The 72089-nt window shown below is 35.4% G+C and overlaps 1 protein-coding gene across 1 annotated transcript; it reads right to left on the reverse strand.

Moving 5' to 3' along the window:
- Positions 1–18690: 18690 nt before the first annotated feature.
- LOC149537085 (Regulator of Vps4 activity in the MVB pathway protein) lies at positions 18691–44802 on the reverse strand. Its single transcript, XM_089807059.1, has 6 exons — positions 44569–44802; positions 41067–41199; positions 40757–40860; positions 37455–37626; positions 20183–20323; positions 18691–20062 (listed from the first exon to the last, which is right to left on the reverse strand). The coding sequence occupies exons 1-6, from the start codon at positions 44619–44621 to the stop codon at positions 18914–18916; spliced, it is 1752 nt and encodes a 583-aa protein (XP_089663185.1). The 5' UTR covers positions 44622–44802; the 3' UTR covers positions 18691–18913.
- Positions 44803–72089: the final 27287 nt, after the last annotated feature.

Consider the following 72089-nt stretch of genomic DNA (forward strand, 5'->3'; position numbering starts at 1 on the left):
CTTCTATAGGTAATACCACTTCGGCACCATAGAATAGGGAGTATGGAGTTGTGCCCGTGGATGTACAGAAGGAATTTCGATAGGCCCATAGAGCTGGATTTATTTGAAGGTGCCAATCATGGCCGGAATCATTGACAACTTTCTTTAGGATTTTGAGGAGGGTTTTATTAGTTGCCTCTGCCTGGCCGTTACCTTGTGGGAAATATGGGCTAGAAAAGTGGTGATGGATGTGGAGGGAAGTGCATAATTCTTCCATGTTGAGATTTTCAAAGTTACCTCCATGGTCAGTGAAGATGGTGGATGGGATGTCGAAGCGGCAAACAATGTGGTACAAGATGAACTTGGAGACTTGAACTCCTGTAGCTGAGACTAGGGGGACTGCTTCCACCCACTTAGTGAAATAGTCTATAGCTGTTATTATCCATTTATGTCCATCAAATGAGAGAGGGGTGATAGTTCCAACTAGATCAAGGCCCCAACAAGCGAAAGGCCAAGGTGGTGCAATAGGTTGTAGATCTTGTGCTGGAGCATGCACAAGATTTGCATGCTGCTGACATGGGAGACACTTTCTGACAAAGTCACAAGAGTTTTCTTCAATGGTAGGCCAATAGTAGCCTGCTCTAAGGATTTGTCGTGCTAGGACAATACCACTCGTGTGGGCACCGCAAAGTCTTGAATGTACTTCTTTTAATGCCATCGCGGCCTCATTTTCATCTAAACATCGAGAGAGGGTATCATGATAACCCCGACGATATAGGGTATTGGCTATGATAACATAGCGGGATGATTTTCGAATAAGTTTCTGGCGTTGGGTGCATGTGAGGTGAGGGGATATGATACCATCATTAAGGTAAGCGTGAATTTCATGGTACCAAGGGGATTGGGGACCAACCAAGATACAAACACTGTTTGAATCCTCATTCGCATAAGCGGGTGTGAGGAGCTGCTCAACTAAAAATTCATACTAGGTAGCTTCTTGGGGAATTTCCAAGAGCGAGCCGATAATGGCTGTGGCATCTGCTGCCTTATTCTGCATTCGTGGCACTTGTGTAAACTGAAGCTTTGTAAAATGCTAGGTCAGCTAATCAACTAGCTCTTTGTAGGGTAATAGCTTTTCATCTTTGGTTTGATATTCATTTAAGACTTGTTTGATGATGAGTTGGGAATCACTAAAGACTTGTAACTCAGTGATATTCCATTCTGCAGCTATCTTTAATCCTGCTACAAGAGCTTCATATTCTGCTATATTGTTGGTGCTAGGGAATTGTAGCTTGAAGGCTTTTGGAATGTAATCTCCTTGAGGTGTAACTAATAATATTCCTGCCCCTGATCCATGAGAGGTGTATGAGCCATCAAAATAAAGCTTCCATGGGGGTTGTTCTTCAATTAGGCAGATATGCTCATCTGGAAATTCTGTGAGCAAAGGATATGCATCTACTAGAGGTGCATCAGCTAGGTGATCTGCTATAGCTTGCCCTTTGATTGCCTTTCTGTCCACATACTGGATGTCAAACTCACTTAGTAACATAACCCACTTTGCTAGCCGACCTGTGAGTGTTGTTCTAGAGAGCATATACTTGAGAGGATCAATCTTAGAGACTATTTGGATGGTATGACTTAGCATGTAGTGGCGAAGCTTTTGAGTTGAGAAAACAACTGCCAAACAAGCTTTTTCCATAGGAGTGTAATTGAGTTCATAACCAACTAGGGTTCTACTAATATAGTAGATGGCTCTCTCTCTGCTATAATCATCATTTTGTGCTAGAAGTGCCCCTAAAGCAGTAGGTGTTGCTAATATATACAAGATCAAGGGACGACCAAGAATTGGTGGAACCAAGATAGGGGGATTGGTGAGATACTGTTTGAGCTGATCGAAGCTGCGCTGACATAAAAGATCCCACTTGAAGTTCTCATTCTTCTTTAGCAAGTGTGAAAATGGTGTACACTTATCTGCAAGTTGGGAGATGAAGCGCCGGACAGATTGAAGTTTTCCCTGAAGAGAGCGAAGCTGTCGCAGTGTCTGGGGAGGAGGCATGTCTAAGATAGCCTTGACCTTTTTGGGGTCGATCTCTATACCTCATTTAGAAACTATGAAGCCTAGAAGCTTGCCAGATGTGACCCCAAAGATACACTTCTTGGGATTTAGCATGAGATGATATTGGGCCAACCTATCAAAGACTTTTTCCAGGTCAGCAAGATGATCCATGAAGGTGTGAGATTTGACTAGGATATCGTCCACATAATCTTCCAAAATGCTATGGATAAGATCATGGAAAATGGCTGTCATAGCTCTTTGATAGGTAGCCCCAGCATTCTTTAGGCCAAAAGGCATCATGGTGTAGCAAAAGGTTCCCCAAGGGGTAGTGAATGTTGTCTTATGTTGGTCCTCTTCTGCAATCTTGATCTGATTATACCCGGAAAATCCATCCATAAGGGACAGAATTTCATGTCCAGTTGTAAGATCTACAATCATATCTATGTTGGGCAAGGGAAAATCATCCTTTGGACAAGCTTTGTTAAGATCTCTAAAATCAGTGCAGATTCTGATGTCACCAGAAGGCTTAGTGACAGGGACCATGTTGGAGATCCATTCTGAGTAGTCGATAGGTCGGATAACCTTAGCAGCTAACATTCTTTCTAGTTCAGCTTTGACTAGTAAGGCCACCTTGGGGTGCATTTTTCTAAGCTTTTGTCTTACGGGCTTGATCTTTGGATCGACTGCAAGATGATGAACTACAAGCTTTGGATCAAGTCCTGGCATGTCCTGATATGACCATGCAAATCGGCCAATGTTCTCTCGTAAAACCTCAAATAGGAGGTCAGCTTGGTCTTCTGATAGGGATGCAGAAATGTGAACAATTCTAGGGATCTCTGAAGAACCAATGTTGACTTCTCTAGTATCCTCTATTAGAATAGAAGACACCTCTATTCGATTATCTTGAGGAGGCAATACTAAATCCTCATGTTCTGCTTATGGCTCTGGATTTTCTTGCTGAGGGGTTCTCTTCGCTGCCTTAGCTAGTCCCAGATTTACCTTAGTTCCAGTTTTGGGTGTATCGAAACTAGGTTGGGGATTTTCTCCAAAATACCCCTTGGGATCTAGCTTGTAGATGTAGGCAAAATCTGTCTTTGTCTTCTTATGAGGAGTTTCGGCTCCCATGAATCTTAGAAGCGCTTCCTCTGATGTGAACTCATCAATATGTATGACACTTGGTTGGTCCCAATATATGAGTTGTGGATGAGCAAGTGGTAGGTCAATGAGATGGATGGATAGTTCTCGGAGAACAGAATCTCCTAGGAAGATTTGGTCTAGGATATCGTCGTAGGCTCTCTTTTCAACTTCCTTAGGAATGTCTTCGATTTCGACAAGGTCGCTATGGATGTTCGAAAAAGCATGACCGTTCTCGTTGGTGCCCCCAGTTGTGGGTATGCCAAAGCCAAGTCCTGACTTTGTTTCCCAATTATGTGCTTCGATGGGACATTGCATGCCCCTTTCTTCTGGTCCTAGTCCACCTCCTTGATAGTTCCATTTTTTAGTGATGAGTTTATGTTGTTGGGGATACTTTTGGTTGAAGTGATCAAGGCGTGCTTGATTTTTTGGAGGTGCATCCTTATGTAACCAATTGTTGATATCTGGAGTGAGCTCTTCATGAAGAGGGGTTTTTGAGGAAACAAAGGTGGTTGGGCCAAACTGTTTGTATCGAGGAGGTGGAATCTCCCTAGCTTTGTGATATGTCGGTCGTCCATGGGTATGTGGATCAAGTGGGATTGCTCCGACAGCAAATGCATCTGACAGACTATATTCTCCACAACCTTTGTTGTTGATCTTTACAGTAGATAGGGTGGAGGCGAGGATGGTTTTTGCGTCATTACAAGTGTGGGATGAGCTAGCGATGGATGTGCCGATGTCTATTCCAGGGCAATGGTTTGTATATGAAGCTTCAACCGCATTGCAGTAAGCAAAGGGTTCTGGATCGGCATGGATGGTTACCTCAGTGCCTTGATGCGGAAATTTGATGCACTGATGGTAGGTGGATGGAACAACCTTCATAGCATGAATCCATGGGCGACCGAGGAGGATGTTAAATGGTAGGTTTAGATCAAAAACATGGCAAACTGTCTCTTGGATGACTGGCCCAACCTTGATTGGTAGCAAAATAGTCCCTTCTGTGGTTCTTTCCAAGTTGTCATAAGCTTTGATGGTGATAACTTCACTGATCATATCTGCCTCAGTATACCCAGCTTGTTTTATGAATTTTAGGGTGCAAATGTTCAAGGCTGATCCATTATCTATCATTACTCTTTTCACGGTGAAATTGGATACCATGATGGCTATGCGAAGCGGAAGGGTGTGATCTGGCTCAACCACGGGTATGTCGGTGGGTTTGAAAGATAGGGCACATGAGGATGAAAGGTGTCCAACAAGATTACGAAAATCAGTAGCATTGATATCAGAAGGGACACGGGATTCTATGAGAGCACTGTCAAGGATGTCTTTGTACACAGGACTAGTGCGGAGAAGGTCTAAAATGGAGATTTGGGCTGGCATGTTCCCAAGGTGTTCCAAGATATTGTACCGGCTTTTTGATGGAGCTGATGGTGCTGATGAAGCTGGTTGGCCTGTGATGTTAAATCGCGCTCTTCGAGTGGTGACCGCACACTCATTGTCTGGTCCTCGAATATTGATAACATTGATAGAAGGCTCTTTCTCAAATATACAACCTATAAGGCTACCATAGTCTATATAGGATGAAGTGTGGTCATTGTTCTTCCCATGCTGTTGGTTTGGCTGGCGGTTGTTCGTGTTGCTTTGGATAGGCGCTTTTCCAGGATTTTGGTTGTTGTGTGGAGGAAAAGCATTTTGATAAATCTGTAAGCCTGCATTGGGAGAGGTTTGGGCACCAATAGTGATTTCCTTCCGATCAATAAGGTCCTGTACATAGTCTTTCAGTTTCATGCATCTAAGGGTGGTGTGACCGTTTACCCTATGGAACTTGCAATACTCATTGTCCTTGTACCATTCAGCTTTGGATTGGCTTGGATCAATTTGCTGGGTAGGAGGAAATTTGATGAGGTTTTCCTTAGCCAATTTCTCAAAAATAACATCCAATGGCTCACCAAGGGGTGTATAGTTTCTAGGTGCAGGTTGGAATCTGGGCTTTTGCCCTGCAGCTACATTGATGGCATTAGCTTGATTGTTAGACCCTTGAAAGTTGGGTCTTGTATTGTGGTTTTGATAGCTTTGGTTATTTCGTTGTTGGTAATTGATAGCTTGTTGGTTGTTTGTTTGATATTGTGGGTTAGACTGGTTTTGAGAAGGACCAACAATATTCACATGTCTGGTGTCAGTAACCCCATCTGTTGCAACATGCTTGTTTTTGTTCCAATAGCTAGACCTGTCATTGGAATGTGATTGACTTTGGTTGGCCTCTTTGTAAATTTTTACCACACCATCTTTGATGAGTCCTTGCTCAAGGATCATTCCTTTCTCTTTGATATCCTTATAGGTCTGCAAACAGTTCATGGTCATGTGGTGAGCCAAGCTGGGATGTGCATTATCAATAAACATTTTCACCACATGGCGTTCTGGCAAGGTGCAGGATATGCAGGTGGTAAGGGTTTGCCATCTTTGCAGGTATTCGGCAAGGCTTTCTCCACCTTTTTGCTTGGTGTGGACAAGATCAACGATTGATAGCTCTGTTTCAACAAGATGGGCATATTGGGATACAAATGCCTCAGATAATTCAACAAAGTTTTTAATTGTGCCATAGGGGATTCTATAAAACCATTCAAGAGCTGGTCCAGCCAAGCTTTTGGGAAAAAGGCGCAAGAGGAAGACATCATTGTATGCCACATCCTGGCAGTGCATGTAAAATTCTTTGATATGTGTGACAGGATCTCCTTTTCCTCTAAATTTGTCAAATTTAGGTACCTCAAAGTGTTTGGGAAATGGTGTCGTGGTAATGGCTCTGTCAAATGGGTAAGGACACACATTCTCAAACTTGAATGTCTTTGGATCATTCCCTTCTTGGATGGCTTTCAGAGTTGTCTTCATTTGCTCCCATTCTGAATTGATAGGTGATGGCTGGGGTGCCCATAATGTAGGAGTGCCTTGAGGTAGGTATGTGCTGGATGGGGCCATTGAATATGGATGGTTATGAGGGATTTGCTGATAGGGATTGTACATTGTTTGGGCAGCTGCATGGTGGATGACGGGTTGTTGAGGGGGAGGTGGCGCATATTGCTGCATGTGCTGCGAGGCTTGCTATTGATATGGGATTTGAGGTTGGGATTGAGGAACATAAGCTGGTTGTGGGATAAATGGATTGCTTTGTGGAGGTAAGGTATAAGATGGTTGTGAGGCTTGAGGAAAGGATCGGGGGGCTTGTGGGGTTTGACCAATATATGTGGGTTGTGCCCCCATTGGGATGGTATCTGCAAATAATTGGTGGTTGGCTGGGGTGGTGGATTACCTCCTAGAAGTGGCATTGAAAAGTAGTTGGTAATAGGAGGTAATGGATTAGTTGGTGGTGGAGGTGGTGGGAATTGAAAGCTTGGGAATGGAATTGATGGGGTTTGATAGCTTGGTGGTTGGATTTGGAAGCTTGGTATAGTGGTGGCGGGAGCTGGGGTCACTTGGGAGCTTGGTAGAAGATTGGCAATAGCTTGTGGGATTTGATAGCTTTGTGGAGTGAAGGTAGTAGCTTGTGGATTTGTGGCTGGTGGTATTGAGCTCCCAAGACCTAATGGAAATGATGGGATTGTGCTTTAGGCTGTGGTGAACAAGCTAGGGGCGATGAAAGGTTGATTACTTGGCCCCATGGGTGGCATCCCTGTTGTATATTGCTGAGGTTGGCCAAAGATGCTAGCACTGATTTGGGAGATGGGTGGATTTGGAAGGCTGGGTTGGGGAGCAGCAGCAATAGTGAAGGGGGTGAACAGTGAGGTGTTTTGGGTAAAGGGGGTTTGGAGTGGAGAGGTATGAACCAAGGATGGAGTGGTGGTGGCTGGGTTGGCTTGCGACATGGAGATTTCAACTTGGGTGGATGATGGTATGTTTGGGTCTGTTGGGTCATATGGATTGGTCGGAGGCTCTTCTTTTGGAATATATTGAGGATAATTTGGATCATAAGAGCCTATGGGTGGTGGCAGCTGCCCAAACAATGGGTGAGATGGATCTGATAATGGAGGGGGTCTTCCAAAGTCAAAGGTTCCTACATTGTCCCTTCGAAAATTAGCCATGATTGTCTCTTTGTTTTTGTCTATAATGGCATTTACCAATACTGCATTTCCTAGTTGGTTCATGAAAGCTTCAATGTCAGTAGGTGATGGCATAGCTGGCTCTAGGATGAAGGATGGCTGAGTGCTCAAGGGGGGTAAGGCTGTTCAATCGAAATGATAGGGCTCCATTGTTTCTTTCATCTTGGCTAAGCGAGTGACGGGTGGCATGAATAATGCTCCTAGGGATGAGATGCAATAATGCTGATGGATGCAAAAGGGGGAAGGCTTTTCTATGCAAATGATTTCCTAGGTTGAGGCAAAGCTATATGACAAAACCTAAGGAGGATTGGGTTGGGGATTCTAACTTTAAAGATATGTTGTCAAAGCACAAAAGGTCTTCTTTCCTATGTGCAAGCTTGGTGGTGATTGTGTCAACTTAAGGATAGACTGATGATCCTTTAGGAAGAAAACGAGATTGACCACCTGTGGATCCCAACCTTTAGCTCAAGGTGATGAGGGATAACAAGTGACAAAGCTAGATTACCCTAGACAAAGCTCTGTCAAAGGGATAACCTTGGTGAGATTGGTGGATTTGGAAGATTTTAGGAATGGCAAACTTTTAGCAAGGTGACAACAATTTTGAAAGCTTAGATGTGCAGATTTTGGATTGTTGGCTAGATGGTTTGATTCTAAATGAGATGGATGAGCTAATAATGCTTAAGGGGATAACCTAAGATGGCTGGCTTTTCTACAAAGATGACTCTAAAGTGAAGCTTATCCAAGAAGATGTGGAGAAACAAGGGTGTCTAATCATAGAAATCATGCCTAGTTGGTAAGGCATAAGCAGGATTAACTCCTGGATGTTGGCTAAATTTGATGGTGCGCTCTAACCAGGCCTCTTGAAGTGCTTCGTCGGTAGCTTTGTCCTCTGCTTTGTGGAGTTTGGCAATTCGTGGGCTTGGTGTTATTTCTTTTCTCTTGGCTGAAAGTTCTTCGTATGCTAGAGATGGCTTGAGTTTGACTTTGTGAAACTTCTGTTTGGGTTTGGGTTGTTCCGACATAAATTCCTGAATTTGCTTGGCTTTGGGAGATTCTGGTTGTTTTGCTTCAACCTGTTCAACTTCTAAAATAGGCAGTGACTACGCTAAGTGTGCCCTAAGCTAGGATTGACCAAGTTTGGCAAACATTCATTCAATAAATAAAAACAAGCAATAGATAGGAACACCCAGATAGAAGTTTGTGGTTCTCAGAATGTGATACCTGCGCCGAGGAGTGTGTATGTTCTACAAATGTTTCGATCAGTCACTCCAAACACATTAACATCCTAGATGGTTTTCTGCAAGGCTGACAATTGGTTTAGCTAGGGAGTCCTCGATATACGCAAGTTACGTGAGGCCCAAATCCATAGATGAGACCAAAAGGATGTCACACAGCCGAGAGGAGCGGTAACCCACTTCTCCTCTTTCACTTCTCAAGGGTATAAAGTTCCTTGAGGCTTAGCCCGAATGACAAAATCTTGATCCCAAGAGAGGAGTCTTTCGATTCACCTCCTGATTCTTACACTCCGCCAGAACGCTGGAGTTGAGGTCGTCCAAGGGGTGATGAAATCTCCAAGCAGGCCTCCTAAAAAGAAACAAGGTTTTGGGTCCTAATCTTATGCACCCAAGATGGCCTCGAAAGACGACAAAGGGAGAGAAGACTTGGATGACCTTGGGCTAAAAAACACGCTTGTTCTTTTACCAACTGACTCTTATGTGTGCTAATCTAGACTTTGCAAGCACTCATGTTTAAGAGACAATGTTCAATTCCAACTTGAAGCGCCAACAAAAGTAAATCGATTGAAGAATGCAAACAATAAGAAGAGTTAGGGTCAACAAAAGCAAACTCGCGTGCCCGGAGGCCCTCCACGTCAAGTATCGATTAATTTTCTTTAAGGCATTCAAGATTGAGTGTGAGTTTGTTTTAAGCCCAAAACAAAAGTGTGTGAGATTCGATTTCAAGCACACGCCCGGAGGCTCTCCACGTCAGTTGTTGTTCAATTTTAGTGCCCAAACTTGAAGTGTGATCGATTTAATCTAGAGTTTTGGCCATTTAAGAATTTTGATAAAGTTAAAGCAAATGTTCAAAGACCAAGTGAGTGAGTTAGATTGTGGAACATTTAACACCTTTTTCAAGTAGACCCATCCCCATAAATGGCGCTGAGATTGCAACCAATGGTTAATATTTGATGGGTGATTAGAAAAGAGGTGAGTCCAAGGAACTACTCAAATTGATTTTTTCAAATTTGTATTTTAACTTAACAAAGTTTCTTAAATGTCCAAAAATCAAACTTTACCTAGATTGCATGTGGAAAAGAGATTTGTTTTGTTCAATTTTAGAAGCTCCAAATGAAGTGTTTGATATTGCAATGGTTAATTGATCCTTGGCATTCAAGATTGGATTTGTTGTTTTAAGCATGCATTCCAAGGAAAGTTGATTTTAATCCATGACATTCAAGAGTGTGTTTTGAGCAACATTCATTCAATGGAAAATGTGTTTAACCATTCAAGTTCATTTTTTTAGCAACATGCATTCAAAGACAAATGGTTAAACATTCAAGTTCATTTTTTAGCAACATGAAAACCTGCAAGAAACATGGTTAGTGGTTCCATATGTGCTCCAATCTGCAATGAGACAAAAAAAAAAAAAAAAAAAAAAAAGTAATTTAGTTAGTTAGCCAAAATCTTCAAAAATGAGAGCTTAACTATGGGGAAAAAAATTTTAACTTTTTTGGCTGTTTTTTCTACGCATAAAAATGCTTTAAATGGTCTAAATCCTACGGAACCACTAAAAGTCAAATTTTGATTTATAAGCAGGCAACATAAGCAACATAAGCAGGTAGAGACGACAGTCTATCAAGCGGAGACGCCAAAATACGAAGACGCTGAAATACAGAGACGCTGGTATTCGAAGACGACAGAACAGATTTGCGGCACAGAAAAAAGGTGACAAGCAGAGACGTCGATTTGCACAGATGCAGATTTTCGCAGACGATGATTTGGATTGGCGGTGGCGGAGACGTCGATTTTGTGCAGACACGGATTTTCGCAGACAGAACAGGTTGCAGACGCCAAAACTGCGCGAAAAAAGTTGAAAAACGCGAATTTTTTTTCAGATGGTATTTCTTCTTCCTAAGTGCGTTCTTTAACCTGCAAAAATAAGCAAAACACCCTCATAACACACTCAAACAACAACAAACATTAGATGGTTAGAAAAAATGACATATAGATGAAAATAGATGATTAAATGACCCATAGTGGGGTCCCACCGGGCGTGCCAAAATGTAGAACAAGATTTAGTATGCAAAGAACATTAACAAATAAAGTAAACATTCACAAACCAAAAACTAAATTCACATATATGCTTAGACAAAGAAAGCAAACAAGAAGTGCAAACCTCACAAGAGAAAACACTCCATGCTTTCTGGATTCTGTAGATGTGTCCTTTTGCTGTGGATGTATGCTCAAGATGCTCAAAAGCTACTTCAATGGAGATGGGTAATGGCAAATTGGTAGCTTTGTGAGCTCTCAATTTGGCATTATAAGGGTAAGATTGATGGCTTTGGTTCTCAAAATAGCATGGTAACTTTAGCTCAAAGATTGTTGATGAAATGGCTTGGGATGGGATTCAATTTATAGGCTAAAGGGTAGAGGGATGGAGGGCTTAGATGCAAGGATGGATGAAGGCTTAAGGAGGGCTAAGATGCACTCAAAGGGGAGCACATGGATTGTGCTTGTTTAGCACCAATGGGAAGGTGACACTTGTCACAAGGAGGATGAGTGTGAGAGGGTAGGGTAAAGGGTTGGTTAAAGGCATGATGAGTGGGGTTGAGCATGTAAGAGGGATGTAAGAGGAATGAGTGTGGAAGAGGGAAGAGTGTGGAAGATGGGTGTAAGAGTCATGAGTGGGCTTGTAAGAGTCTTTTATGTTTTGTAAGAGCACTCATAACTTAGTGGTTGGTTTTTTTGAGGGGAGACTTTGGTTTGGATTAGGAAAGTCTTAAACTTGTTTAAGGAATGTGACAACATTAGGGGGTGGATTAGGCTTGGGTTTAGGATTAGATTAGGGATGTTAGAGATGTGCAAGTGGATGGCATTAATGAGGGTGGGTGAGTTAGTGGCTAAGCTTGGTTAGTATGGGTGGATGGGGTGGATTAGGCTAAATGGAGGATTAGAGATAGGTTAGGGGTTTTTGAATTTGAGGATTTCATTTATCAAATAGATTTATGTAATAAATGGGGATTTTTGGAATTAGATAGGAGAAAAGGATTTAATTGATAAATAATAGATTATTTGATTTATCAATTAGGACTATAGATGATTAATTAAATTAATCAACTAGGGATGGCAAAGGATTAATTAAATAAGAATTTAATTAATGATGCCTTTAGAGATGGCTAAATTAGATTACCAAAGCAGTGTAATCAAATTTAGGTGTCTACACTACCATTCTGAGCTTGTATCTCTGATTAATCATTTTTGTCCATTCCATCATCTTAATCTCTCTTGATTATTTTTTTCTTATCTATCCCCCTTTCACTTTTCTTCTTTCTTTCTTATCTATCCGCCTTGGTTTTCTTTCATATCATCTATCCCCCTTATTTTTGTCACGTATGTATGTGGTTGGGGTTGAGTAGATGGAATCAAATCATATTTATCAATGAATGGTTTATGATTTTGAATGATCATGGAAAGAGCATGATCCCATGTGGTTCTTACTGATTCTAAAACATGAATATTTATCTCCAAATTTGCAGCTAAATCAATTAAGTTGTTAGCAATTGAAAAATTATGATCCCTTTGAACTAGATCTATTATTGAAGCCAACTCTAGTTGCATAACCTCCAAGTGAAGTATCAGCATTGATTGTATGGAGATAAGTTTGGCCCACATTCTATTATCTAATGTATGTAGCTCGGTCAACCTTCCTTGTGAAAACAAATAATCGATTGTAATGCATTGAGCTTGATTTAGCTGATTGAGAGATAAAGTTTCTTGATAATTTCACATCATCCTAAATCTTCTGAATGTTTGTGTGAAGCTCATTTGTAAATCTTGGCACATCACAAAGAATATTGTACAAATTTTGTATTTTTTGATCTAGTTCTTCAACATTGGAAGAAAACCAATGGATTACACCAATACATAAAGATGTCATCAATTCAACACACACAAAATTGATCATAATAACTCACAAACATATTTCATATATAGAAGTCAAATGAATTCTTCATTGTCTCTTTGAAAATGTACAAAATCAAAAAACCTTAATGTACATAGTGTAAAGTCAAAAGTTGCTTTGGAAAATTTTCCAACATTTTTCCTTAATAAGAGTCTCCCAGGGTTAAAATTTATTTAGACCGTATAGAGTGACATGCAATTTTTTTATAAAACCGTAAGTATGACACTTTAAAATATTAATAAACCACAAAAATTCATTATAGACAATGTAGTATTTTATTTTATAATAAAATTGTATGCTATATTAAAATATTTATGATAAAACATAAATTTATTTAGATATTTTAAAATGATAAATAGAAGTGTTTCTAAATTTGTAATGTATATCTTTTTATATTCAATATCAATTTAGAGTCAGCACTAACCAACCATACAAAAAAGAATTTGGAATCTTGATATGCAATAGTAATATTAATTTAGAATCTTTTAAAAAGAGAATATATAAATTTAAGAAATTTTTATTAGAAATTTTTACATATATTACGAACTTACTTATGTGATATAAGATTTCTATGTTATTTAGTGTATAATATATCAATTTATAATCTATATGTATATTTAGCAACTTGTTAAGGTGATTTAACATTTATATCTCATATATATATATATATATATATATATATATATATATATATATATATATATATATATATATATATATATATATATATATATATATATATATATATATGAGATATTTATGACTGTTTTCTACATTTTTTACTTTCTATATTTTTCATAAAATGTAAAATAACAGACATTAAAATGAACAAACCGTCATATAAAAATCCCCTATTAATTACCTTTCCAAAACTTTGTATTTATAGACTCCTATTAAAACTAAGTCTTTGGATAAATAAATATGCTAATTAGGACGTGGAAATTATTCATAATTTCACAACCTACTCTAACTTATACAAAAGAAAAGTCAAAATCCCAACTCAAGAGTTACAAAGGTGACACGTAACTTCTATAAAAAGATAGCATTATTTGGACACTGTCTACGCAGTAACATATATGCACCATTATTCAATGGAAGTATAAAAGACTTCCACTATTTAACACTTGAGAGGGGTGCATATATGTTGCTTGTATCCACTGGCGATTCTCTGAAAACCCAAGCTACCGTTCTTAAAATGAGCAATTATGTTTTCACAAGTTACATGTTCATGAACAACTAACTTAATCTTCAAGGAAGCGTATTCCAATTGCAACCATTAGAGATTTCCTTTTTTTAAATAAACCATTGCCAATATTAGGAACTGGAGTTTATGAATCCTGTGCGCTTGTTCAAATACATTGGTTCCTATATCACAACCAAGGTACTTGTAATCCAAGAGCTTTGCCTCCTAACTATGTAAAATTATCTAGTGTGTGGAATCGCATTTCCTTGAGAAAATTGAGTCAAACAACTCACATAGTTTGCAGGCCTGTCTTTGAAGATAAACCCCTCCTTGCTCACACCATTCTAAACAAATTCAACAATCTGAAAAATTCCCTCATTCCTTAACTTCAGAGAGACATTCTCTGAATTTGAACCGGTCTCCTCTGTCCACGGATGATATATGTCTCTTACCAAAAGCCTCTGCCATTTTGTGCACTTTAACTCTAATGCTATAAATAGCTATAGAATTTATTTATACTCCTGGCAATTGAATTTGCTCGAAAGTTTCAAATGTTTTTGACAAATCTATTTCTCTGTAGATTTCATGGTCCAGCTATGACATGGGATGATTCGGGCATTATGTCTTACAGTTGGCTTGTCAAACCGGACTAAGTTGAGAGTTTCGAAACCTTTTCTTTAAACACAATTCAATTTGTGCAAATGTAAACACTATTGCCGCATGTCATGAGGCAACATCCTTTTTGGGGCATCGAGTCAAACAATTGACCTACATTCTGCAAATATGTCTATAAGAGTGGCCTGTAACTGCATGTCCGGCTGAGATTATTTTCTTTATCCTTCGAAGGGTTCCATCAGAAAATCTTTGATTTGTACCTACCAACTGCAAATTTTCGCGAGAGTTGGCATGAAGTTTCTTGAACAAAACCGTAATAATCAAGAAGTTAAGGTTTGAGTTTAGGAAATGTAGAAAGTTAAGATTTGAGGGAAAAGAAGTAAAATTTGATGATTTGACTGAAAAATGTGAAAGTTGGAGTCGGAGTTAGGAATTGGGAAAAGTTAAGGTTTTGATATTTTGTGCGAAGAGTAAGATGTTTATCAAAAAGGTTTTGTATTTAGTGTTAAGGTTTGTAAAAAGTTTCTGTCAAGAATTCAAATATGTGGTAATTAATATAGCACATAGTTTGATCAGCGCCCTAGAGCACAAATCCTCTATAATCCTTCTACTTGCCTAATTCATGCCCAAGGGAGGGAGTTTGTTGGTTGCAAGCTCATCCAAGTAAGGAAAATATGTCTTCTTAGGTTAAGTGCTCCTAGGAGCACAAAATCTGCATCCTCAGGGAAATTTTCAAAATGGCAAAATCCTCCTCCCTATGTCATGTGTGCCCAAGTTAATATTCAATGAAAACAATGAAATTTGGCGAAGTATGGAAATACCCTCTAGATCTCAAATGAGCCTATCTAAGACAAGTGACTAGAGACATAAAACTGAAATTACTAAGGAGATATTTTGATGAAATATAGTGTCTGACAAATTACAAGAGACAAAGGTGCAAGAAAGATCCAAGATGAAGAAATCCAATCCAAAGAAGTTCAAATACAAATCAGAAATTTAGTTCAAGGCATTCAAATACCAAAATTTTAGTTCTAGACAATCTAACTCAAGGCATTCAAAGTTTAAGACATCATGATCATAGTTCAAGTAAAAATGTAGAAGGAAGAATGTAACATCAAAGGTCAAGCCCTCTTTTCCATCATTTGACATGTCTTTACGTTCTCAAAAGATGGGATCTAAAAGTAAATCTTAAGGCTCAAATTTCTTTTCCAACTACTTGCTGGTCTTTTTGAGGCTATCCCTTTTTGTTTTGGTTATCCGAGTCTCTTTCGCCTATTGTTTTGTAGCTTGACATGGTTCGGGATTAAATGTCTTCTTTTGTAACCATGGGGTTTCAGGATCTCATTTAAAACCTATTTAGGTGGTGGTAGTGCACTATGTTATCTGTAAGGCCACCCTGGTCACCTTGTTTTGTCAGGTGACCTGTTTCATCTAAGGGTTGTTGTTTCTAAGTTAGGGCTCCATTAAAAATTAGAAGATTTGTAAAGGGTTTCAAGCACCCTTCAAAACATGTTTTCCTTAATCAAAAAGCATCTTGAATTTCCTCCAGAAATCCAAAACCATAGTCAAGAAATTGTGTGATGAAAATATTGAATGGCGGAATCATTGCTAAGGGAGACTAGTCCATTTCAAGAAGGTGAATTCTCAAGCAAGTACATGGAAGGAAGAAAGTGTTCAAGGTGAGAGTTCCAAAAGATTTGATCAAACGTAGAACATTGCTTATTCTAGACAATCTAACTCAAGGCATTCAAGGTTTAAGACATCATGATCATAGTTCAAGTAAAAGTGTAGAAGGAAGAATGTAACATCTTGAATTTCCTCCAGAAATCCAAAACCATAGTCAAGAAATTATGTGCGATGAAAATATTGAATGGCAAAATCATTGTTAAGGGAGACTAGTCCATTTCAAGCTGGTGAATTCTCAAGCAAGTGCATGGAAGGAAGAAAATGTTCAAGGAGAGAGTTCCAAAAGATTTGATCAAAGGTAGAACATTGCTTACAAAATGATGCAATCATAGAACACCACCTGATGCTGCATGACACCCAACATGTTGGCATGATTCCCAATCATCTTCACTAGCTAAACAAAGATCTTCAAGTCAACATGTCCAAATTAGTTCCATTTAAAGAAGGGATTTGAACATAGTATACTCTAGGAAGACAGTCATTTATTGCTTAGTGGGCATCACGGCGGCAGAATAATAAAAAAGAGGGGCCATAATTTGTTGCTATAGGCACCTACAATGGCGAAGAAAATAGTAGCTGGCAACTACCAAATTCTATATGTAACATGCCTCCCACCCCAGGCGAGTGGCATGCTCCAAAAAACCATTCCTAGATTTCTTGCTAATAATCTGTTTAGGAGGCCATAAAATTCTAGGGTAGGGCTCATTATGGGTCAAGTTTGACCCTCTCCCACTAAGTGGGTGACACTTCTCTACTTGGTCCATGTGGACCTGCTTAATTATGATAAAACCTCTCTCCTTGACCTAATCCTAAATAGAGGTGAGGTGGCAAATTTTGGATCCTCTATTCTATTTCAATCTAATTCACACATTGTAATTTGAAAACCTATATATGGGCCCTACCTTCTTGTTTGCAATTAATAAAATAGGGAGATAAATAGATAGATAGCTTATTAGAAGAAAAAGGGTACATTCTTGTAAGACTTGGGGAAATAAATTAATGATTAGATGTGGTGGGTTCATGTTTATTTCAACTTGTTGCATGGTGTATTCCAATTTCTCAATTGTTAGATAAAGTGCTTTTGATTTCAATGGAGAATGTAATTTGGTATTTGATGAATTTTCATGGCTCATACTTTATGCATCTTGTTGATTGTAAGTCGCAATATAAATTTAGCATAAGCCCCTTTTATATGCATGCTTAACTTCGATCATTAAATCTGCATTGTTCATTATGATGGCATACTTGATATGAAAAAAAATTCATAACCCTCCAAAGATTGGGAAATGGCTATGCATGGGCCAAAATTCATCTGATTAGACAATTTGTTTGTATTTGTTAAATAAATTCAAAATTACAAAAACATTGTACTAATATTTCTAAATTAATGAATAAATATAAATAAAGAGTCTAATGAGGTGCATTTCAGCCCTTGCATAGACGATGCCAAAAGATTGCATTGTAACTAAAACTTGGCAAAGCAAAGCCTAGTTATTTAGAATTTGTCCATCAATTCCCTTAGGAGTAGATTTCGATGCTTCTGCCCCTTTTCCCTTTTAATTTTAGATCATTTCGATTGGGTTGTTCAAGAAAGAAGCATCATGAGATTGAGATATTCAATGAAGAAGTTCCAGCCAGCATTGTGGAAGAGGTGATGAATGATTACAGCATATGTCCCTTTGTGTTACCAACATAGTACAATGATCATTGACCTTATCCACCCGTCATGACCTAATAGAAAAGGACCTTGGAGTCACCTGTATGATGTTTCACAATCTTAGCATACACTGTCTTTTGCTCAAGGGAGGATAAGATACCTCGGTATTTTATTTTATGTTGGTGTGGTTACAAAATATCCATCAACACTTTGTCGACTAAAACTCAAAAACAGGATAGAGCGTCTCATTTAGGACTACTAGACAAATCATGACTAAACATTGCTGACAACCAATAACAAAATAAATAGTAGTCAGATCATCTATATTCACATAAATTGACAAGCTAAAAAGCAAAGAAACAAAATGCATGAAGATGGGCAGAAAGTTTGTTCAAGAGTGCCTGCCTTTTTCTTTTCAAAGTGACTAAAAAAGGGCTCATGAACACAAAGAGATCATGTGTCCAATATCCATGCTTTCATTGCATCCAGCCATTTCCAGAGAATGATTCGTAATATTGACATTAGAAAAACTGACCTCAATAAATCCAACTTTTTGCTACCATGTCTTGTTATATCAGAATACCACTTTAAGTCTAAAAGATCTATCTGAGTACTCTGCTAAATATTTTGTGCTGAGAAAAAGGCATTCATAATTTCTATCAGGACCAAAACAGTGAATTATACCCAAGCCTTCAAATCTTTTTTGTAATCAAGGAGGCCTTCAGAAGGAGTTTAATAGTTGGTAAAAGTAATCATATATGAGATTTTTACAATGGAAAATAAAGAAAATGTATAAAGAGATTCAAAACTAGAATAAGGATTAAAAAGAACATGGCATGCACAATACGAGTTAGAGATGTGTCCCAGATAACATTCGATTCCATAATAACCCTATATATGCCCATGCACACCAAAATCAAATAACCATATTTGTTTAATACAAGTATTACATAAAATTCCTATCAATCCCAAAATAAACCTCACAAATATCTAGACACTTTCAAAATTCAGTCTCAAACAGCCATAAGTATGATTAGTCAGTGTAAAATATATCTACAAATACAATGAAAATCAGCACGATATAAAATTATAAATATAGATAATCCTGTTACTCACTGGAATAAATCTTCCAAAATTTAATATATATAATTGATTTTACAAAGTTACATTGTGAAAACATATAATCTACAAATATACTTTTCCGCACACAGTTCTCTGAGGAAGAGGACAAAGTAATACAGAGACCAGTAAGTAATTTCAAACACATGTATAAACTCGTGACTAGCATATGATGCACTATGATCTTAGTTTAATCCACAACATATCTCAACCTAATAGTGAAATGAATCTTGATGGTCCTTGTGAGTTGTTGATATTGTATCACTTGTAGATTTGTCTAAGTTATGTGGTTCGGTCCGCTCAGAAAAAGAGTTTTGAGAATCAAATATACTTGGGTACGAATAGTAATAGTCATCCTCCATAGAATTCCATCTTTGAGGCTGGTGAGTTGAATGATAGTCAAGTGCAGTTTCATTAAGTGAAGAGGGAATCTGACTGGGGGAGTCATAAAGTGGCTTGCCTGATGGTTTTGGGTTGAGGCCCATATTTTGTTCAGGATGACTTGGAGCTGGAGTGTTATCAGCCTGAATAGTGTTTCTGTTATTGTAAATTGGATTAAATTCATCCAACTCACCTTCTCCTCTCTTTCCAGAACTTTCCAAATTCAGATCAAATATATCAGTTTGCCTTTGTCCAGTTTCTGAAATCTGCTCAGATTGAGTGTCTAGTGGTAGCTTCAAGTCACTAGTTGTATGCTTGCCAGAATAAACAGTCTCCTTGCTGTCATCTGCTAGAATATGATCATTATCATCCCTTCTGAAACTTTCAGAACCTGATCTTGCACTCAACTCAGAAATTTTTACCTTTGCGAGATCAGCTGCTGCGCGAGCAGCTGCTGCTGCAAGATCGGCAGATTCTGCAGCTGCTTGTGCAGCTGCCAAAACATCTTGCAAGTCCATGTTGCCTTCACTTGTTGCTCTTGAATCTGGCTCTCTACTCATCACCAATTTCTCTGAAAATGTAGTGGGGGGAGATGAAGAGATAAATGGCACAAACTGCTTCTGCTTGAATGAGCCCTCAGACATGTTGGGAGATGTAGGTGATCCAACTGGAGATTCTATATTCACAACTGGAACATCTGAACCAAGGGGTGATAAGTGCACAACAGAGTCATTCCTACCCCCGTTATCATTTGATTCAATTGGCGTAGGAGAGGATTCCTTGGAAGGCAATGTTCCTCCAGATAGTTCTGCTTCTGTACCCTTCACAACTGCTTGGACAGGAATTTCTGGAAGTTCTAATTCATCAGAAGCTGTCTCTGAGTTGGAACCCTTGCTTGTATGTTGAACTGATAACTGAGATTGATCTTTTTCATCTGAAAGTGGTATATTTGACCCACTAAGAAAATGAGTGGGTCCATCCTATTAAAACAAATCATTGGGTTCAGAAATCTAAAAGTATGATGCTATACATAAATCAGAATGATACTAATAATGCATCATTTAAAATTCTCTCTGCGATGTTTTATAATCAAATCTTACCAGCAAATCTTCATGCAACTTGAAAAATTCAGCTTCCGTGTTAGATGAGTCCCACTCTACTTCATGTTCTTCAGCTATTTCCTTCATTAGCTTCAATTTCACTTCAGCATGAGGAGCACGTACTGAAAGCTTTTCAATAATCTGCAAAGTAATATACAGCACATAACCATGTAATATTTTTATCTGCAGTTACACTAGTCACAGAAGGATCCTAGATTTTATTTCATTAACGCAAAAAATTCAAAGCTAGATATGTACCCAGTCAAAAGATTGATGAGATATTTAAATGAGTTGGAATCCACTTCCCTAAGGATGACTATGACAAAAGGTAGGCCCATCTTTCAAAGAGCTAAGTAATAGATAATCCCAATGCTTTCAAGTGAGATGCATCCAATTACACCATTTACAAGATTAAAGATGTTAAGCAATGAAAGCAATGGCATAAAAAGTGTCACAGTCTCAGAGCCCTCAGTACAAAGCATATTCACATATTTTACTCGACAGAATCTAAGTGTCATACTAAAACTCTAGGAAGCCCCTTCCTCTTGTTCACAGCTTCCGCAATAAATTTCTCCTAACAAATTTTTATTGCTTTTGCAATTTAGTTTCAATCTGTCATCTTATCAATTCGCAAGATTTATTTTAAATCTAATGCTTTCTTATTGTATCTGCATGTACTCACGAGTCCCACTGGCCTATTTTACTCACTCAAAATAATTTATATGTTCTTTATTTCAAAAATTCTGAAATGATTTCTCAAAACAACCTCAATGCAAAGTGAAGCATATAAAGCACAAGTTGTTTATGGCTGACTAGCAACATCCATATCCATAAATTCACCTATTCAAACACCCCCATTATCTTAAGGATCTAAAAAAGATCTGCAAACTTTTGCAGGCATTGTGTTTGCTAGACTGAAATATTCTAAACCAGATTGCTCAAAAGATTTTGTATTTTTGTGTTTGATTTAATTCATTACAGACTCAATTTATGAACATGGTCTTTCAGTTTCTATACAAACAATAACACATACTGAAATTGAAATGAAATCACAAGGAACTGTTTCTCAACATGCACAGCTTTAAATTAAGAAGTAATACTGGAAATAGCTGACCTTAGGCAAAGTCTGAGTTATGTCAAGATTTTTACAACTTGCAGCTGAAAATCTGAGACTGGAATGAACTTGCCCTTGACACACACAATTTCTGTGACTAAGCAATCTGTTTCTTGCATCTAATGAGCAAATTGGGCTTCTGATTTGGAAAAGGCTGTCTAGTTGTTTGAACAAACTCTATTATCTTTGGCGTACTGTATCAGTTTTCATCTCCCTCCTTTCCACGGAGAAGATATGTATTTGCAGCTTGTGAAATGGTGGCCAGAATAGATGCGAAGTTGCAAACAGAGCAGGAGACATGGGATTGCATCCAAGTTCAATCCTCAAGGGTTCCATTTTTTTTTATGTTCCCCCGAATTTCCGGTACGGGGACGGCAGGGGACGGCAGGAAGGGTTTCCGAGACGGCAAATTTTTTTGCCGATTTTGGGGACAAGGGGGGACAGCTATATATATAGGGAAATTTTAAAATATACATTGAAATTTGCAAATATACATGTCATTCATATGAGCATGTCATTTAAACATTATAGAACCATAACATACAACATTTGAATGCCATCTATGAAATAATATCTGATTTTAGTAGCCAATTGTCAAAATGCATATCAATATTAGTGAACACTGAACAATGAACATTAACAATTGTCAATATCATAATGTCATAATGATAAACATGATAAATCTGAAAATCAAAATCAAAATATGCCCAAAGCTATAGGCCCAAAGGGTAGAGGGCTGCCATAAAGTAATAAGTATCAATGTATCATAATCATGTTCATGTTCAACATAAAAAACAAAACAAAGAAAAATGAAGCAGCCTGCTGCTCCTATTCTACCTCTACTGCCTTTTAGGGCATTTGGAGGGGTGGGGCCAACTTGGCCGACCAAGTTGGAGGCTTTAAAATATTTTTTTATGTTAAACTTTTTTAATTTTATGCAAACAGAAAAAGGGGACAGCCAGCCGTACCCCTTTCCGTACCGGGTACGGCTGGCCGTCCCCCTTTTTTCCCTTTGGCATCCCCAAGTTTCCGAGACGTCCCTTGCATTTTTTCACTTTTTGGGGACGGCTGGGTAACGTCCCATACCCGTCCCCCCGTCCCCAAAACGCTGAATTTTAGGCCGGGTACGCGTCCCTAGGGAACATAGATTTTTTTGAAAAAGCAAGCAAATCATATTCTTGCAGAGAAATAAACAAAATAAGTTGATAGATAGAATGAATCCTTTGCAACCTAGCTAGACTTTTATAAATGCAACTTCCTCCAAAAAGCATTCGATTAACTTCATAAATCTTTGGCCTCTGAACTTAGGTTATTATTCACTATATATTAGGAAATCGCCTCCATGGCCTAGAGATGAAATGTTATCACTTAAGTTTCATCACTTAAGTTGTGGCCCCATCAAAAAATAATGAATAATTAAAAAGCTTGCAAATTAAATTTAGATTTTTGGCCTCATTTTTAATTATTCAACCATTTAATTAATTTTCTGGCCTCAAGGAATGAAAGAGGTTAGATATTTTCTTTCTGCTAGCCATCACCTGGAAAGGGACATTATAGTTCTTCCTCCCAAGATTTCTGGTTCTCAAGCAATCGTAAGTTGGGATTCTATAAAATTTCGTCTCCTTCCCTAGTTGCATCCTCAAATGGAAAATCTTTCCATTTTATCAAGTACTCCCAAACCACCTTGCTCCTCAACTTCCTCTCTCTCCAATTGCAATAACTTCAAGTACTAATACCAATTCCCCTTTTTCATCCAAAGTTAGCAATTCTGGAGATGCAACCGTATACTGACCCAATGCCTTCTTTTCGAAAGAAACATGGAAATACATAATGAATCCTACTTCCCTCGAGGAGTTCCAACTGATATGCAACCTCACAAATCTTCCTAAACTTTGTAAGGTCCATAAAATGCGGCTTCAACTTTTCCACACCTCTACTATTCAATAATTACTGCATATATGGTTGTAGGTGCAAGAAAACCAAGTTCCCAACTTGAAATGTTCTCCCAACTCTATGTCTATATGTAACTCTGTATACAATTTCTGTTGATTTTATGCATGTTGAATGTTTTCTTTCAGTGCCTTGTGAATATCATGGTAATTCTGAATTATCTCCTTTGCATGAGGAAGTTAACTATTGTCAAATGTCAAGTCTACAAATGATAAACCATCATATACATACATGGTTACCGGGAGACCCGTCTCCCCCCTAAAAGTCGTGTCTCGGAGACTTTTCGCATCTCCGGAGACCTCAAAAAAGGTTGGAGACTTCATGACGAAGTCTCCTGAATTCTCCCCGTCTCCTAAACCAAAAAGTGAAGTCTCCCCGAAGTCTCCTGATAAAATATAAATGTAAAATATAATATTAAATAATTTTATATATTTTAGCCCTCATTTTAATGTTTTTAATGCAAAAATTAAGAACGCTGACAATTTAAATGATTAAATCATTTAAAATATTTTATTTAATAAATTAATTACTTTAGAAACATTAGAAACACTTTTAAAAATTTATTTTTATTCGACAATTTAAATGATTAAATCATTTAAAATATTTTTGGAGAGTGATGATTTTTTGGAGAGCATGATAGCTGAAGACCTTGAGATGGATGATCACAACCTTGTGGAGTAGATGATAGTACCATCGACATACTAATACTAGATATATTTCTGTTTTTTTTTTATTGTACAAAGTGTTCATTTTTGTTTGCATATCGGCAATTCAGCATCAAACTATACTTTTTTGAATTTAAAATTTGAATGTGTAATGATAATCTCAGCGATTATCAATCTAATATGATGGTGATCATATGCAATATTCGAAAAACAAATATGTCTATGAGATACAATATTGTGATCATGTGAATTTTGAAATCTTTGACTCTATGAGTCTATTTTAATTTTTAATGTAGCATTACTATTATTATTTACTTTAGTCTTATAGTATTACTATTTTGAAATTTTGTATTTACTTTTAGTATTAGACTCTTTAAACTATTAAAAAAAAATTTTAAAAATTTGCCGTCTCCAAGTACCCCTATCTCCTATTTGAAAAATTTCCATACCGGTACCAGTACTAGTACTAGAGACCTCGAAGTCTACCCGTCTCCCGGTGACCTTGTATACATACAAGGGCCCTAAATGAAGGCATGTCAATTGACATATATAAGGTGATATTGTAACAATACTCACCTAAGAAGCCATCTAATCCAAGCACACTACTGTGCTGAAACATAATTTCTAAGAAAGCCCTCAAACCACTTATTTACAATTTTTGTCTATCCATCCATTTGAGGGCGGTGTTGTTAAGTTTTCACACCATCGCCCCATTGCAAATGGGGAACCCCCTTTTTTTGCTTTAGCGGGAGTAGTGGTTTTAGGTGCTTTTAGTTGGAAAGATTTTCAAGTCTCCGAGTCCGAGAGTGAGTTTGAGCAATTTTGGCCTACTAGAAAGTCAAGTCCCTCAGGGATATGCACAAAAACGGGGCTAAGCTAGTCAGGGGAGTCGAGTTGAAACCAAGGGATTTGTGATGAATGTATTAGCATGAATGCTGAAGGTATTCATATGGGGGAGATTGTCAGCATGTTTAAGGAGATGATTGAGTACTTATGTGTTGCATTTATGACTTGGTTTGTCATTGATTCCAACATATATGTATTATGGTTATGACACTCAGAGTTGTAGAGGCAATTTTGGTCAACGAGGTCAGAGGCTGTGGAACTTAGTTCTGCAGGCTTAGAATCATGTTTGTGGATATGTCTTGATGTTGTATCTGTGTTCGCAGAAAGATATTTGAAGGACTATGTGAGTTATGGAAGGTTATATGAAGATTGGTCACAGGGCAGTGCGAACAAAACTGTTTACTGGCAAATCTACTGTATCCAATAAGCAAGATGGAATCCAGTTGAATGAGGTCAGATTACAGTTGAAGACATGTTCCTGTTGATGTGTTCGAGGTAGCAGAATCTACTTTTCACTTGGTGAAGGCCACTAAAGGATAACATGTCATTTATTCACTGTCATCCGACTTTGTGATTATATTATTTTGAGAAGTTGTAATTATAATGTAACATGTAACGTAATATCTTAATGAGGCCCTATATTACTCATTGTACACTGGGGAAGCCTCAAGGCCGACTCAATTTATTGTTAGGACAAGGTATGAAGGAAAGATGTTTTGCTCGGTTGTAAGTGTGTAAGCATATTATTATTTGATGTATTGATATATGGATGATGAGATCCGAGCAACAAAATGATGTTGAGGATGTGTTGAGAACTTCAAAGGAGCTGTATTGGCAAAGAAGTTGATGTATCATTCAGTTCACCCTTGGATGTATTATCCTAATTTTGTGAAGACAGTTCTGAAGCAGTTTGGCCAATGAGTTTAGTTGACTTCCTATCAACTCCTAACAGGGTGCGAATCTTCTAGTAGGGATTCAAAGTTTCATAACAAGGACTACATGTACTGATTGTATGTAATTGGCTCCTAATAGAGTCTTGCCCTTTCACAAGGAATTTTTATATCAGTACATCATCTTGTGGGCATCATTCCAACCAGAGTTTTCCCTCTGATCAAGGGTTTCCCTAGTTAAAAAATCTTGTGTTACTGTGCATGATTCTTATCTTGTTGTTGCATATATTGGTTTTAAGTTTTGGATTTGATAAAGTTAAATTAAGTTGTTTAAGCACACAACTGATTCGCACCCCCTCCCCACCACCACCACCACCCCAATTGTGTTGGTGGACTTTACTCTCTAACATTATGAGTTAGCACCATTTGAAAATCCTTGTTCCAACTTCAATTTGACCTTAGAAAGTCAGGAAAGATTGTGATTGTGAAAGGTAAAACTATTGCAGGCATGTTGAATCCTTGAATTTGATTGTCTAGAATTTTTTAACAACTCTCAAAATCTAGAATCTTTATTATAACTCCTATGAAGCTGAAGCCTATCTCAAACATCCTAACAATATTTATATAAAGTATAACTTAAAGTATGAGTTACATTTATACTTAATTATATTTTTTAAAATCCTCCTGTCCTCTGAGATAAAAACCAAAAAATGATGAAGTATCGAAAGCATGTTGCAAAGAGAAAAATTCCTCTAGGCATGGCAGATTCCGCCTGCCACAGAAGAAAATTCCTCCAACCCTCCTAAATTCAAAAACGGCTAAAGGGTAAACTATTTTGTTTGCCCTACCGTTGCCCACAAAATGCATGTTGGCCATCGGCAACAGCAGGGCAAACAAAATAGTTTACCCTTTAGCCGTTTCCCCTAAATTCTGCCCTTAAACTTGGATTTCAAAAGCAATCTTGAGAACTAGGCAAACCATTTAAGTTTAAGGGACTGCAATTTGAGGTTCGAGAGGCTAAATGAATGGACAATTTGGAATTTTTGTGAAAAGAAAGAGGAAAAATCGTCTAAGGCTGGTGGATTCCTCCATGCCTTGAGGAAAATTCCTCACATCACCAAGAATTCTGCCCAAGCCTAGATTGCATAACATGAACACTATAATGCAAACTTGCATCGTAATGAGAAAGCAGAGGTTGATGGAGGGGTTTGTGTGAATTTTTTTGAGTTAAAATTGCTGAAGCTTGATGGAGGAGGGATTCCTCCAAAGGCTGGAGGATTCTGCCATGGCTTGGGGAATCCAAAATTCCTTTCCTGATCAAGATTTCCACCCTACCATCTTGAGAAAGGAAAATGCAAGATTACAACCATGGAAACAAATACAAGTCTATTGGAGGACAATCTGATCCGAAAGATCAAAAACTAAGAAGAATTGGACTGAGTTTAAGATTACAACCATGGAAACAAATAAAAGTCTAATGGAGGACAATCTGATCCGAAAGATGAAAAACTAAGAAGAATTGGACTGAGTTTTAGTGAGAGGGAGATTAAGGTTGGATGAAGATCTATATTCCTCTTGATATGCTGATTCTTGCCTAGACTTAGAGTGGCTAAACACAAACACAAACCCCCAAACTTGCATTGTAAACTGAAAACAAAGGGGGATGTAGGTGATTAAATTGTGTATTGAGAATGGGATAAATCAGATGTACGAGGAAAAATCCTCTAGGAGTGGCGGATTCTGTCATGCCTTGAGCAAAATTTCTCTCTAGACCCAAGAATCCACCCCTACCTAGAATAGATAAGAGGCAGTTTTGAGACAGAGATTTGAGCAAAGTGTTGTTCCCCCACAATCTGATCCAAACAGTGGAAGAGTATGAATGAATGAACTAAGTTTGGAGGAACGGAGACTGAGGAGACATGAGGAATCAAATCGTATTACCATGCTGATTCCAATCTCATATTTGGGGCTTGAAATATGATCCATTGTCTCTTAAAATCCAAGATAATTGGAGTGAATGACTTGAGGTGATTGAACAAGTTTGGAAGACGATATGTGTGTTGGAGGAAATTAGAGTAGAGAGAGGAGAAATCTTCTGAGAGAGGCAGATTCCACCACCCAAAAGCAATCCCCTTTCCTCTCAAACTCATATTCTTTGCCTTTTATATGGAAAAGGAAGTTGATTTGGAGGCGAAGTTCAAACATAAGGGTGAGTGAAGCAAAACAAGGAGCTAAGTATAGGCTGTAAAAATTTGAGGAAAATGGAAGGTGATGAGAAAAAATCCTCTGAGAGTGTTGGATTCCACCACCCTAAAGGAATCATGATTCCTTTTATTAGTGAAATTTCTGCCCTTTGTGTATCCCAAATAGCGAACAAGAGGTTTGAATGTGCAAGGAGAAAGGCAATGAATATCTAGAGGTTAGGATCATTTTAATACAAAGTAATTACTTGAAGGATTTTGGACTCTGCCATCCCCCAAGAAAAATCATCCCTAGGCTCAATTTCCACCTCTACATGAGCACTTGCCTATACATCAAAGAACGATTTTTAACTAGGACTAAATATTTAAAGAAAACCAATATCTACCCCTTGTTTGAGTCTGTCTACAAGGCTAAGAATCAATTAAACAAAATGGTTTTTTTTCATTGGCCAATATGATCGAGTAGTAGACACCCAAAATCATTCCTTCACACTTATATTAATTTATTTAATCTCCTATACCACTATAGCTATTTATTAATTAATTAATTATATTTGCTATGTTCTACTACCTATTTAATTTATTACATTCACTTCCTAATGTATTTGATCTTATTTAAATACTTTCTCTAATGTATTAAATTCAATTTAATACATGTTTTTCCATAAAATCCCCTTTTAAATTTCATTTATTTATTCCCTCCACGTACTTAAATTTTACTATACCGGATTAAATTAAATCTTATTTAATTTAGTCCTAATCTAGACCTAGATCCTACCCTACACTCATCACTTTTTAGCTAATAAACTATTCACTAATTAACTAAGGTTAATTAGGCTAATTTCCTAATATTTGCAACCTAATTATTCGCTCACACATGTATGAGCAAATTTCCAAAAATTGACATTTCGATTCATTACCTTATTTCCCCCAAACAAGGAGCTCTTACACACTTCTTACACCTCTTACACTTTCTAAAAGTGTTAAATGGTTTTTTCCCTCTTACACATCTCTTACACACTTTTACATGTGTACTTAGTACACATTGACCCATCACATCCCAAGTTGCTCACACGTGTGAGCAAAGTTGGACATTGCATGACTTATGTGTCTCCTTTGTCGCACCTATGTGGATGCCACATGCCACCTCCTCAAGGCCTCCTAAAAACCTATAAATAGAATCCTTGTCTCAAGAAATTCATCTCGCTTATTTGCATTAGAGTTATTATACTAGATTAATGTTAGAGCATTTTAGCACTTCTAGAGATTTTATTTACTAACATTTTGTTTAGTAGATTTGCATTCAATACTAGTTTCATGTTTATCTAATTTGGTAGTTGCATGCATTTAGTACTAGTTTTGTTGCATTAGATCTCATATCTCATTTGCATCGAATGCTTGAAGTAGAGAGTACTTGTTTCATAACTACTTCTTGAGTTATTCAATCCTCATCTAGATTTGCATTTAGTTGCATTTATTCAATCAATCATTTGTGTGATATCTACTTGTGTTGGAAGAGCAGACCCACAACCCTCCATTAGAACAAGTCAACAAGGCTTGGGTGCCCTCGTCCAAGCTCAACTAAGGTTGTGATGAAGGCTTTTGTGGTTTATTTCAAGTTTTGATAACATGCATGTGTAGTTAAATTTGATATGTATATCTAATGTTTGCATGTTTGAGCTTCATCCCTACAGGTACATTTTCATCACATACACAATTCAGCCCTCATCAATAGACGTGCCCCTTCATAACAACTAATGCCTATATAAGGAGGGAAAGGGGAGTTTATTTCAACACCTTTTCAAAAGCAAATCAGGTCTACTAATGAGCAGCGATCTCCTCATAAGTGAATTCTCCTCTTGATGGCCACAATTTCCTTTCATTCAAGACCTCAAATCTTCTATCACGGTGAGATCTCTTGTAGAGGTGGCAATTTCAGATGCTCAAAGCAGATTTTTTCTCCAAAAATCAGTGATGAAGATAGTTAAGTGAATGAAATCTGGGCATGTTGCTCATTAAAAAACTTACTTATTTTCCACTTTTTAGCATAATTTCATCTCGAAATTTGCTTGAGGAAGAAAGGTTAGATCCTAAGATTAAAAAAACTCTTTTTGCCTCTTTGGTTTGATATCGATTATGGTGAAAGCTTTCAGATTTTCTTTATTTTGTTATACTTATCAATTTTTTGGAGCTTAATAAAATTTCTCTCTTGTTTTGCAAGGTCAATTTTGACAGAAAAGCTTGGACAGCAAAAAAATGGAGATGATGGCGAGGCCTTGTTTAGGATTTCAAGGAGGATGCTTGGGGACTCCAAATAAGAAGAAAGATTCATGTTATTAGAGTACAAATTCAAATCAAGATCAAGATGGGATTCAAGAAATCTAAGCCTTCCAATAGGGAAAGTTTATCATCAGCTTGAATTTCCTCTTGAATTCTAAGTATGCTTTAAAAGGATCCATGCCACAAGAAGATTTCGTCACTTTAAGAAGATCAAAGTCAAGGCATCAATGGGGAATCAAAGTTTGCAAAACAAGTTCAAGTCATAGCAATGAGAAAATTTCTAGGAAAGAAGATGAGGAAGACTTGAAAAGATGAAGCAACTATGGAATATGCCACCATAATCGAAGGCTTGTTAATGTTGAGTATCAAGAGATATTTTCTCATCGCTAAAGGATTGATCAAGTTTACAAGATAAAGATGCTGAGGTGGCACTTAGTTGTCTTCTACCAAACAGGAAATTCCAATTACATATGTTTCACTCATATTATGTCAACTATACAATTTTGTCATTGGTTCTCAAGAGTATTGTAATTTTCTTATTGGCCCACAGGGTGGTGCCTTCATGTAATTGGTTGATTATGGAAACCCTAATTAGGGTTTGTAGGGATTTCTCTTGGCCCTTCATTGTAATTGAACACCTATAGAGGTCGAGGCCTTCTTATTTGTAAGAGTTAGATCAAGAGACTAGGAGACTAGGGAGAAATTAGCTAGCTAGTAGTAAAAGTAGAGTAGCAGGAGACTTTGATGAAATTGTTGCCTTAATGCTATCGAAGTAATTGATGATTCATTGTTGGTCTTCATGGTGGATTACTTAATGTTGCTTTGAAGTGGTAACTGATGATTACAATTTTGATATAGAATACATCAAAGGAGAGAATATTGTTGTTGACGCTCTTTCTCAGAAACCTACCCTCTGCTTTCTCACTAAGATTTCAGCTCATTGGGAATCTCAATCATTGGTCAAGCATTCTAAAAATGCATTTTCTTGTGATCTTATTGATGGACAAGCAAATAGTGGATGATGTAATTTATTATAAAAATATAATTCGTCTTGTACAAGGATCTAATTGAAGGACAAGGTTGAGGTGGTCTTGCATGATACTCCTCTAACAAGACATTCAAGTTTCTTCAAAACATATCGTCAGGTGTGAGAGGTTCTCTTGAACAGAACTTAAGGACAATGTTTTGTAGTATATTAAAGAATATTTGACTTATCAATCAAACACGTCAAAACATACCTTTCTTGCATGCCTTATTCAGCTGTTGTCCATACTTGAACAAAAAGTGGGAAGGAATATCCATGGATTTCATTACAGGCCTTCCATAGGTTTAGGGGAAAGGCTGCATATATTGTCTGAACTTTGCTAGTGTGTGCATGATAGCTAGCATCTCCTTGTCATAAATGGAGTACAATCTCTCTGAATCTCTAGGATTCCTACTCTTGAATGCAATAGGATGTCTATCCTGCAACAAAACTACACCAATCCTTTAACTCGATGCATCACACTCAACAAAAAAATGGTTGTGTGAAGTCAAGTAGTGTCAATACTAGCATGTGCCCATGACTTCCTTGAGTTTATTGAATGTAACTTGTGCCTTAGTAGACCAACAGAATGCCCCTTTTTTAGTAAGATCGCTCAAGGGTGATGCCAATTGTGAAAAACCTTGCACAAATTCCCTATAACAACACAAACCCAAGAATCCTCTCAACACAATTATGTTTTTTGGAGGTGGCCAATCTAAAATATTCCTTGTATTTTTTCTTGGTGTACCTTAACACCATCAACTCGAATCACATGTCATAGATGAAGGATTTCAGACATTTTGAACTCACATTTGAAAGCCTTCGCAAATAGTGATTGTACCTCCATGATACTCAAAACCGCATTGAAATGTTGCAAATGATCATTCCAATACTTGTGTATGAAAATGTCATCAATGACCCAAACATATTTTCGAGATTATTCACGAGATGTGTGGTTCATGCAAGATTGAAATGTTGCAAGTGCATTTGTGAATCCAAACAGCATAACAAGGAACTCAAAGTGTCCATTGTGACAACGAAAAGCAGACTTTTGTATGCCTTCTTCCCAAACGCCAATTTGATGATAGCCTGAATAATGATCAATTTGGGGAAAATACACGACCCTGTGTAGCTCATGTAGAAGTTCATTGATTCTTTATGGTCTTCTTGTTCAACCCTATAGTCTATTCACATGCATAACATTCAATCCTTCTTCTTGACCAATACAATTGAAGAAGTGAAAGGGTTAGGATGGATGTGACCCATTTTTAATATTTTCTTGATTGTTCTCTCCATCTCCTTGAAATAGTGTGGGCATCTATAGGGCTTAGTGATAACTGATTTTGCGCCCTCCTCAAGCTCAATGACATGCTCAAACCCAAGACTAAGTAGACAACTAGGAGGTACATCTCCAAACACTGTACTATGTTTATCCAAACACAACTTGGGTATCAATATGATCTTGTGATTCACTGCTACGGGAAGACTTGTTGGATACAAAACATTGAGCTGCCCACTCCACATCATCATGCCTAAATAGGGCATCCATTCTCCTTGCGAACCACTCATGACCGCCATCTATAATAGCCTTAAGCACAATTTTCTTACCATCAACTATGAATTTCATATGCATCTGCCTGAAGTCCTATAAATTTTATTCTAGTGACTATATATATATATCAACTATGAAATTAATATTGTCCCCAATATAATATAACAACGATCAAGTATAAGCATACCTTTTAATTTCCTTATTTCTTGGTTCACCTGAAAGCATGACCTCATATTCATGCCCAAATCACCTTATAATAGAGGGTCATGGGCTTTGCCTGATGACTTGGGCCCTTCAACTGTTAGTTGTTCCCTTTTCTTATTTCACATCTTAGATTAATATCCATATTTATCTATGTTCCCCCGAGTTTCCAATACGAGGATGGCAAGGAAAGGCGGGACGGGTTTCTAGGACGACAAATTTTTTTGTCGATTTTGGGGATGGGGGGGGGACGGCAAACAGGGACGGCTATATATATATATATAGGAAAATTTTAATATATACATTGAAATTTGCAAATATACATGTCATTCATATGAGCATGTCATTTAAACATTATAGAACCATATCATACAACATTTGAATGCCATCTAGGAAATAATATCTAATTTTAGTAGCCAATTGTCAAAGTGCATATCAATATCAGTGAACACTGAACAATGAACATGAACAATTGTCAATTGTCAATATCATAATGTCATAATGATAAACATGATAAATCTGAAAATCAAAATCAAAATATGCCCAAAGCTATAGGCCCAAAGGGTAGAGGCTGCCATAAAGTAATAAGTATCAATGTATCATAATCAGGTTCATGTTCAACATAAAATACAAAACATAGAAAAATGAAGCAGTCTACTGCTCCTATTCTGCCTCTACTACCTTTTAGGACATTTGGAGGGGTGGGGCCAACCTGGCCGACCAAGTTGGAGGCTTTAAAATATTTTTTTATGTTAAACATTTTTAATTTTATGCAAACAAAAAAGGGGGATAGCCAGCCATACCTGGTACGGAAAGGGGATGTCTCCTTTCTGTACCGTAACGTCCCCTTTCCGTACCGGGTACAGCTGGCTGTCCCCCTTTTTTCCCTCTGGCGTCCCCAAGTTTCTGAGATGTCCCCTGCATTTTTTCACTTTTTGGGGACGGCTGGGGGACGTCCCTGTCCCCGAAACACCAAGTTTTAGGCCGGGTACGCATCCTTGGGGAACATAGATATTTATCAATATGTATTAAGGGTTACATTGTAATATATAATATGATCGACAGTCCGAACAATATCCACATGGTCTTGTGTTCAACGACTGTGTGACCGGAGTATGGGATCTATTTCCTTCCACAAGGAAACTTCCACTATCTCTCAATTTTCTCGTAGGTGACAATAGCACTCTCTACCAACTTCATAATTGAGCCCACAGGTGACGATTTTTATTGCAGGTAACATAAGTTTCATTCATATATATATATTTATATATATGTATATGTATGTTGTCTTTTTTTCTAATGTTTGGCACTTCCCCTGATATAATAGCTCAAATGTGGACTCAGTTAGCTAGGCTACACTAGCATAGCTAGTTGTGGACATTGGTTCACATGGGAGGGCCCCTGCAAATATTAGGTCAATACATATTGAAATGGCACTCTCCGTGAGATTACCTTATGATTGCCTTCCTTAAACATCTATCCTACTTAGCTGGTGATTAACGACTATGCAATTATTTTGTTCCTCCTTATATATTTAAGGGTCGCCTCAATCTTTTTCCTGTGCTATTATTTGCTCCTCATATATTTAATTTGAAATTGTAATTGCGATCAAGATTGAGGGTGAGATGGGATAGGCGTCGGCATGTAAGAAGAAACAAAAAGACGAGCTCATTTGAAAGCACGATGAGAGGAAGAGTGAGGAGAGACTAAGGCTTCTACCCACTTGCGGTTGTGCATTTCCATACAAAATTGTTTCACATAAAGAAAACCCCACCTGACGATAAAAATCCATATTGATTCAATCACCACAGTGCTCATCCTAGCGATAAATATTTATGTCCCCACATTGATCTCTTTATCGATCTGTCCATATTACTCAACACTGTTGCTGTAGTTTGTCGTATCGATTTCTGTAGGTGTAAACATCATTTCAGATCAACACAAGTTAATCGCGTCAAAACTCTTGTCAATTCTGCTACTGTAGATGTGGAGAGACATATAGCCCAATAAACACAAAACACAAGACACGTTGTAAAAGAATATGTACGTTTAACAATTAGATTTGTCTGGAGGAAGGCGCTACATATTTTCATATTATGACTCGATGCTAATCACTGTTCGAAGAGACAGGTCATTAGATACCATTCCATTAACATGAATACAGATCCCAACACCCGACAACCATAAATCTAGAGAAAATTAATCTAATATGGAAATAGAAGACTTGCGATTATTAATTCTGTTTGCAAGCAGTCTTTATACTATGCCCAAACATGAATACTCATCGTATGTTGCAAACTTCTAAAACACATTATCCCATGTTGTACTCTTTCCATCATTATCACAGTAGCGATTCTAACTGTTTCCCAGTAAACATCCTACTCTGATACCATGCTAAGTTTCTCAGATAAGCACTGCCATTGTATTTGGTATGTGTTTTCCAAATAGCATCGACCTCTTATTTAAATTGAGAATAAGCCATGAAGAGACATGTTCCATTCACGGGACATGTCTATTTGTTAATTAGATAATTAATATAATAAATTTAATCATTGTTATATATATAATATTAATTTCTCTCACATAACAATAAACTTATATATATTAATCATATCTCATATATAATTATATATAGGTTTACCCAACAGAAGCTACCAAACATCAACAGAAACACCTCCCCCCCCACCCCTCTCTTTATACATATAGATAGATAGATTGTCTACTGTTTTACAATGCTTCTTCTAGCAACATCTAAAGTGCTGCAAGTGTTTATTCTTAGACGATGATTTTAGTATGAACAACTGAACGGATAGGCCTACTTACTGCCATAGCCTTAGTGTTCTGTTCACTTGTATGTTTTTAGTGTGCATTTGTAGTATAAATATCTTAAATACTTCTACAAAACAACATTTTTGAGCTATTTTATTTACTTCAAGCTTTAATTATTTTATTAACTACACATATACATGGACAAATAGATTTTAGTTTTTAGTTATGAACTATTTTATTTTTCTACACTATTTCTTTCTATTAAAAGAACTATTTATTATTTTATAATTTTAGTTAAAAGCTATATAATTATGTCATCTATTGTTTTTAAATATATGTTGGCTGTACATTTTTTTATGCACAGTCATGACATGGGACTCCTTGCTGCCAGTGTAGAATTCCTCTTGGCATAAACACTCAAGCTCAATGAAATAGTTTGACATTGCAGAGCTACAGGCTGCATGGCGTATTGAGAACCTGAATAGTCATATTATGTCCAGTTGTGCCTGGATATGCTCAACAAACATGCTGAGTTATTGGTCAAGTAGGAGGAGTTAAGCTGATAGTCAATTTGGGTCCCAGGCTTTAGGAAAATTCGACAGCTGAGAAGATTATGAATCAAGAGACTCAAAACGCTGAGTGACAGAAGGTAAGCCCGTAAAATTCTATGTCCAGGGGATATACAAATTGATACTAATGGTACCTGACAGAGCTCCCAAAAGATGTAAAATGTATAATTGCCATTACAGATAAATCTTGATTTTTGTATAGAAAACCTGGAAAATATCTCTTTATGTAATGGAAATATGTAGTTACAGAAACAATTCAAGAAATAAAAGCAGTGTAAATTAAAGAAAAACACTTAAAATAGATACCTGCAAGTACTACTAGAGACAAATATTGTGACATTATATTTATTGTCAGAATAAAGAGCACTGTCTATTACCAAAACATTGATTTAAGCAATAGATATTATAATAGCTGCAGTTGTACCAAAAAAAGGCAAATAACAAATATTAAGGAAAACTTTCAATCAGTTGGTTAAATAAGCTCACTGATGGTTCCACTTTCCCCACTTGCAATGGGTTTATTCTGGTTTTTTGAGACATGGATCTGCATTGTCTGTCTCATTCTATGCAACATCCTAATAGGCTTTGTTAAATGTGCTAGAAGAGGCCTCTAAGACACTGACCTTCAAAATAATAGGAATGAAACTGAGGAACAGAAGCAGGTGTAATGGCCGTGGTGATTATTAGGACTGGTACTTGGAGTTTGGGGGATGGGAAATGAAAAATACTCAAAGCAGCATGGTTGGTGGCTTATATGTCAAACTAAGCAAAGACATATAAACTCAGATTGTTGTCAGAAAGGACCAACTATTGGATTAAAGACATTTCTTTCGTAACCCAATGATTTATTTAGGTTTAATGACATTTCATTCCTTGGTCTGGCATGGGGCAAGGGATAGAATATGCAACATATTCAGTCACCAGTGATCTCTACAAATAAGCAGATAAGCTGGAGAATCAAGAAGCAGCTAAAAGCTCAGATAAGGAGGGGAAAACATTTAGGAAAAACACCTGCACTTTGTACCCTGCATACCTTTTAATCTCCTTGAGCATAATTGATACAATTCTAATTACCATCAAATTTAAATCGATTGAGGTTCATCATAGAATGGATTTTCAGGAAATTATAGAAGAATACTAATAAGTATACATGTTGCAGCAATGCATGTAAAGATTCAGCACAACTTAAATAATATTTGAAATTTACTGACCTGGCGATTAACACCACAATCAGGCTTGAGTTCAGATGCAGCCATGACAAATTCCCTACCATACTTGGCAGCAAACATTTGTTGGACTTGTTGTAATTCTGGCAAATCTGAACATCGAGGAGCAGCAAAACACAAACTAGATATAGATTCTCGCAAGTCTAATGGGCATTCTCTGAAAGCACACAAATATCATTAGTAAAATAAGGTATTCTTGAACCATACAAAAGTAGAACAAGATACATTTGATTAAAAAAACAAAATTGAATGATTAATTTTTAATGCTTCTGGTTTACAATTGTGTCAAGTTTTTGAATCAATGTTTCAGATCACACACTGTGATCCATCAGCACGATAACACAGTAAGATCAGAGAGTGTGATCCAAAACGTCGATTCAAAAACTTAAGACACAATTGTAAACCAGAAGCAATAAAAATAAATCAAATGGATTGTGGAAAACTGATGTTCTTAATAATTGAATGATTTAGTATCAAGGGTGTGTACTTCAATCCTTCTTGATAGATACACCATCAGTGGTCATACCACAAAGGATCTCACCTAGTGAAATGCCTAAAAGCTGGTGGAACATGAAATGGAGCTTACTAAATCAGGTCCAAGCCTTAAGGAATTCTGTCTTAGCATGGAGATCCCACTGTATGATTGTCTAATAAGATGTGTATGAAATAACCAGAACAAGAGGATAAAGGACCTATTAGAAGAAACTGAAAGAAAAGATTTAGCTCCAACCTAGTAACATTGATTTTACATTTTGTAAGCCATAAAAATAATTGAGCAGACGAAAAGAAAAGTTAAATGGACTTATTGAAACTTAACCAAATCTTAAATAAGCCCCATTTGTAAAGCAACTAGAGAGGTCAATTTACATTGTCTTTTAATAACTTAAAAAAATTACATTTTTTATTTGACAGTGTTCGAAGACTCTTTAAAGGAATAATACAACATGAGAGGCATAATATTATAATCTATGCTATTTCTATCAGGATTCAACTGTATAGTTTTGTGTCAGACTTAACTCATCTTTTGTGAGAATCACTGGCCCATGTAAGATTCATTGCATCTAGATGATATCCTTGGAGTGAAGCATCAAAGATTTTCAGGCCAACCATCCCAGTGCTACTCAATTTACATTGTCTTTAATTATATGACTAAAAAAATTACATTTTTTATTTGACTGTGTTTGAAGACTCTTTAAAGGAACAATAAAATAGGACATGCATAATATGATAATCTATGATATTTCTATCAGGATTCAACTGTATAATTTTGAGTCAGACTCATTGACCCATGTTTCACGACTAGTTCACATGAACCTGTCTCTTATGAGAATCAATGGCCCACTTAACATTCATTGCATCTAGATGATGATCCTTGGATTGAAGCATCAGAGCTTTTCAGGTCAACCATCCCAGTGCTACTTTGACTCAAGTGTGCTTAAACATTTTTATGGGAGTAACTTTACCAAGCTCAGCATGAGAAGAGCCAGCAGAATATGGGAATTGAAAATGGAAACAAGAAAAGCTTTGTCCCACAGGATGGCTCTTGAAAATGATGACTAAAAATTGGAGCAACAACCTTGTCCTTTGATAAAGACAAAATGAATAGGATGGAAGCTCGTGAATTCTGAAATCGACACGAGGACGAGGAAAGGATATGTGATTATTGGTTTCTAACTAGCATGCAATGAAAGCAAAGGTGAAAGGGTGGAAAGGGAAACACATTAAAGGAACATTTGAATGGCAAGATGGCAGATCTTGAAAGCTCAAAAATGAGGTAGAATGTCTTCATTTCAAGTCATCAAATAAGAGATTTTGACTTTTAGAGGATGCTTAAGGAATATCACTACAAGAGAAAATCCAGCAAGTGTAAAGACTCAATAAAAGAACAAACTAGCTAGAGACAAAAGGTACAATTGAATAGTTACAACAGAAGAAAACTCAATGGTGCCAAACAAGGAATCAAAAGCATGTGAATGAACAAAGCAAATTGATGATAACTCCCATCTATGCTGCAAAAGATCCTAGAACCTTAGCTTGCATTTAAAAAGAAGTTGAATGCTATTCTATGGTTAGCCGGGCCCAAAATTTCTCAATATGCCTGGTTCTACCAGAGATATTGCTACAAGGCATAAATTCAGTCCTTTTTTAAGCTAATACTAGGTATGCAGCATATCATCTTTCAATTGATCTCTTGAAGCTAATTTTAATTAATATCCATAGTACATTACTTAACCTGATTTAATGAGTGAGAATAGCCACCATAATTATAACTGGTAGCTGTACAATATCTGAATATTCCCATTTATTGTATCTTTATCAATTGGTACTTCCATGGTAACTGCACTTTCAGATTCAACAACTTTACATACAATAAAGGCAGATTTTAGATCCTGTTGAGACATCCTGATCTATATGATATTTCTCAGCAAACACATTATAACAACCTTATCTGAGCAACAGAAAAGTAGAACATGCCAAAATCATACATCACATACCCCAGATCCTGTCTTCCATTGATAAGAGTGTTTTTGAAATCTCTTCATCAAACAAGAACTCCCTGCTTAGTCCTTCTAACATAGCATTTATAAATAGATTCCAGTAAGTTTTACAGTAATTGGGAACTTGAGACAATTGCTTCATTACTCTTCTTCCATGCAACACGAGTGTGCTTATCAATGGCAGTTCTGGACTACCATATGCTTTACTGCATTTTATCACATAACATTCCTTTAATATAATTTTGCATCAGAAATGCCTTAAGCACACGCAAGTTACAGCAGAAGTGAGGTGAAATCTACCTTAGTTACCTTTACCATGTTCTGCCAATGATTCGATAAGTAGAAGTGATAGAACTATAGATTAGATCAAAATCACTCTAAGGTTTCTACATTGTCATAAAGTAACTTATATAATTAAATTGTCTCTATATGATACTAGTTAAGTAACCCCTTAATTTTCAAATATACTTTTAAGAAGCTTTATCTGTTGAAAGATGAGAATTGGGACATTATACCAGCCATCACCGAAAATAAAGGCATAATCTTTAGATTGGTTAAAACCAGAGCATTTACATTGTCACCACAATCTGATACAACAGAACTGGTTGCATTTAGATCTTTTTGCATGCAGGAGATCTTAAGAATTGGAAAGCACTCCAACTCTCAATGTGGTGAATTGCTTGCACTAAGAGTCAACCAAAACATAAATTTGTCATGAACAGATTAACACACATTACAGATGTGATCATCCACACATCTGGTATGCAGAATTTAGTAAGAATGACTGACCTCTGGGTTTCAATAATAGGGAGGCGAACAACCACAAGTTCACAGAAGAGTTCAATAATTTCATAGGCAGCCATGATGTTCTGCTCCCGTATTATATGCTCCACCTAAGAGGATCAAAAAAGGATCATATTAGCGCACGGAAGAAAAAATATTCCATCCAATAAACAATAACTCCAATGTTCATTGAAATTAGATCTTACTCCTTCTTTTCCAATTAAGTCTCAAATATTTTTGCATAGGCAATTATTGGCAATTCCCGGCAAGAGAAGAACATCAATGAATATCAACTGATTTGAACTTTTGCACATACCCGGATTCGAGCAGTTGCTTCTTGCCCAGTCTGAAGAAGCTGTGCAATCTCTCTCCGCATTTGCCTTAACTGGACCTCCTTCTTATTTCTTAGCAATTTTATACGTGGAATAGTCAACTTCAGAGCGGTCTTGCTGTTCACCAAAGGAATCACTAATTATAATCACATCCAATGGCCAAAATACTAAGTTGTCAGAAGCTGCATCAGCTCCCCATTATTTCAGGTTTTTGAAACAATAAATAAAGAAAACATTTCCTAATCTCCTTTCATCCTATAAAATGACTAATATTAGAAAATTTCAGTCTAGTAATATGCCCTTGATATAGCACATTCTACAAGAAAACATCAGAAGAAACTGGATCGATATGAGATGCACTACTACATTGCAAGCATCTAACATTTTTACTTGCTACAACTGTAATATGCAACCCATGGTTACCAGGAGACCCGTCTCCCCCCTAAAAGTGGCGTCTCGGAGACCGAGACGCGTCTCGGAGACTTTTCGCGTCTCCGGAGACCTCAAAAAAGGTTGGAGACTTCATGACGAAGTCTCCTGAAGTCTCCCCGTCTCCTAATCCAAAAAGTGAAGTCTCCCCGAAGTCTCCTGATAAAATATAAATGTAAAATATAATATTAAATAATTTTATATATTTTAGCCCTCATTTAAATGTTTTTAATGCAAAAATCTAAGGTACTATATGAATTGCGTAACAACTGCTTGGTGATGTACGTCACCTACAGGAACACGATACAAGTCTAAGACAACATATTGGAAGCTGTACAGGATTGCAGTAAAGATCCCAAATCACATAAATTTATGCGGCTGAGGAATTAGAGTGCAAAAACTGTTGTTAGTGCATTAGAAGATAGTATTACGTATGTTACAGAAATCTGATATGCAAATGCTTGATAATAGTATTATTCCTCATGAAAACCAAGCATCTATTTGCTGATAAAGACTCAGCGATAACAGTGATAGACTAGAGGTTTTATGTATGTTAACATGAATGTATTTGGTCCCATATTTCTGTTTTTTCAAGAGGATATCATGTTTCAGTTTGATGTATAAGTCATATTTGTTATTCGTACCTGTTTATCTGCTGTTGGCAATATCCTAGTACCAATATAGGAATCTTTGTTAGTTGAATCTGTGTAACTGGAATAAAAACACTATTACAAAATGATTTACTCCCTTTTAAACTAAGCAATCCTAACTCTTAGTTAGAAAATAGAAATCCTAAGTGTCTCTCTATGCATGCATCAATGTTGAATAATTCAATAATTTTCACAAATTTTTTGCAGCAATGCCAATTTGTTAGGTTTTAAAATATATTTCAGTAATGTACTTCTGTATCTAACCGCTTATTATTATTATAATCTTTGACAGTTTGACTCTATGAATCTATTTTAATTTTTAATGTGACAACACTAGTATTATTAATTTATTATTTACTTTAGTCTTTTAGTCTTACGGTATTACTATTTTGAAATTTTGTATTTACTTTTAGTATTAGACTCTTTAAGTTTAAGCTATTAAAAAATTATTTAAAAAAATAAAAAATAAAAAAAATTGCCGTCTCCAAGTACCCCCGTCTCCTATTTGAAAAATTGCCGTACCGGTACCAGTACCAGTACCGGAGACCCCAAAGTCTCCCCGTCTCCCGGTGACCTTGATGCAACCATTTCTTGAGCATAAGCAGTACATAGAAACCAACAACCAGATTAAAATTGTGTCCCTCCACTCATAATGTGAACTATAAAATTGAGCATATACATTACCAAGAAACCAATAACAATATCTAAATTTCAATGCACCATGAATTTTTTATGAATAAAAAAAAACTATGTACAAGTATATTGGATCAAATCTCTGTATTTCGAAGAAACCAATAAGAAGATCCAAATTTTCATGCGCCATTAATCATTTTATCTTATGAATAACAAAAATTATTGACAAGTATATTGGATCAAATCTCTGTAGTTCTTAGAGTGTCTTGATAGCAGTCATTGCAGACAAATAAACATATTGAAATATGATATTTTCTGCTACTTGTTTGATGATACATTGAAAAAGAATTTGCAAGAACTCATGCTAACAACCTTTAAAAGGCATAATCTGCAAAATTTCTCGTTCAATAAACAATAGATTGATAGTTAAGATTATAAATGTCATGCTGATGAAAAATTATTCAAATTCTTTCTTGTGTGAAATCATAATAACAGTAAGTTAAACAGACAACAAAAGTGTTGTTGAGCATACAATTAGTAACATACACAGTATCACTGACATGGCTGCACCATAGTGAGCTAACTTTTATCTAAAAGCTACCAAAAAGGACAACCATGTGCAGTGTTCAATATTCTGCATTGTCACAGAGCATGAGATATTGTTATCAGTCTATCAGGTATTGCCTAGGCTCCAAAGTGGCTTTTCATCATTTTGTCCATGTCTAGGATGTGGAATTCTGATTGTCATCAGATTGTATTGTTAATTCAACGATGGGTTAGGATAAACAAGTAATTCTGAAAATAGACACCAGTAACTCGAATTCTGTTGGGCTATGGATAGAGCACTTATTCGCTAGAATGAACCAGCTCATAAACCAATGATTGTCATATGCACAGATAAACTGAGTAGCTTATGTAAAGGTATAGAGAATATGAGTATTTTCAGTAGATGTTGGATATAGACCCCAAAGTGGCTTCTCAATGCCTAGGATGTAAATTCTGGTTGAAACCAGATTGTACTGTTAGTTTAAAGATAATAGAAATGATTAGTTAGGGTAAACTAGTAATTCTGAAAATAGACACTAGAAGGTTTCCATTGGGCTGTGGTCTGGTGACAATATAAACAGTTAATTGCTAGGATGACCCAGATTCAATATTCAATGGGTGTCATAAGAATCAATCAACTGAGTAGCTTAAGGGTTAAAAATCTTGCTTGTTAGATCAGAGACTCTACATCTACAGATTAAATAGTTTTATTACCATTATGAGAACCAATGTAGATGCTTTCCTCTCTCCTAGTGGAAATATACTAGAATCTGTCTGTAAGGACTACAGTATATTGTATAGTCTTGTCCTACCTCAGGGGTATCTGGAATCCACCCTTGAGGATTATATATAATATACGGATTATTATATTCTATAAATTCCTGAGCATGTTAAGCATTTGGACAACACATATAAACTCCATCTTAAGCGTTTTTTAGGCCCTTTTTTCTCCCAATGAAAACTTAGTCAGCTATGAAATTACAGAAGGACAGCAAAAACCAAATCAAGTGTGAGTTTGCGAGGATAGTTTGGAAAAATCGGCACTGATATTAAGACTATAAAAACGTCTTCGTGACCACCAACGGAATTGTTATCAAAAGAGGAATTAAAACTAAACGATAGAGACCTACTAAGCACATCAGCCTTATTCGCACTGGAACCAGTTTAGGGACATCCAGATTTTTAAAAAAGCAAACAATTGTGATTGAGATAGGTTGATGTGATTCACCATCTTGTTCCTTTGAAGCCTCCTCTGTTGAAGAATGAATCCATCATTGACATCTTGGTTCAATTTCCTTTCTCTGTTTTCTGAATCTGCTAGATCGTACCAAGACGAGTTTTGTTTTCTGCCTGCAACTTTCCAAAGACTGGATAATCTAATTATATGGCCTAAAATCATATAATTTAAGATCCCCGCCTGGACTAATTTGGGAGACTCAATTCCAAATATCAACGAGAGGGTAGAGTTGGTTTACGCAAGGGCCATCTTATACCTGCTATTCAAACGCTGCAGTTATTACGATTATTATCGTTAGGTTGTCTTCCTTGCTAAGGAATTTTTATGCACGTGGCTTTGCCCTTGCGCGTGATTTGATGTGCGTCTTTTGTGTGGAACATACATATTATATCTAGTGAAAGCCGTGTACCGGCACATTGCTGTCATTGTCTTTAAAGCAGCCCCTTCAGCATTGGGTTCACTTCCTCGATTTATTTTGGTATTAGAATTTTACATTCTATAATTGTGCATAGTTAGATTTTTGGATTAGGTCGTATATTAGCTTTTTTAAATCGATATTTCAGATCACACTTTGTAATTTGTTATTAAGATAGAAGAGAGTTAAGATACAGTATAATATATTAGATCATACTTTGTAATTCTTTATAATGTGCTTACCAAATATGAGAGTCATCAATTATGTCTGCTTACTTTTTCTAGAAAAGATTAGTAAGATTACTATGATTGGGCTCATGTTGGCTCATTGCTACATGTGGTGGTAATGCTTCAAGGATAAGTCTTTTTATGGTAGATATAGCTTGATTTGGTTCATTGTAGCATAGTTAGAAGTAGGACTTGGATTACTTCTTCTTGGAACATCTTTGTAAGGAATAGAGCCAAAAGAGCATGAGCATCTTCAGCAAGATTGAACCTTTCTTCAAATTTGGTTTTCAGAGTTGTTGAATTTGAAATAGTATGTGGTGCAAGATGGTAGAACCAATTAGTTACTACTCTATATTGGAGTACAGAGAACACTAAGAGGGGGGTGAAATAGTGTTCTACATTTTAATTCAAAAATCATTCCCTATTAATGATGTTATTATAACATACTAAACCATAAACAATAGCACATTAATCATCAATTGAAATGATGTAGATGAATCAACATAGAAAGATTAATAGAGCTCATTCAAGAATAATGACACAATTTTTTCACAAGTGGAAAACCCTCATATGGATTAAAAACCACCTGAAATTTGCTTCACTAGCTTATTAAACAATTCATTATTTAGAGGCTCGCTAGCTTTTACTTTCTCAGTAAGAGATAAAAATGCCTCATTGGAAAACAAATATATAGTTTAGATTATAAAATAACAAAGTATCATCTTCATCTCAATTTGAAATATTTTTTGATAATCTCATTATGCTTGAGATTCAAGAGTAATAGTATCTTTACAATGATCTATTTTAACCAATGTGACCAAATTGTATCTAAAACATTGTAACAAATCAATCTAATATAATCCATAAATGTTGCTATAAAAAATACACAATGAAACCCTTTACCAATTGTATACTCCTAAAACGTTAGCACCCATAATTAGATGCTTCAAGACTTATTAGGCCTCATCTTGGTGATTTCAAGGTCGGAATGCCCATTATGCTTGATCCTAGCAATCTGTATTTTCTTCCCCTGCTTCCTTTCTTCCATCTTGACATCCCCTATAGTTTTGGGCTCATTTACCGATGTACAAATTCTATCCTAGGCATTTAGGGACCAAATTTTGCCTGCGCCCAATGTCAGGGTATTAACAGGATTTCTAGACTTATGGTCAACCAAGATCAACTTTAAATCTCCAAATGAGGGAGTAAAGTATAAAAGAATCTCTTCTTTTCTCTCCTTATTTTGTATTCTATTGTCAATTGTAAACTTACAACCAATAGCTGAGTGCAAGCATTTTTGTAATCAAGTTGTCAAGTTTTTAAACAATGAAGAGTGATCGATTATTTCGATTCAAGATTTGAAGGCAAGCATCCAAGATTAAGATCTCCAAGTCTCTATTTCTTCAAGATCTATCAAGTCAAAAGAAATATTCTCCAATTGATGCAAGTTTCTCTCCCATGGTAGCCAAGTGGAGGAATTCTCAAGCAAGCAAGAAGATCTACCATTCATCAATGCTTCTTCTCTCTCCTTTGTTGTGGGTGATTTTCAAGCATAACAATATTCAAATCTAGGAATGGAAACTATAGATCCTTGCATTTGTGAAGGTATCATTGAATCTACACCACATTTAAAGGTCAACTCTTTGAATTCCATGCACATTCAAGCATCTCCATGGGTATGAGAAATTTCTAGATTCATCCATGAGGGTTAATGCAAGGTAAACCTATAATTTTTTTATTTTTAAACTGAGAGTCCTTTATGCAATTTCTTTCTATTTTCAAGGTCAATTCCTAAAGTAGGGGTTTCACCTAGTAAAATCCCCTTTCCTAACCTTTTCTCTATTTTTTTGTGTCCAGAGGTAGGTTGCAGAGCCACCATATCAAAATCGGACTAATCTGGTATAGTTGGAAGTCCTCAAAAAAATTCAGCCAGAATCACCAGGTGTAAGAAGTCATTAGTGAAGTGCCCTTGAGTAAAATTCAACTATTATCCAATTTCCACCATTTTCTAGTCAAATTTTACCCACAAGTTAGTTATGAGCTCTTCTTTAGATTTGTACTTTTCTACTCAATATCGGTTTCTTTATGTCTATTATTTCTGACTTTTTGTAGCTTTATCTAAATTGGTATTTTAATTACTTTAATTATGCTAATTTTTAATTCATATTTCTTCAATAAAATCATTTTAGTGAAGGCCTTTGTCCCCAATTAGCACTTAAATCTCATATTGAGCTTATTGTGTGCATCTTCCTTATGAATGTGTAGTTGTAGAAAAATGAGGTGATTTATTCTACCTATTTAGATTGCTTCCTTTTTCCACAATAAATTTTATGGAAATTGACTCATAAGATTTCCTTTTTATTTTGGTAGTTATATTGCATTCACTTCATCGCATGCATTACATATTTTTCATTTTGATAGTTAGATCTAGTTCCACTTTGCATACTTTACATTAGATCTCTCCATTTGATGGTTACATGTACTTTTAGATTGTTATTTTCTTTATAATTGAATATCGCTTTTAGATTCTATATTTGAACATAGATCTATTTTCTTTTCCACTCCCTTGCGCATGAGTGTTAACACCTTGATTCTCACTTATAACATGTTGGTTATGACAAGCAGTAGACTTATAGGTTCCTTTGATCCCAAGCCTTCTCTCTTCTGGACTAGGAATCTCGATGAGACCAACATGCATTCTAATGACATTGATCTTTTCATTACAAACAACTCTTCTCATTATTCTCATGATAAAAATGAGGCCTTAAGAGTCTCTCCTGTCTAACTTTTAAAACTTTCCAATGACTTTGAAAATTTTGAGTAATGGAAAATTCATGTCCTAAAGACATATCTGTTGTACAAGGCTTAAGGAAGATAATTCATACTCATGAGCATGGTGTTAATGTCTTGTGTGGTATCTATTGTCTCATTGATAAAAATGTCAAGTCTATTAGAGATTGTGTGCAATAGTCATGTTTCATTCCATATACTACTAGTATTGAGATATTTATGCATGTTTTTATGTGATGTGGGAGCATCTTGGGTACTTTGGAAATCTTGCATCACCCAAAAAAATTACTTTCATTATTCATGTTTTGTTGTTTGGAGAATGGTTATTGTTGTTTGTGTTTTCTCTTTTTGTGTAGTCAGCTTTTTAGTGTGAACCTATCATGGATCCTTTGTCTAATAGCACAGATCTTAATTCCATCATTTGTGAGAGTTATCCTTCTCTTTGTTTGAGGCCTGTTGATTTCTTGGCAACTTGAGTAATGTACAGATTTGGCTTCAACAAGGTTTTGTGTGAGATCGTGGCATTATACGCACTTGGGAACTTATTCTTGGATTGTGTGTGGACCTATCCTTGTCACCATGAAAGTTGATTTGCTTGTGTGAAAGGTCATTCAATCCTCCTTTGAGGCAAGACCTATATTTTGTAATAAATTGCCTGACAAACCAACTTGTGGTCTTGTTGGCTATAAAAATAGAGATCTAGGATTGGGAAAAGGACAAAGAAGTTAGATAGAAGGAAAATACAAAAGGTTGACTCTATAAGCCTATGCTCCTAAGATCATTGATTGTAACTTGAATATAAATGGTAGGTATGCCTTATGCTTGACATGTTGATTAAAGATTATCTGATCATTGTTGGATTGATTCCTCTATAATTGCTTGTGGTTTCTCCTATTTGGTGGCTTCCGCATGTAACTCTAGCAAGGGTAGTTGGGAGGTGCCTCTTTGTCACCCTCTTTACTTTTGTCATTACGTCTATTCCTAGTGTGTCCACTTATGCTCCACCCATCATCACCATGTCAATTCAAAATCGCAATGATACACATGCTAGAATTAATAATCTTATTAATTCCACTATTCCTTCAAGTATATCATGTGTTTATTTACCTCAATCAATACCCACTTACACTATTGTTCCTTTTTTATTCTCCATCTTATTTCTTATAATGCTCAAAACCTTTCAAACATGGTTTCTACCATTTTATCTACCAATTCCAATTTGTAGTTGATGAAGGATACTCCCCTTGTTAACACAAACACATAATAGAAATAGAGAAATAACTACAATTTGGAAAGAATAGAAGATGGTCTTCTTATATCTCTAGAAGTATGGAATTAAAATTTTCAAAAATATAACATACAAATCCACATGTAATTTTCTTTACAATATTTTGTAAGCCAGAGCCACCATAAAAAACCTAGAACTATCCTAGAAAAACCTTATGATCCTTCCTTATGTAGGTAATTTTCCACCACCCCATGAAGGTTCTAGAATTTTAGCCCAAGAACCTAAGGTTGACCAACCCTACATTATTATTATTTTTTCATATTTAATTACACTAGAGTAGACCCAAATAATTTTAGGTAGCATAACTTCCAAAGACCATAATTCATTAATCATTGCTTCGATTGACTATGATTACCCATTTTCAGAAATGGCACCATCTAATCTACAATGCTTAATTAGTGCAAGCTTTGGCCATCTTTAGTTGGACCCCTTTCAAAGCTTCTAAGGCCTTCAAAACTAAGTTCAAATTTTTCATACTAGAAATTCTCAATAACTTCACAAATACACTTGGTATTGCAATGAAACTTTACATGTAGGCCGATATATCTAAAATTAACCTACATGGTTGAAATCAGAACATTTTGAGCTTGAATTCAAAACATACTAAAAATAGTAAGCTTCCAAAAATAACAACTCTACGCTGAAATAGGCCTTAGTGAAAAGACAAAACTAAAATATTTTTAGGTGATGGAAGATTACCCTTACACCCAATATGCTCCTCGATCAGACACCTAAGGTAATTTAAGAAGTGACCATGTCATATCTTAGGTTTTTAGAGGAAAACATGATAGTTTACCTCCTCCTTTATTGCTCATGATGAATCTTCAATGGTTCATCACTCTATTTGACTAGATATTCTTCATATATCATGTTTCTTGTGCTTCTACCAACATGATTGTCCAATATATCCTCAATCTCCTTTGTAGATGAAGTAGTTGTTGGAATACTCCATTGTCCTTTTGTAATGTCATCTTCAATGCTTCTTTTGTGCTATGCATTTAGATCTAAAATGTTAAATACTAGTGAAATATTTAGTTCACTTGGCAATTCTACTTTATAAGCATTTCCTAAAACATACTTCTTTAGAATTTTGCATGGTCCAAACTTCTTCATCTTCAACTTATTATAAGTTCCCACTGGAAATTGCTCCTTTCTAAAATGAACCATTTCTTCATCCCCAACCTAAAATTCCTTATGCCTCATTTTCTCATATTCCTTAGCCTTGTACTGTGCATTCATTTTAGTGATATATTTCCTTACCTCCTCATGAATGCTCTTCAAGTGCTCTATAAAATCTTCAACTCAACACTACTTTTCTCATCTTTGTCCAACTTACTTAATTTATAATTATTTATGGGACTACTTCCATACACTATCTAGATGGTGATTTACCCGTGCTCTTATCGACATAATTATTGTATGCAAATTATACCTATGGTAAAATAAAATCCCATCCCTTTGGTTTATCTCCAATCAAACATTGGAGAGAATTTCCCAAACTCCTATTCACCATTTATGTCTATCCATTAGTTTTTGGATGATGTGATGAGCCAAATTTCAAATCTTGTGTTTAACTTCTTTCACGATGTCTGCCAAAAGTACCCAACAAAGTTGGTGTCTCGATCTAAAACTATGCTCTTCAATAGACCATGTAGTCTCACCACTTCTTTAAAAAAAATATTTCTACCACATGAACAAAATCATTAGTCTTCTTGCAAGGGATGAAATGTACCATCTTTGGAAACCTGTTAACCACCACAAAAATTGAATCATGCCCTTGCTAAGTCCTTGGTAAGCCAAGAACAAAGTCCACACCGATATCCTCACATGGCTTCTTTGGTATAGATAATGGATAATATAACCATGTATTATGTTTTTCTCCTTTTCCCATCTGGCATACTATGCAACTCTATAGAAAATTCTTGACATCTTGTTGCAATAGTGGCCATTAATAATTATCACTAACCAATGCAATGGTTTTATCATGAACAGGATGTTCATTCAACCTTCTACTATCTTTCTCCTTGATGAGATTTCCCCATAGAACTCCTTGGAATGCACAATTGACCTCCTCTAAATAGAATACCATCCTAGATGATAAGATCCAACCACCTAGTAATAGGTTTTGTATAAGCTTTTCCAGATTCACCAAAATTATGATCCTCTGGATACAAACTCTTGAGTTCCTTTAACTTAACTACCTCAACTTGCATCTCTGTCAACAAAATTTATCTATTGCTAAAAACATTTGCAAGGCTTCTTCTCCTTTATTTCTAAACAAATTCATAACTCTATAAAAGATCTATTAGATAATTGGGGGGGTGAATTAGTTATGTCCAGTTATCCTACAGACATTTAAACACTTTAGAACCAATTCAAACTTCATAAACTTCAATAAAAATAACTCAGTGATCTCGTTCAACTTCACAGATCATACTTGTAATCAATTTACTTCAAACTATTATTTCAATGTTCATGGCTTTACCAAGTATCAGAGATATAACTTAGCTTTTATTGAGTTGGTGTATTAAGTAAATAACATGAGAATTAACTTGCAACATAAAATCAATCACACTTTTGACACTGTGATTTAATGTGGAAAACCTGTAAAGAGAAAAACCACCATGAACTAACAACCCAAATAACTTCAATCTTCTGAAGTGAGCTTTGCCAGGAGCCAACCTTGTTAAAGGTTACTATTGGAACTACAATTAGAACAATGTCGTCAAAACTTATTAGTAAGATATTTTCTAATAGTGTAGAGTCTCATATTATTTGATTGATGAAGAGGATTTGAAAAGAGAGATAGTAAGGTGAACTAGTAAAGTGATTGAGTAAAGAGGAGTAAGTATGATGGAACTACAAATGGAAAGTGATCAGTTAGTATTTGACAAGATAATGTGTTGTTTGATCATTGTATTAAGTGAAGAATGAATATGAGTTGAAGTATGGAAGAGATGATTGATAGAAGTCGGGAAGCTGAGTAAAATATGAGTTTGCCTGAGTAACAAGTTACTAGGTCAATGAAGAAGTTAAGCATTACCGAGAAAGAATATTAAGGAACTTAAGTATTAGCCAAGTGATGGTAATGGCAAAGAAAGCTAGTGTAAGCTAAGTAAGGCAAGTTAGTATTCACCAAGTTACCTAGTGATGACTGAGCTAAAGAACATAGTGATGACTGAGTGTTAATAAACTAACAGTTTGTGAAAAAAATATGATTTGAGGCCAACATAGTTGAATTTATGGAATAGTCAAAATGTGTTGAAGACAATGATTAATGAGCTAGTATATTTAATGCATTAATTGAGTTTGTTAAGCAATCTAAGGCAAGGATTCAATGAAAAGTTTGAAGGAAAGAAGTAGGAAAAAATGATGTACATATTCAATGAATATGGTCAAACCCTAAGATCTACAATTATGTTTAAGCGTCAAAATATTAAATATGCCTATTTAAGAAAGCGTGTGAAACAATTTTTTGGTTACCATGGGGGTGAATCCATTATGCTCAGGTCTAGATATACCAATTAAAATTTTACTAACTTCAAACAACTTATATAAACTCACAAAACCACTCAATCCATATAGCATATCATCAACAACTTAATTTATTCTTTCATCACTTAGCTCTTTATTTAGTATATGTCAACTAATAGTAAATAAAATAATAGAAATAACATGCATCACACATGTAATATTCACACATGTTCGACACCAGGATCTAATGTGGAAAGCCAATTTGGAAAAAAATACCAAGTAACATGCTAACACTTTTCACTCTTCTGAAGTGAACTTGGTTAAGAGCCAACCATGTTAAAGGTTATAAAGTACACTATTAGGTGTGACCCTATCAAAAGATTTAATCACCTTGTTAGGAGTATCTTGGTTAGAGGACTTTGGATCACTCCATTAGAATGTTACATTGATTAAAGGATTTACAAAATGACTATTAGGTCAACCTTGATTAAAAGATTTTGATTGTCACAATGGTTAGAAAGTAATAGCTAGGTTTGGTCTATTCAGATACAACTCCCATTAGAAATTTAGATCTCCTTTCGATTCATTTGTTGGTTCATTGACTAGACTTCATTATGATCTCCTTCTTTGATATTCTTGGCAACCCTTCAAGCAATCACACTTCATCAATCTTCTCATTTTTCCTCTACTACTTTGTTCTTCACAAGTTCTCCACAAAATTGCCAATAAAAAATGAACCAACCTTTGAAAAATCCCTTATGCCTCCTTATATAGGTAGCTTTGATCTTTTTCTTCTTGAACATCATCGTAGATCTTAGGTTTTTATTAAATTCATTGAATCTATCCATCATTTTTTCCTTCTACTCCTTTCTTAATACTTCTAGAAACTTATCTTCAAATCCTTGCCTTTGATCGCATAACAAAATTAAATTTGCATTAAATACACCAACTCATCAATCCTTATCATCCATGTATTTTGACCAACATGAAAATTCAACTATGTTAGGTGCAAATTTGATTCTTTCACAAACTATTATTTGTGGACACTCGATCATCATTGTGTTCTTTTGCTCGATCAACATCATGTAGCTCGGTCTCTACTGTTTTATCTCACTTGGCTTTCACTATCTTTCTCAATCTTCACTGTGCTCGGTCACTACTACATTTTTCTTCTTAATCTAACTTGGCCATAACTATTACTCGAATGATACTATTTGCTCAGCTAGCTCTCAAGTTCCTTAATCTTTTTCATCAACTCCTTCACTGACCTAGTGAAATTGTCACTTGGTCAAGCCTAGTATTTTACTCAATTACTTAGTGTCTCTTCTAAATATCAACTCAACTGTCTTCTTCACTTCATATAATGATTAAACAATACATCATTGTGTTAAAGACTAAATGATCAAGTGTCCATTGTAATTCTAACATACTTGCTCTTCTTTACTCAACAACTTCACTAATTCATCTAGTTATCTCTATTTTCAAATCCTCTCCATCAATCAATAGATATGAAACTCTATACTGTTAGTGAATGTATCTCCAGTAGGGTTTGACATCAATAAGAACATAATAATTTTTCCTTGTAGTTTCCAACAGAATTTGCGGAATAGTCAAAATGTGTTGAAGATAATGATTAATGTGCTGGCATATTTAATGCATGAATTGAGTTTGTTAAGTGATCTAAGGTGAGGATTGAATGAGAAGTTTCCAAAAAATTTAAGGAAATAAGTAGAAGGACAAAATGATATATAGATCCGATGAATCTAATCAAACCCTAAGATCTACAATTATGTTTAAATGGCAAAAGATTAAACCTATCTATTTAAGGAGGCATATGAGAGTAGTTGTTGGATTGTTGACGAATTTGTGAGGAAAAGTGGAAGAACAAGAGTCACAGAGGAAACGTGAGAAGTTGGTGAAAGAGAGATTGCTTGCGGTGTTGCTAAGCATATCAGAGATGGAGAATGTGACGAAGATCGATCAATGAACCAAGAATGAGTCGAATGGAGATTCGAACTTGAAAAGTGAGTTTTATTTTATCTAATCAACCTATCTATTAATTTTTAACCATTGTGGCAGTAAAACCCTTTAATTAAGGTTGACCTAACAATCATATTGTAAATCCTTCAATCAAGGTGGCATTCTGCTAGGATGTTTTTAAGACCTCTAACAAGGAAACTCCTAACAGAGTGATTAAACCATTAATAGGGTCACACCTAATAGTGTGTTTTGTAACTTTAACAGGGTCACACCTAAAAATATTTTTTGTAACCTTTATAGGGTTGGCTCTTAATCGATCTCACTTCATAAGAGTGAAAAAGTGGTAGCATTTTACTTGGTGGTTTTTCCAAATTGGGTTTCCACATTAGATCTTGGTGTCAAACTTGTGTGAATATTATTTTCATGTGTCATGTTATTTATTGTTAAATGTTTTGACAATTCGAGTAACACTAAAACAAAGAGCTAAGTTTTGATATGAATGAGTTGAGTTACTGATGATTTTCTATATGGACTAAGTGGATTTATGAGTTTGATTAAATTATTTGTAGTTGTTAAAAGTTGAGTTAGTACATCTGGACATGAGGATAATTGATTCACCCCCCTCTTAGTTATTCTAATCATTGTAACAATTACATGCATCATTTTAGTGTGACTTTGTTAGAGGGTTTTAACATAAAGATCATCTAGACCTTATCGCTCTTTGATCTTGTCTAAATAGTGGCTTGCTTTAAAGGACTTACAAACATCACTAATTGATGTTACCATATAGGATTTCTTAGACTTGTTAGGTCCACTTGGTTAAGAGATTTTTTTGCTATAATGGCAAGAAAGTAAAAATCAAATGATTTATTAGGTTTAACACTACTTTTCTTGTTCATATCTCTATTTTTCTATGTCTTCTTCCTTCTCTGGTCTCCATTTTACTAAGTCACTTCTTCACACTTTCACTTTACACTAACTCTTCTTGATCTTCCTTCTGTTTTTCTTAGTTCACCTTGCTCTTTTCTTCTTTTTTAACTTCAACAATAGTTCAACATCAAACAACAATAAACAGTGAACAATCAAGAACAAATCAACAACCAAAACCTTTCTTGGTCATCTCCTTAACTAGTATCTTCCACCTCATAAAATCTTCCATATTTTATAGCTTAACCACATCCATAGATCTCAAATTCAATGTATTTATTCACTTAGAAAATACAATTTTTATTGAACTTTGTGCTCATCCTTATCTTGCTTCAATCTCCATCGTTTGATCTTCATTACATTTTTTTAGTCATAGATCTTGTAAATAACATTAAATTTAGCCTTTGAACTTCTTGAACATTCTTTATCTTTATAATAAGTTGGCCTCATATCTCATCTTTTGTAAATGTAAGGACCCTCCTCGTATGCATTTATCAAATATGAATTCTCTGTTAAAACCATTATAGGAGATTGAATCAGATATGAAGTAATGTGTTATGTTGTGAATGTCCTATTGAAATTGAGAGCAATTGATGCATCCATGTTTTAATACTCAGTGATTTGAGAACTACTACATTATCTCGATTGTTTAAACATTAAAATTTCACTAACGATGATATGAGGTGTTTTCATCCGATGATGATGACATTGATTATGGTACCTTGATGATTAGGTTATATGCATTTAGATAGTTCAGTATTCTTTAATTGGAGATGTTTATGATGTTAGGTGTATGCATGCCTAACGATGATTATTCAAGTATTTTAATCTGAATTAATAAATAATTTATGTTTTATTGATTATGTGGTTTTTGATGATTAAATGTGAGTAGAAATGACTTAAATAGTTAATTATATGAAAGATTCATGTTTTATTTATGTAACTATTCAGATAAGTTTTGAATATATGTATGTGATTTTCTTGAGCTATTGATGTGTGCAATGAGTGTGCGGGATATTTTAGTTGAAAAATCTAAAGGAGAAACAAAATTGAACCCTATGTACCATTGTGAAAACCAAGGTTGAATCTAACAAAAGATGCAAACCCCCTTGTTCGTGTTTTATTATATCATGAGATGGATGAATGTATCATTTTGTAATCAGTACATGTTAATGTTTTGTAATAGTGATTTTTTAGTGTTGCTTAACACTCATGAATTGTATATGCACCCCAACATGATAGTTAGGGTTCACCAAGTAACCTAAAGATCTAAGTTGGACTAGGTTAGTGACCTTTTTGGTAGTCAGTTAATAATTGAGGTTAATTACCCTAATTAGGATTAGTGAGTAATCTTCATTTCTGAAGGTTGTTAGAAAGTTCTAAAATTTCCCTAGCTTTTGATAGGTCCCTAATTAATCCTAAAGGCCTAAAATCATGAAAACTAACTACCTAAGGGGTATGGGTATGGGTTGGGGGCATTTTCCAGCCCCTAGCCCCTTTTGTTGACTTTTATGGTCACTCAAATATCCTATTTTTGCTTTATTGTAAAAATTAAATATTTTCATCATGAGTGGGATAACTTTAACTCCACCTTGAGGTTAGCCTTACGACTAGTTGAGTTAGAAGACTCTAGAACTTTTAGGCAAGTGGAGAAGTTATTGCATTTTGAGAGTTGGTTGAGTTGAGGATCTTATTTAGAGGCATTTTTTAGAGGATTTGAGTATTCTCCCAACCTCTAGTTTTAGAGTGGAATTTAGGATTGAAGGAGAAGGAGAAGGAAGGGAATGCTCATCTCAAATTGTTCAATTGTCATAACCCAATTTTGAAGGTAGGAATCCCTCAGCTCATGTTGTTCATGTTTTGTTGCATGCTTAAGTTACTCTACTTGCATATGTATGTACATGTGTGCGTTGAATATGTTTGGGAGAGATTAAAATAGGTTTTCTTAAATATTTTTCCTTTGTATTGTGCTTTGAATTTCAAAGGGATTATATGGGTTGTATTGACATTACTCACCTTCGGATAGGGTAGAAGTGGCCATGTACGGGGGAAGGTCCTTAGTTGAACTCCAACAGTGCAGAATCTCTTCTCAGGACGAGAAGAGGGAAAGAGAGTAGGGTGTTATGGGCCCCTACTCGTCAACACAAACCATGTTTGAGTTTTGAAATTTGAGAAGTGAAAGATTGTAAGTCCTTGTGATATCAGCCTCGAAAGGGCATTTGTGAAAGAATGGAAGTTCTTTTGATTTTAGCCTCGAAAGGGCACCTATTATGGTGTTGTGTCTGATGTCTCCTATTGGAAAAATCCACCTTCTCCTTAGTTTGGTTCAATGCTAAGCCTGTTGTGCAAACCAGGATGGGAGTGCATGTTTGATTTTGTCTTCATGTTATGATTGGTTGTCTCCTAGTCAGTTTTCATTCTCTCCACGATCACCGTGATGTGTTGCAGAATTTGTAATGTTTTCCCTTGTTGTGGAGCCAAGGAGAAAATTTAGAATTGATTTTAAAATTCAGTTATGTTGGGAGATTTCTCCTTGGGATTGAAATCTTGTGTAAAAACATTATTGTTAATTTATTGTGAAAATGGCAACGAAGTCGAATTTTCTTTCTGGTTCTTTCCTGGCAGAGCCTTTGAATCAGGTGGTTCAATAAAATAAATGAGAAATGACTTAACCACATTTGTTGATAAAAATTGAGTATTATTCTTGCTTATGAGATTTTCGTATTTTAGTTGTGCATATGTTTACTTGAAAGTGGATAAAATGATAATATATAATTATGCAATTTAAGTTTCAAAGTATGTTAAAGAAAATTCGATGCTTGATTTGGACTTCATTGTATTTTCTTAATCATTAGGAAGTAAAGTAATCCTATATTATTATTTAAATAAAATATTTGAACTCAATGATTATAATCAACGTTAGAAAGAAAATAATATATCATCCTTGGCTAATTAAGTACATTAGATAATTCAATACTTAAAAAAAATAAAGGACTTATTCTATATATATATATATATATATATATATATATATATGAACACTTAGAAGAAAAAAATGGACTTGGCAAAAAAATTTGCTCCCTTAGAGCAAATATGCTCTTGGAGTTTGTATGAGAAAAATTAAATTCCCCTTTTTGGAAAGAGAATCTCAAAAAGATTCTTCAAATATCCTTTTTGAACTTATTAAAAATTATTTACTTTAAAAAAAAAAAAACAAAAAAAGTATTAAAACAAATATCCTAAATATCCTATCCTATCCTAAAAGGCCCCAAGAACAAAACTTTACGATAACTCCTATTTTCTAGAGAGGGGACATGCATTTATGGGGGACGACATCATCCCTACACCCCCATAGAAATTGCAGCCCTAAGAGACCTTGTGACATGTCTAGTGAGTTTATGTGGGGAATTTATGATGTGTAGGTTTGTATTAAATTTTTAATTTGTTAAGGTTAGATTGTTTTTAAGTTTGTAGTTATTAGTTTTAGATGGTATTTTAAATAAAGTTTTTAAAGTTAGTTAGTTGTAGTAAAAGTTAAGTTTAGTGTTATTTCATTTTAGCAATTTTAAATTAGTAAAATATATGTTAAATTTTTAACTAATGTTAAAGTTTAGTTAATATAAATTTAGTATTAGTTTTAAAATTTTAATTGTTTAGGTTAGTTTGTTTTTAAGTTTGTAGTTATTAGTTTTAGATGGTATTTTAAATAAAGTTTTTAAAGTTAGTTAGTTGTAGTAAAAGTTAAGTTTAGTGTTATTTCATTTTAGCAATTTTAAATTAGTATAATATATGTTAAATTTTTAACTAATGTTAAAGTTTAGTTAATATAAATTTAGTATTAGTTTAAGTGAGTATGTTATTTTGTTTAAATGTGTAAGTAAATTATAAAGTGAAAATTTGTTAATTAAATGTTTTAGTTAGTTTAAATATTAAGTATTTAATATGTTTTTGTTTAGTTTAGTTGTATTTTAAATAAAGTTTTAAATTTATTTTTAAAATTAGTGTTATTAATTTATTAAATTATAATTAAGTATAGTTAGTATTAGTTTAATTATTATTATTATATTAAAAGATAGTCATTAGATATATGTGTTAGTTTTTAGTTAATTGTATTATTTATTATTTAGTTAACTTGAGTTTATATAAGTATTGTCTTATATTATTTTTATTTATTTATGTGGTAAGTACAAAGACAATAAATTTGGTTTTAATTAATGTTGGAATTGTTGTTTAAGTTTTAATTAACTATATTGATTATTTAATAATAGTTTGATTTAAAAGATGTTTTGTTATGTTAATTTTAATAAAGTTTAAGTATTCGTATGTTGGATGATTATTTTAGTTAGTTAGTTCCTTGGTTTCAATGTATAGTAATAATTAAAGTTATATTTATTTAAATTGTTATTAAAAGAATTTAATTATATTGTTTATTAATATTTTGATTAGTTAATGTTATAGTGGATAATATGTTTTAAATCTATTGAATGGACCTCACATGTTGGTTTTAAACTTAAACGATATGTCAGGGTATTGTTAGAAGAACCCGCATCTATCTTACATTGTACCTACACTTTCACTTGTGAAACAAACATATTAAACTTAGTGGAATTAACTTTAAAAAAAAATTACGTGTGTTTTTGCCCTTGTATATTGGGCATGACAGTAACTTGTTCTTCCAGCTCATACTCAATGAACATTACATTTCACTCGGGTAATACATCACTCAGTTAACACTATAATTACTCAGTTAACACTGAACTTTAGCTTCTCTTTGCCAACTACTCCATGAAAACTATAGTCACTTAGTGAATACAATATTTCTTCTTTCACCTTGTTATTCATTGTAGCTTGTACATCTTGGTGAATACATAAACTTCATCATTACATTAAATGATTACATAATTGTAAAATAATCAAACCAATATTACATAATCACGGTCTAACTCATTCAAGTGCCAATTGAATACCAATACATATCAACTCTATCATCATCACACTTTCTTCGAATCCTCTTCACCAATCAAATACTCTTCATCAATCAAATAATATGGCACTCTACTAAATTAGCATAATGTCTAGTCAACTAAGACTTGACATCAATGACAACATAACAACTGATATGACTCTTGCACAAATAGTAATAGCATTATTTGTCAGAGCTAACAATCTCAACCCATTTCAAATGGATCTTATTTAACTTTCCTTGATTATTCAAATATTGCAAAGATTGATCATTAATATATAAAATAAACTCCTTAGGTAGATTGTAATATTTTTACTTCTTCAATGCCCAAACTATAGCATAAAATTATTGATCATAAACAAAATATATTCTCTTGGAATCATTTAACTTCTCACTGAAGTAAGCAACAAGTTGACCTTCTTGGCTCAAAACCTATCTTATTGTATTACCACTAGCATCATATTATACTTGAAACACCTTATTAAAACTTAAAAGTTCTAAAAATAGGTTATTCTATAACTTTTTGTTTCAAAAAATCAAAACTCTTGTCTGCTCATATAGTCCATTTAAACTCCTTCATATCCCCTCTCATTGTTTTAGTTAATGGTCCACAAAGACTACTAAAACTCTTGATAAACTACAAATCCTAGATACACTAGCTCCTTATTCATAAAATTACACTTCTTTAGATTAATCAACAATTTCTCTTCCCTTAACTTTTGAAACACCCTATGAATATGCATTATAATATGTTCTAATGTCTTACTGAAGATTAAAACATCATATATGTAAGCAATGAAAAACTCACCAGAAATTATTTTAGTACCTCATTCATGAACCACATGAATGTGCTTAATGCATTGGTTATCCCAAAAGGCATGACTAATCATTCATAAAACCCCTCCTTTATCTTGAAGGCAATCTTCCATTCATATCCTTTTCTGATTTGGATCTAGTGATATATACTCTTTAGATATATCTTTGTGAAATAAATAGATCCACTCAAGCAATCCATAATATCATCCATCCTTGGCAAGGAAAAACTATATTTGATAGTAATATGTTTTATGGCTTGACAATAAGTACATATCCTCCATTCTACATTCTTCTTTGGTGCTAATATTGTTGGTACATCACATGGACTCAAACTTTCTTGAATCAATCCCTTCTATAACAACACATGTACTTGTGTGTTTAACTCTTCACTTTCTAGTGCCTCATTTTGTGTGTTGTCTTATTTGGAAAACTATCTCCTAGAATCAAGTTCATCTGATGACTAAACTTTCTTGCTAGTGGTAACCCATTAAAAATATAATCAGATACAATATCTTGAAACTCAACCAATAAATTTGCAATTTCTACAAGTACATTTTCCCCTCTTCCTTACCAACTTTTGAAAATAAAGAAAAAACATGTACAATCATGCCTCATAACTTCTAGGAACTCTCTTCCATTAACTAAACATATTTTTGCATTATACATACCTTTTCTTTGATGTCCTTTATAGGCTTTAGCTTATGTCTCACTCCATCCTTTATTAGGGAATATGTATTTACACAACCATCATGTATAGCATGTCTGTCAATCTGTCACAACCTTCCCAATAACATATGTTGGCATAACTATAAAAAAGACTAAGAATCAAGACCGATGAAGCTTACTGGTGTGACCAGTTATGATTTGGTTATCATTAATGTCAAAAAACAAGTAAGAGTAACAATTGATACAAGGTTGTGACTGGCAAGGTAGTGTAAGCACATGAGTGCATCTCATGTCCACAAGTGAATAGAGATAAGGTAAGGATATCATAGGCGAAGGAAGTCATACAGACATTCACACTTAGACAAATTGGGTTATGTATGTTAGCACACACTGCAAGGAGTAAAGGAAGCATAAAGGATGAAATGTTTGGTGGTCACATAGATAGGTTTGAGCCAAGTCATCTAGATGAGATATAGAGACAAGGCACATGTGAATGACACATCAAAAAGAAGGTGGATCATGCTTGACATTTCAATTAATGGAGTTAGTACTGTCACATCAAGGGGAGACAAAAGAATTTGAATTTGAATTCTTTCCAAATAGACAAGTTGTTGAAGTCATTGAACATCTGTGACTTGTATTTGTATAAGGTACATATGGCAAGAATGGTGTATAATGGTAATAGGAGTATAAGCTAAACATAGGCTAGTAAATTCAAATTTTAAATTCTTGAGGTAGGGTTTGTAGCTGAGTGATCAAGGATCATATAAAAGACTATTATTTCAAGAAAGAAGAGTATATTGAAAATTGAGAAGAAAAAATACTAGAGAATGGAGCTAATTATAATCTTGAGGAAAAAGGAGAAGATGAAGAGATAAGGGTAGGAGGTGAAGGTGAAGTGTGTTGACAAGAGAAGGTGTGTTAATCAATACAGTGATGAAGTGTGTTGTAGCTTGTAGATCTTAGCACATTATTGATCGTGTCTATGTTGTAGAGTCAAGGGAGTGTAGTGCAAGTCACAAATAGGTTCAAGAGCATCAAAGTGATATATATTAAGCTAAGTGAAGCAAATACTCTATTAGGTCAATCTTTTTATTGTTTTCCAATCACTAAAACAACAAATCTCATTGAGGGTGGACTTTAACAAGTTATTTGTCTAAAATCCCCCAACAAGGTGACACATTACTTTGTGTTTGAAGTCCTTTAACTAGGTTGCTCTTAATCAAACAAGAACCTCATAGGTCTACACAAAATCCCTTGATTGGGTGACACTTAATAATGTATTTTTAATCTTTTAATAGAGATAAGTTCTTAATTGGGCACACTTAAGGAAAGTACAAGATTTGTGAGGATCATCTCATACACTATTATTTTTACCCTAGTCAAGTTTCCACAAGATAAATATGTGTGTTATGTGATATTATTTTTGTCTCAATCACTATTTGCTTGATCTTGATTGGTTAAGTTATACTCATCAATTATTGTAGACTAGTGTGAAGATCATATAGGTGAATGGTTTAAAGTTATTATCAATATATGGATTCAGCCCCACCCCCCCACCCCCCCCTCCCACCACCACCACCACCACCCTCAATATTTTCATTAGTAAAGTAGACCAAAAGTTGGTATCAAAGCATGGATCCTCTAAAGATAGGAGATTAACAACTTGAGGTAAAGATCAAAATTGAAGAGAGAAGCACCAAAGTTCTCAAAAGAAAATTATGCCCTATGGTGTGGAAAGATGAATTTATGTCTTAGAACTCTATGAGATGCATACTAGCAGCATGTTAAAACTAAGTACATCCAACCTACACCACTACTTGATGTAGATGAAACAAAGGAGAAGGAATATCATGTTGCTTCCATGGATGCATTAGTAAGCACTTTTTCATAAATTGAGTATGTGTATGCAGACGACCTTGAGACTTGTTATGAGATTTGGGAGAACCTCAAAATGGTCTATGGAGGAGACAAACATGTCCAGAAGGAAAAATATTATAGATTGAGAGGAATATATGATGACATGAGGATGCAGGAAGGAGAGAACATTGAGCAATATAGAAAGAGGTTAAAAGGAAATTGATTAGTATAAGAGCTGGCAGAGGCAAGTTGGAAGAGCATGATGTAGTGATAAAATTACTAACGACTTTTCAACCTTAGTATTCCATAAGGGTCTAAGACTTTTAGGAGTTGAGATCACTAGATAAGGGTGAGGTATCACTTGATTCTTTGATAGAAAAACTTATGACATTCAAGCTAAGAAATTTTGATGATAGTTAACCCAGGGTTGAAGCTTCAGTTGCACCTATTGCACCAAAGAAATGAAAGGAAGTGAAAATAACCTCTATATGTCAAAAAGATCATGAGAGTCTTTACGCTGAAGAAGATGAACAAGAAGAATTGGAAGCTTTATTTACATAAAGACTATCAAGAGGTTAAGGGAAGTACAAAGGAAATTGTCCTTTCAAATATTTCAACTGCAGCAAGATAAGACAAACACATAGTTGGTAGATGTCTAGATCCATCAAGAAATAAAAGATCACAAGACATAAAAACTTCAAAGGAAAAGAGAATAATCATCATTACATTTCCAAGGAAGATGTAATTGATGAGAATTTGACCTATTCTAATGACAACAACAATCAGGAGATAAAATTTATTGCTATAAAGGAAGAACAAGTGGAGAGATTCCTAATATCAAGAATTAACCACACTAAAAAATAGATTATAGATATTGGTTTTTCTCATCACATGATCGATGATCGAAGCAAGTTCCACAAAGTGGAAGAATACAGTAGAGGAATGGTGAGGTTTGGAAACAAGTCCCTATATACGCTAATAGGTAAGGGTGCCATATCCCTAGATGATTCCACTAATTATAAATTTGTTTACCTAGTTGAAGGACTAAAATATAACCTGTTAAGTGTACCTAAACTAAGTAATAAAGGCTATAGGTTTGAGTTTGACAAGGGGTCCTACAAAATTCCTGATAAGACATGTAAGCTATTAGCTACAAATGAGCAAAGCAAAGGTACCCTATTTTACCTCAATAATTCTATAAAAAATATATTTAATAGGTAGGTTGTATAGGAGATAGTTGAGGTATAAAAGGCTATGCCACACAAATTTTGAAAACATTATTAAAGTAGGAAGGAGAAATGTGTAAGAGGCTTACCTCCAACCATGAAACCTAACAATGCAATATGCAAAGACTATCAACTAAGGAAATTGGCTAGTTCTTATTTTTATATTAAGTAAAAAATAAATTAAACAAATATTAGAGTTAGTGCACACTTACCTATGTGATCCTATGAGAACTAAGAGTCCATCAGGTGATAGGTATTTCATGTTGTTCAAAGATGACTTTTCTAGGATGATGTGGGTTGTTTACCTAAAGGAAAAATTAGAAGTATTCCACATCTTTAAGGTTTCATGCTAGAGTGGAAAGGGAGTCAAGAAAAGTTTTGAAGTGTCTAATATTAGACAAGGGAGGTGAGTTTACCTCACAAGAGTTCACAAGTTACTATGAAAAGCGAGGTATAAATAGATAAGTCTCAACCCCCAGGACACCTCTGCAAAATGGTGAGGTAGAGAGAAGAAATAGAACAATAACAGATTGTGAAAGAACATTAATTATCCCAAAGAATGTTGCACAAATCTATTGGAGAGAGGCTATAAGTACAACACTATACACCTTGAATAGAGTTAAAGTAAAGAAAGGAAAACATACAATACCCTATGACCTACTGTTTGGATGCTCACCATTGGTGAGTTACTTTAAGGTGTTTGTGATGTAGAGGTGGCAAGGGAATATGGTGGATCCAAGGTCCCAAATACAAACTCAATCAAATGCACAATTGAATCTAGTGACCAAAAGTGCCTTCAATAAGTGAAATGTTAAATTATCCACCAAAAAGTCTTATGATGTGATCCAACAGCCCTAAAATATGTAATCCAAGGTGCTTGAATAGGTTTCAAACTTTCTTCAATGGTTTAGACACCAAAACTTCAATATTCCTCAAACTAGGCCGAATAGCATGCCTTGTAAATCAACAATAGTAATAAGGACTTTTTTTCAAATTTTTACAAAACACCAGGCAAATAAATTATATTTTTGAGTACCCTTAATGGATTTATTTAACATACCAATAGGATAGGGTAGGTTGCTTTGGACAGTATATGATTTTTTTCACTACTTCTTAGATTTTTTAAGGCTTAATCCTCATGCATTTACGAAGGAAGTGCTAAACATTCAAACTCCTAGGATCCAAATCTTTGCATAGTGTCATACATAGGTTCAAATCAAAGAAATATGAAGTCAATTTGACTCCGAGAGGCCTCTAGGTACCAAGCCCCAAATTGTGCCCTTAAAACCCTTAAATCTAGGGCTTCCTCAATGTCACACTTCCCAAAGTTTCCTGCAACAAATAAAGGTTGGAACACCTTGTATATGGTATATCTATACACATTCCATCATAAAATAGTGGCATCATTTGGTCAAAACTCTCTAACCTTTAGCCTACCCTCCAAATTCACTTAGTTTCTTAGTCTTCTTATGGCGATCACCACACAAATTCATCAAACTTGCATTTCCAAGATTAGTAAGATGTTGTACATGTTAAATGGATGTCAATAAGATGCCATTCTATGAGAATCAGAATGCTACATTCATAGTGTGAAATCTACACAAAAATGTCTAAAAATCCAATTTTCCAAAGACTGAACAACACAAAAATGACGAACAACAACTGTAGTAGGGTTTTAGAACATGAAAGAATTTAGAGAAGTGAGCAATGAATGATCAAAACATTGTACAAGGCTATCCAATCAATAAGAACTTTGAATCATACCAAAAACCCTTTAACTTTGCAAGAAATCAGATTTTTTCATTCGATTTGTTGTAGCAATGTGTACAATGGATTCTCTTGCCATAAAATGGACTTGTGAAACATTTAATAAACTCCTATCAACTATCCCAACTAATCCAAATTGGTTGGATGGTTTAATTTGGCTTAAAAGCAATAAAGAAACTAATTCCCTCCTAAATGTCCATGACCGTTATAATTTGAAAATTCAAATTTATAACTTTGTAACTTTTGAATTTTTTGAAATTGTTAAGTGTTGAAACTTTACCAACTCATTAAATGGACTTATTAACCTATTAAAAAGACTAGTTTACCCTATTTGAAATTTTAACTCTTAATTCTATCCTAGACTCCAATTTTAGTCCTAAGGCTTGTTAGGCCTTTTTATTGCAGAGTTATTACATTGATTAACCTTATAGGTCATTATAGGCTCCAAAATACTCCAGTTGATGTCATTGGATGTCTTCATGTTCACTGATGCCTTTTTGATCTTCAAAGGTTTATTGAACTCCTTATGTGCTCTAGGTGCCTCTGCACCATGTTCACCAGCTTTGAAAGGATTCTTGTCCCAAGAATCAGTCCATGCAATAGATGTTTAAGTCTAAACCTTTAATCCATGGTTATGGTGCCTTGGGAAGGAATGAAGTCCCCTAAGGTCACTCACCTTCTCTTTGAACCTACACACACTTTGTGAAAAGCATTAGAACTAAAAAATTTAGGTGGAGGTTTTGATTTTAAATCAGATTGTTGCTCTGTTGTTACAACTGGTGTACAGAGTACAGTTTGTAATTTATCCTTCATGATCTACCTTGGCAACTATTATGACCCCTATTCTTTGCTATAGTCTTTGTATTCTTTGATGGGATAGTAGATGGAGCCAACTTGAATGCTCAAAAAGTCTGCAAATTCTAACTATGAAAACCCCAAACATCTCTGATTTGTAGGATTATCCTACTCTGTCCTGTTCAAGCCTTGATTATATCCATGCTGCATATACCAACCAGTATCATTGTGAATGTTTCCTTTCCTATGAAGAGGGATATTATCACCAAAACACATCAATATCTTGTCTTTATCCCTACAAGTCAGTGGATTCAACTTAAACTTCTCTTTCCCTTTATGAACAATATAAGTATTTGTGTAGCCATCATGAATTGTCCTTCTCATGCATATCCATGGTCTACCTAATATCATGTGTCCACAGTTCATAGATATTACATCACACCAAACTTGATCATGATATGGCCCAATTGAAAAATTGACAAGAGCCTTCTAACTAACCCTCACATTCAACTCTTGGTTTACCCAAGTGGCACTGTAAAGATTAGGATGTTCTACCAATGCCAACCCCAACTTAGAAACCATATCAATAGAAACCAAATTATTATGTGCACCCGAATTGATAATTAGAGTACCTTGGACTAAACATCTAGATTTAAATATACCCTCTTGTGCTAATGTTGGTAATGATCCCCCTTTCTTCATAAGAAGAGATTCTCCTACCTTAGGGTTTGCTGCTTTTGGTTCATGAGTCTCTTCTTCTTCAATCAGATGTACCCTCCTTTCCTTGCCTTGATCAGAATCTATCCATTTAGGACACCTAAAAGATTGATGTCCAACTTCATTGCAATGAAAGTATCTACCTGTGAAGATGCCACTTCCTCTTCCCCCTCCAGTTCTTCCACCTCTTTGGGTGTGTCCTCCTCTTGCCTCACGAGTAGTTCCTTTATCCTTTTCTTCCCAAACCTGATTTTTTCTTCCTCCTCTTCCCCTCATTGAAGAACGTCCTCTATTGCTGCTATTCTATCTTTCATTCTTCCTCTTCAACTTCTCTTCTATTCTAAGAGCCAACTGGTAACATTCCTTCACACTTCTGGGGTTAGAAGCCACAAATTCATCTTGAATACTAAATCTTAAACCTCCTAGATATCTAGCAAACTTAAAAAAATCATCTTCTTCCAATCCAAATCTTATACTTAATTTATAAAATTCATCAGTATATGCTTTAACATCTAAGTTTTTTTGCCTTAAACCTTGCATTTTCTTATGCATTTGTACATCAAAATCTTTTGGAAGAAAGTTACCTTTCATCTTTGTGATCATCCTATCCCAAGAGACGTTCTTTGGCTTACCTCTTCTTCTATCTGCCTCCTCATGATCCCACCATAGGAGTGCATGCCCTTTAAGTTTTATTTTTGCCAATCTGACCCTTTGTTCATCCAGTACCTCTTCACTTTCAAAGTAGGCATCCATTGATGCTATCTAGTCCAAAAGCTCTTCTTCTTTCAAACTTCCATCATACATAGGGATATCTCCCCTCACCTTATGCTGCTCATTCTTCACAGCCTTCAATATCCTGATTGTCCTCTGCTCTTCAAGATCCACTTGTTCCTCTTCTACCTCTTCCCTCTGGGTTTCTTCCTCTTCTTCACTATCAACACCTTCATTTGTCGCTCTTATTTGATTGGATTCCAGTGCTTCAAGCCTAGACAAAAGTGCATTGTAAGACTCCTGCAACCTTGTGTTCTTCTCTTTCAACTCCTGGATCTCCCTGGCAGTACCTGCATTCCTTGGAGGCATTTTCACCAACAATAGTCAAACTTTTTTTATCAAAGTGTTCCCCTTTCCTTTTAAGGATCTACTAATGTGCTCTGATACCACTTGATGTAGAGGTGGCAAGGGAATATTGTGGATCCAAGGTCCTAGATACAAACTCAATCAAATGCACAATTGAATCTAGTGACCAAAAGTGCCTTCAATAAGTGAAATGGTAAATTATCCACCAACTAGTCTTATGATGTGATCCAATAGCCCTAAAATATGCAATCCAAGGTGCTTGAACAGGTTTCAGAATTTCTTCAATGGTTTAGACACCAAAACTTCAATATTCCTCAAACTAGGCCAAATAGCATGCCTTGTAACAGCAGCAACAGTAATAAGGACTTTTCTTCAACTTTTTCCAAAACACCAGACAAATAAATTATATTTTTGAGTACCCTTTATGGATTTCTTTAACATACCAAAAGGATAGGGTAGTTTTCTTTGGACGGTATATGATTTTTTTCACTATTTCTCAAAATTTTTAAGGCCTAATCCTCATGCATTTACAAAGGAAGTGCTAACCATTCAAACTCCCAGGCTCCAAATCTTTGCATAGTGTCATAAATAGGTTAAAATCAAAGAAATATGAAGTCAAGTTGACTCCAAGAGGCTTATAGGTACCAAAACCCCCAATTGTGCCCTCAAAACCCTTAAATCTAGGGCTTCCTCAATGTCACGCTTCCCAAAGTTTCCTGCAAAAAATAAAGGTTGGAACACCTTGTATAAAATATATCTATACACATTCCATCATAAAATATTGGCCTCATTTGGCCAAAACTCTCTAACCTTCAGCCTACCCTCTAAATTCACTTAGTTTCTTAGTCTTCTTATGGTGATCACCACACAAATTCATCAAACTTGCATTTCCAAGATTCGTAAGATGTTGTACATGTTAAATGGATGTCAATAAGATGTCATTCTATGAGAATCAGAATGCTACATTCATAGTGTGAAATCTACACACAAATGTCTAAAAGTCTGATTTTCCAAAGACTGAATAGCACAAAAATGATGAATAGCAACTGTAGTAGGGTTTTAGAAAATGAAAGAATTCAAAGAAGTGAGCAATGAATGATAAAAACATTGCACAGGGCTATCCAATTAGTAAGAACTTTGAATCATACCAAAAACCCTTTAACTTTGCAAGAAATTAGATTTTTTCATTCAATTTGTTGTAGCAATCTGTACAATGGATTCTCTTGTTGTACAATGGACTTGTGAAATATTTAATAAACTCCTATCAACTACCCCAACTGATCCAAATTTGTTGGATGGTTTAATTTGGCTTAAAAGCAATACAGAAACTAATTCCCTCCTAAATGTCCATGATCGTTATAATTTGAAAATTCAAATTTATAACTTTGTTACTTTTGAATTTTTTGAAATTGCTAAGTGCTGAAACTTTACCAACTCATTAAAAGGACTTATTAACCTATTAATAAGACTAGTTTACCCTATTTGAAACTTTTAACTCTTAATTCTATCCTAGACTCCAATTTTAGTCCTAAGGCTTGTTAGGCATTTTTATTGCAAAGTTATTACATTGATTAACCTTATAGGTCATTATAGGCTCCAAAATACTCCAATTGATGTCATTGGGTATCTTCATGTTCATTGATGCCTTTTTGATCTCCAAAGGTTTATTGAACTCCTTATGTGCTCTAGGTGCCTCTGCACCAATTTGGAAGTGAATATTATATAAAGAAGGATGAGTATCAAGGGGAGTTATAGCCTAAAAGTGATGAAGGTATTTTGTTGGGATACTCTACAAAAAGAAAGGCTTACTAGTGTCTCAACACCAAAACAAATAAGATAGTAGAGACAAGAAATGTAAAAGTTGATGAATTCTTAGAACAAAACCATTGGTGAGTTACTTTAAGGTGTTTGGAAGTGAATATTATATAAAGAAGGATGAGTATCAAGGGGAGTTCTAGCCTAAAAGTGATGAAGGTATTTTCTTGGGATACTCTACAAAAAGGAAGGCTTACTAGTGTCTCAACACCAGAACAAATAAGATAGTAGAGACAACAAATGTAAAGGTTGATGAATTCTTAGAACAAAATGATGAAGGAAGTAGTAAAGAACAAGAAGACTATAAACTATTCATGTACATCCTACTTGCTACACAAGTAGAAGAGAAACCTATAAAATCTATACAAGAACAAGAATAGGAAGAAGCAACACGACTTGAAGAGCTAGTCTTCGAGGCACTAGTAGAAGAAATGGTGTTGGCGAAGTATGTGAGAAGAGACCACTTAGAAAATCAAATTATCAGAGACAAGGTGTTGGCATTTCTAACCATTTTTGTCTATTAGTGTCAACCACTTAGTCATTTACAAGGCAGAGTTAAATGGTCATCACTGCGATCGAGCTACTCTATATAGGTTGAGTCATGTACATAAGTGAGTATGTATAGAGTTCTATAGGAGCCGAATACGTTTTTGGTCACATAGTAATTTTATATATGAGTCGAGCTCATCACCAACCAAGCAAATTTGAA

Source organism: Cupressus sempervirens, chromosome 10 (genome assembly GCF_028749045.1).
Source record: "Cupressus sempervirens isolate cs-2001-9-10 chromosome 10, ASM2874904v1, whole genome shotgun sequence".
NCBI lineage: Eukaryota > Viridiplantae > Streptophyta > Pinopsida > Cupressales > Cupressaceae > Cupressus > Cupressus sempervirens.

What these genes read in the sequence shown, in the direction of transcription:
- LOC149537085 (XM_089807059.1), bottom strand. Translation starts at nt 44,621, where the DNA reads ATGTCAATGATGGATTCATTCTTCAACAGAGGAGGCTTCAAAGGAACA. An exon ending in GGCTTCAAAGGAACAAGATG is followed by an intron (nt 41,200 to 44,568) that starts GTGAATCACATC and finishes TTTGGTGAACAG; the next exon opens with CAAGACCGCTCTGAAGTTGA. An exon ending in CCTATTATTGAAACCCAGAG is followed by an intron (nt 37,627 to 40,756) that starts GTCAGTCATTCT and finishes GTGTGCTTTCAG; the next exon opens with AGAATGCCCATTAGACTTGC.